The following is a 72089-nucleotide window of genomic DNA, read 5'->3' as shown; positions in this document are numbered from 1 at the left end:
GGGGACTGAAAGAAGAGGAGAATTTCACTTAAACAGCAGAGATTCAAATACAAGACTAATAGACTAATAGATGAGAGTTTTGTGGAACTCCATATAACTTCTATCCACCACCAGACAGAGGAGCTTTGAGTGAATCTGACTGAATCTCTTTATGACTTTAGGACAGAATCTGATGAGTGATGAAAATTGTATGAATAGAAAATATTAAAAAAAACATTTTATTCAACAGCAAATTTCACAACCTCACAAGCAAAAAAAAAAACACACAAAAAAGCATTGTTGAAATAAAAAAAAATATATATGGCTTTCCCCACAGCATATTTGAAGTTTATCAAAATATCTATTTAATTCAACAATACAAATGCAGATTCAAATACTTAGGCCAGTTTTAAGCTCCATAACCTTTAACACACTTATGGGCTATCTTTGTTGTAATTTCAGCAGGTTTTAATAGCCAGGGTAGATTCACACTTCTCTAATAATACTCTCGATTGCTAGAGAAGAGCTCTAAATATAGGTTTGTTTGCTAAAGCTTGTAAACCGCTGCACTGGAACTCGGTTACTGACCAAAGTATTGTGGGTTTGATGACCAAGTTCACTAAGCTGCCACTGTTTTAGGTTATACATTAAGAGCTATAAGAAAAAAAACAGGTTATGAAAGTCTCATGCATGTTACAATATTGTGATAGGTTAAGGTAAAAGGAAATTAAGGTAAGACAGTTTTCCTGCACTAATACATTTCCGGTCAAACTTTATTTTAAGGAACACAAATTAGGCGCTTATTAATGTCTTATTATTTGCTTAATAAAGCCTTAATTAGACATTTGTAAATTATGTTTTCACTACTTATTAGGCTTTATTCTGTGCAAGTGCTATTGGTGCTTAATTAGGGGTCTGTGATTGATTAAATATTTATTCAGTTCTTTTTAGTGTGTAATTAGTGATGAACAGAAGCTCATTTTAGAATATGGTACTTTAGTCACATCTTGGTCTATTAGTGATTATTAACCCCTTATTAACTCTTATAATAAACTCCAGCACAGCCATAACCTTACCAAACTCACACTCAGATCAAACTGCTGCCAATTATAATAACACTAATAACATGTAGAATTAGCTAATAGTTAATGCTTAATAATCTGTTTACCAGGGTGCAGACATAACTGTTCACTGTGCACTATAAGAACTAATACAGCCATTATTAATCATTTCCACATAACAGACCACAAATTAAGCACCAATAACACTTAGAGTAAACACACAGAGTAAAGCCTAATAAGTAGAGAATAAATCATTTACAAATGTCTAATTAAGGCTTTATTAAGCAAATAATAAGACATTAATAAGCGCCTAATTTGTGTTCCTTAAAATAAAGTGTTACCACATTTCCTTGTAGGCAAAGGAGCAAGAATAACACACTAAAATTCATTTTGGTGAAAAACAAAACAATAATAAAGCAAAGTAAAATTACAAATACAATATTTACAACAAAAATGAAACAATGCTGTATATGATTTAAACGGATAAAGCCATTAAAACACCATAATCTGTAAAATATATATATAAAAAAAACTTCATGGTCACACCCTCCGAGATGCCTCATTATACTATTCATATTTTTTACCCTATTCTGCACTACTAGCTAATCTAATCTCACTAGCATCTCTAATCTCAATTGTGGGTTACCACTCAGAAGGTAAATTATCAAACTAAATCTGTAATATAATACCAGTACTAGTGTAAAATAAAAAGCACAGGATGTAAACAATGGCTATTTTCCTCTGAATTTTTTATATAGTTTTAAAGTGAAGTGCTGTTTTAATATGGATCTGTGTATTTGCTCTTCACTCTAATAAACTGCATCTGTTTGGAGAGGCTGTATGTTGATGGTGGAAAATGTTAATCTTAGGCAGAGTTCTGGACCATGCTGTAGACTGGGGATTCTTCATACCTGCAACATTTAAAACATTGAGATTATATATTATTTTCGTGCGGTGGCAAACTCAAAACCAACTATCAGAGAATCCGTGACTAAGGGGTTTTAAGAACGCATACGTCAACATCAACAAAATCAATTCTACTTTCAAATACAGCTCTGGAATAAATGAATAGACCACTTCAGTTTCTCTGATTTTGCTATTTATAGGTTTATGTTTGAGTAAAATAAACATTGTTGTTTTATTCAGTAAACTACAGTAAACATTTCACCAAAATTTAAAATAAATATATTGTCATTTAGAGCATTTATTTGCAGAAAATGAGAAATAGGTGAAATAACAAAAAAAAAGACGCAGGGCTTTCAGACCTCAAATAATGCAAAGAAAACAAGTTCATATTCATAAAGTTTTAAGAGTTCAGAAATTAGTATTTTGTGGAATAACCCTGGTTTTATTTATAGGTTTCACAGTTGGCATTTTGGCATGTTCTCCTCCACCAGTCTTTCACACTGCTTTTGGATAACTTTATGCCTTTACTCCTGGTGCAAAAATTCAAGCAGTTCAGTTTGGTTTGATGGCTTGTGATCATCTATCTTTCTCTTGTTTATATATTTCAGAGGTTTTTAATTTGGTAAAATCAAAGAAACTCATCATTTTTAAGTAATCTCTTTTTTTTTCCAGGGCTGTACATACACCTCTTAAACCGAGTACTACTTTACACATCTTCACTTAAATAGCTTTAAACTCTAACTCTATAAATGATCAGACTGTTCTTCACACCCTTTTTTCACAGATTTGTGCTTCTAGGAAAACTAGTAAACAGTTTTATTTGTCTTTACAGTTCTGGAAACTGCAGTTTATTTTAATAAAAAAATGAAAAGTATGAAGTCAGCATGAAGCTGAAGGTTCTGCTTTCGAGTTGGTCTATCTGACAGTGTATGTGACATTAATAATCAGATTTCACAGAAAGCAGAAGTGGGTTGTGGGTGTGTAAAAGAGAGAGAGAGAGGGTTTGAAAGAGAAAGAGAGATAGAGATATATGAGTGATCTGTATTGCTTACCGAGCAGTTCCTGCTCTAGCTTTGTTCACTGTGGCGTACTCAACTTCCTCTTCTTTATTAAAAGCGAGAGTCTGATGAACAGTGGGGCAGAGAGGCTCTTCCTGTGGGCGAGACTGTTTGAACTGAATGGTTGAGTACTGAACTTCATCTGAGGATGCAGCTCCTGTGCAGGGCCTGGAGGTCATAGCCAGATCTGAGACGGTTTCATACACTGGAGCAGAAGCTGGCTGAGAGAGAGAAGAGAAAGAGAGAGAGAGAGTATTAACCCTCTATGGCATAATGTTGCCCTCAGGCTGCAAACCCTCTTATTGTTATTACAACATTCAATACAAACATTTTTTAAACTATAAGGCGCACCCAAAACCCTTTAATCTTGCCAAAATCGTCAGTGTGCCTTGTAATCTAGTGCACCTTATGTATGAATTCTACCAGTCAGGTATTAAGGTGAAATCACTCCAATAAAGTACAGCGTTATACAGGAGTTTTTAGTTTACTTCTCCAGCATCAAGACTGGAGCAGTATTAGCATTAGCCGCTAACGGCTCTTTCACCAATAAGAGGTGAATATATTGGACTGTAGTCTGCATGTTCACTGTGTTAAAACCTCTAGCTAATATTGTCCTGGCTTACTGGAACACACAGGGTTCCTTAGTGTATTGCTGTCGAGCAGCATTTACGTTTAGCCACTAATGCTAATGTTGCTGCACCCAGCCCAGGAAATCTGGAAATCTGAGTTTACTGTAAATAAACAGAAGTCCTTTACTCTCCCAAATAAACAGTTTTCAGGAGAGAAATCTGTGTAGATTATCATTCAGCGCTTTTTATTTTAGTTCAATACAGTAAAGCATACAAGAAGGTCATAATTGCATATAGGTGAATATGTGCAAGAATGTGTAAAGAAATATATTTGTTTTTTTTATATTTTTACAATAATCTTTCATTCTTGTTGTTAGCTTACTAACACTATTTTTTTTGCCTGTGGGCAATAGCTTGTAGATCACTTTATTTAACACCATCATGATAAAATAGCGGTGATTGAAATAATCAGCTTGTTATTAAAACAATTTAAATTAAATTTTAATTATTTGCCATTTTATATCACATTATTTAAAAATCAAATCTCAATTTCAGAAACAAAAATAATACCAGACTCTTACAGTGCTCATATACAACAATATAAAACTGAACTAATTAATCAGAACATCAGAATCTCTGCTGTGTGTTCACTCCAGCATTAAAACTCACCCCTTCAGTGTTGTCTTCACTCCGGCTGCGGGACAGAGCTGCTTTTCTCCTGTAAATGACATTGATATAAACCCACACTTTTACCACAAAAATGCTCTTGTTCATATTTTGTGACCATGTGTAGTGCCTTATGAAATATTTTACATTGTTTAAACTCTCTATCTATCTATCTATCTATCTATCTATCTATCTATCTATCTATCTATCTATCTATCTATCTATCTATCTATCTATCTATCTATCAAAAGACTGCAGGAAACAAAGGGCTAATGTGTATTAGACTGTTCAGGATGTAGCATTAGAATATCTTTAATCTCAAATGTTCAGAAATTCTTACCTCATCCACAAAAGGACTGTGAGGAATATCAGAAACAAAACCACAAGGACTCCAGAAACGATATATAGTGAAGATGTTTTATCTGTATTAAAGTGGAGAACCCAACATGTTAAACATGATCAAAATGGACCAAAATTAAATGTCTAGTAAAGCCATAAAACAGACTGAAAACTAGAGCTTTAATAATCAATAACCACCCAGCAGAGAAAAAAACAATAAAATCAAACATATTACACACCTGAAGTAAACGGCCACTCTGATGAGTTGGATGATCCATATCGATTCTCTGCCAGACAGTAGAAAACTCCACCAGTTCCAGCAGGTAAAGTTAAATTAGAGCCGTTTCTAAAAGGTTCAGAGCTGCTTCCTGTCTTCCTGAACCAGGTGTAAGAGCTGGCAGGGTTGGAGTCGCTGACGCACACCAGCGTGATCGAGCCGTTAAACCCGTTAAACTCAGATAGAGATGGAGGTCTGGGAGGATCTGAACAGCACAGAGACTGAGCTAATCACTGAACTTCTTACACTCAGAAGAAACAGGATCATACAGAACAAACTGCACTTACAGAACACGTCCAGATGGGCGGGTGCAGAGCTGTGCTGTCCGAGCTGGTTGAGAGCGGTGCAGTAGTACAGTCCGCTGTGCTGGGAGCTGATGTTGGTGATGCTGTAATTCTGGCCTGTTCCCAGTGCTTCCACTGACCTGTTCTGCTCAGATACAGGCTGTATATTCCTGTACCAGGTGTAGGTGGAATAGGACTGAGAGCACATCGAGCTACAGGTCAGTGTTACTGTCTGTCCTTCTACTAGAGCGGCTGTAGCACCTTCCACTTTCACCTGCAAACCTTCTAACCCACCTGAAACAAAGAGACTCAGTATTAGTGACCCATACTGAAACTCTCAGACTGAACAGGAAAGATGTCATGAACAGCATAACGATTAATAACTAGGATTTATTTACATCATAAAAATAAATAAATAAATGTGACAAGAATATTTGCAATACCAAGTACAAATACTATCAAGGACAACAGTAATGGTTGCTGGCTGGCTAATTACTAATTAGATTACATTGGTCATTTTACACTTCAAACTAATGAACAGTATGAAACAACAACATAACTCTATTACAATAAAAGAACATTACATTTACAAAGACCTTCTTACAGAGAGTCTGTTAATGGGACCAACAACAAATGATCAATAATAGTATAATTAATTAACTAGTAGCCTGACAGCACAACTACAACGCAGCTACTCCATGAAATGCAGAAAAGTTGCAATCAAGCCAAAGCTGTTCAGCATTTCCTTCAAGTGGAACCCCACCTTCTTATGATACAACAGAATAAGGTTTAAAAACTGATTTCTGGGGGGAAAATGCATTGTCACTAAAATGAATGGGATGGGTGGAGCTACACATCATACTACAGCCAGCCTGCAGAGGACTGGACTATGCACTGTCTACTCTTATATACAGTCACTGGTTTCGACAGTGTTTTACTGTCCAAATGGTGTGTTGCAACTTCTTTTTTTTTTTTTCATTTTCTCCCCAATTTACACGGCCAATTACCCCACCCATTCATTATGACTCCCCCTATCACTAGTGATACCTCAACACACCAGGAGGGTGAAGACTAACACATGCTTCCTCCGATACATGTGAAGCCAGCCACCGCTTCTTTTCGAGCTGCTGCTGATGCAGCATTACCGAGCAGCCAGCGCGCTCGGAGGAAAGCACAGCGGCTCGGCTCCGGTACATCAGCTCACAGACGCCCTGTGCTGCAGACATCACCATAGGAGTGATGTGGGGAGAGAGCGCCATCTACCCACCCAGAGGGAGCAGGGCCAATTTTGCTCCCTCTAACGCCGGCAGCTTGATGGCAAAGCTGCATGAGCTGGGGTTCGAACTGGCGACCTCCCGCTCATAGTGGCAGCGCTTTAGACCACTGGACCACGTGTGTTGCAACTTCTAATACAAAATATGAGAGTAACTGAATAAACTGAGTGTAATCCAGTAGAAGCTGACAGTGAGATGATAACAGAGTGAGTGCAGTGTAAAGTGATGTCTTACAGACAGCAGCAGAGCGGATCTCCTCGTGTTCTTTCACAGCACAGGAGTAGCTGCCTGCATCCACAGTGCGGTTCCTCAGATACAGTACAGCTCTGTTCTGCTCAGATACAGGCTGTCCGTTCCTGTACCAGATGTAGGTGGGGTTAGACAGAGTGCAGGTGGAGCTACAGATCAGCATCTTTCCTCCTCCCTATGTGTTCAACACACCAATCTTCAGACCTGCAGGAGATTTTAAACATGATTTAGTCTAATTTTACCTGTAGAAATCTCTCATAGTTAAATAAACTTGTTTTATATGATCCAGAACTACCTGTGACAGACAGACTGACTCCAGATCTGCCAAAGTATTTACCATCAGGAACATTAGTGATGAATCCAAACCAGTATGTCTGAGCATCGCTCGCTCTCAGACCAGTGATTCTCACTGTGTGGTAGAGCTGGTTCTGGTTCTGGTGATACTGCACTCTCCTCTTATACTGATCATCCTCTCGCAGATCTACAGGCCCAACATCAGGCTGCTCATTAAAAAACCAGAATGATTCAGTCACTGTGAGTCCTCCAGGGTGTTTATAGGAGCAGGAGAGATCAACTGATGAACCTTCCAGAGCACACACACTATCAGGAGTGTAAGTCACTCCCCAATGCTTCTCACCCAGTTCACCTGGAACACAGAATCACAGTCAGTACAGTGCTGATCAGTCAGTACTGAAACAGTTCTGAACATTAAAATCAGAAACTGTAAGAATAATATTTACTAAACACATCAGTGGGAACAGCAGAACTGAAATACTGAGTGTGAGTAAAACACTGTAATATCTACACTGAAATCACTGCCTTGTTACATTTGTTGGAAATCAAGTACTGGTATCAAGTACTGAAAAGTCTGACAACCATCAAGACATGCCTGAAAATAATTTTTAAACTGTTTTTTACACCAAAAATCTGAATCCTCTCCAGCTCACACTGTCTGTCAGAAACTAAATATTAATAGTTTAAATATCAACTAAAGCACTGCTACTGGACTGAGTTCTCTGCTGGTTCATTTTTAATAATTAGTCCTGCTATTTATTACATATTTGCATTCTTTTTCCATATTTCAGGCAGCTGATCCCTTTAAAAAAGTCTGGAAAATTCTGAATTTGGAAATATAAAAATGTTCAAATATTATACATACATATAAATAAAATAAAATCACTTAAAAACTCAGAAATTCAGAAATTGAATCAGGATTGGGCTGTTTCTCAGTGTGGATCAGGTTTGGGGCGCTGAGTCCACAGAAAGCTGCTGGTGTTTCCCGGGGTTTACATGAAAAAACAATTTTGCATTCAAAAAGAATTTACAGATGTCTACAGCATTGCTTTGCTTAAATACACCTAAAAAGTATATCATTGATATGACATGGACATTTATAATAATACGATAAAATACAGTCATATGAAAAAGTTTGGGCACCCCTATTAATCTTAATCATTTTTAGTTCTAAATATTTGGGTGTTTGGAGCAGCCATTTCAGTTTGATATATCTAATAACTGATGGACACAGTAATATTTCAGGATTGAAATGAGGTTTTTTGTACAACAGAAAATGTGCAATATGCATTAAACCAAAATTTGGCCGGTGCAAAAGTATGGGCACCCTTATCATTTTATTGATTTGAATACTCCTAACTACTTTTTACTGACTTACTGAAGCACAGAATTGGTTTGGTAACCTCACTGAGCTTTAAACTTCATAGCCAGGTGTATCCAATCATGAGAAAAGGTATTTAAGGTGGCCAATTGCAAGTTGTTCTCCTATTTGAATCTCCTCTGGAGAGTGGCATCATGGGCTCATCAAAACAACTCTCAAATGATCTAAAAACAAAGATTGTTCAACATAGTTGTTCAGGGGAAGGATACAAAAGTTGTCTCAGAGATGTAACCTGTCAGTTTCCACTGTGAGGAACATAGTAAGGAAATGGAAGACCACAGGGACGGTTCTTGTTAAGCCCAGAAGTGGCAGGCCAAGAAAAATATCAGAAAGGCAGAGAAGAAGAATGGTGAGAACAGTCAAGGACAATCCACAGACCACCTCCAAAGAGCTGCAGCATCGTCTTGCTGCAGATGGTGTCACTGTGCATCGGTCAACAATACAACGCACTTTACACAAGGAGAAGCTGTATGAGAGAGTGATGCGAAAGAAGCCATTTCTGAATCTTTTGTGCTTTTGTGCTTTTGCACACCTCAGGCGACTCTGTTTGTGGCGTGCTTGCAGAAATGGCTTCTTTCGCATCACTCTCCCATACAGCTTCTCCTTGTGCAAAGTGCGCTGCACACCGATGCACAGTGACACCATTAGCATGGCTTCATTGATGTTGTGTCAGCTTCTGCTTACAGCTAGAAAACTAGACCTCCTCTGATAAATACAGACTGAGACACACTACTGAGTCAGAGGGAGGAGAGGGGGGTGAGGTTACACCAAAAATACATGATTTATAAAGTGTTAGATTAAAAAGTAGAGTAGCTTCAGGGATTCCGTTATTTCATAACTTGACTTACAATAACGAACAAGAGGATTATCTGAATTAAAATGTTTATCTTTGTTTGGCCCATCCTGAATATAGTTTTGAATACAAATTTTACAAAAATGTATTTACTTTACAGGAATTGAAAGTATTAAGATAAAGAAACTAATTATTCTACTGAAATCAAATGTTTGGTACTCAGTATCTCAGAACTGCACAGAATACAGAATGAACCTCATCGTTCTAAAGTAGAATCTGATTTCCTGGTTTTATCAACATGAATGATTCTCTTTAGTGACACTGAGAGACAGACTGACTCTGTACTTACAGTATGAAGGAGAGTAGATGTAGTTATAGACATTACAGGAGTATCTATCCTGATCAGAGGAACTGGTGGATTCGATCCAAACTGTGGCAGTAGTTGAACATCCCATGTAAGTTGGAGTGCTCTGCCAGTAACCTCCATCTGTGTACCGGGAGTTTGTGATCCAGAGTTGTCTGAACCAGCTGTAGAAACAGTTTCCACTGCAGGTGGGACTACAGGTCAATTTACTCACTCTGTGTCCTACAACCTGCTGATCCACTGTCCCCTGCTGAACTACACACACACACCCACACACACACACACACAATTAAAATGTTTTTCAGAAATCCTTGTTTGTGCCACATGGTGTATATGTGTGTGTGTGTGTTTATTTACCTGTTTGTCCAGATGAAGCTGGTATCTGGTGGCCTGATGGAGAGAGTGTTAAATCCACAGTGTTAAATACTGCTGTTAATATTTAATATATAACATTAACAGAATCATGAGCTGCACAAAGACATGTGAAGGTTGATGGAGATTTTTGATAAACACAGAAGAACTGAGCTCAGTTTATAGTGTTTCAGAGCTTTACAGTATTAACATCTCCCTCTTAAAACTATAGGACATAATTTATATAATTAATCTTTTAATCCTGAAAGTAATCAGTAGATTTAATGCTCTGATTACATAATGACTTGGACTGGACAGCATACAGTACCTGCCTGTCTACCTCACTACCCCATAATTTCTGCAGTGCATTTCCAGAGCATGTTCATGAGGCAGATTTTCAAATGTCACAGCCCATTTCACACAAACACACACTATTTACTGTGTTAGGAGCTAGCCTTACAAGCTAACACAGCAGAGACCGTCTAAAAAAAACAAGATAATCTTATTTTTAACACCCTTGATTGTTGAACAAAACAATAAATTAGCAGATTTCCCAATACTTTAGTTAATATAGTTCTGAATTAATTGTCTTTTAAAATCTATACACAGAAACACATACAGAAACACACACTGTGTGTGATGTGGTAAAGGCTTAGGGCCCTGTTTTAGAGATCTGTAGGCGAGCCATCAACCGCTCAACATGTGTATTGATTTAGGGTGTGTCAGTGTGTCTTTACTTTCGTATCGACAGGAAAAGTACACCTTGTGCATCTCAAAGCTTTTAAAGGGCATGTACTAATTCTCTTAATTAATCATGGGTGTGTTTTGGGGGTAACGTGAAATAAACCAATCAGTGTGTTACTTGACATTTGCTTTAAGAGCCAGGTGAACTCTGACTTTAACATTTTGGTATTTTAATGTCGCAGATACCTGGACGTGTCCAGCTCTTCTCAGCAGAGGAAACCAATCAGATAATTTACGAGAACACCAATATTAATTTATTTTGTATTCTGTTTATTTTTTATTTAAAAGATGGGTTTGGGCACTGCTGCGTGTCCTTGTGTGTGTGATGAGTGGAAGTATACACACGGATAGCAATGAACGTCAGACATTTGTCTAGGTTCATTTTTCAGTGGCAGACCTTGTTTTTCCGCTGCCAAGAAAACAATACGCCAGACATTTACCTGAACACATCTCACTTTCAGACCACCACACCATTTGACATAGATATATTCGTAATCCCGTTGCTATTTAAATGACGCAGATGCAAGGCATTAAAACAAATGTGATGGTGGGGTGTAAGATAGCAATTAACATCACAATGTGCCTTGCGCAGGGTGTGAGATAGTGCCCTTAATGTTCTGTTGATAGACCAGTCTGAACTATCACACAGGTCCTGCGATATATTTGACTTATTGCTAATTCTGTAGTTTCCAGTAGAAACTCATATAAACATTAAACATGGTGGTGGTAGTGTTAATAATAATAATAATAATAATAATAATAATAATAATAATAATAATAATAATAGTTTTCCCATCTCAAAACCTGAACAACATTCTATTATTAAAGAAATCCTGAATTCAGTTCTGTATTAAATAATTATTAATTAGTCTGTCTGTCGATGAGCTGAACATCAAAGACTCAAAACAGAAAAGCAAACCCACATCTGAGCAGCTGAACAGAAACTATATGAATATTTAGGAGTGGCCTGGTCAAAGTCTTCTACAGAGAAAAGCAGAGTTTAAATTTCTCCACAATGATGTGAATGACTGAAATATGTTTTACACACAGGTGATTCACATATTGGTTAAGATTTACCCATAAATAAAATGTGTTTATTGTTTATCATGGATTAATATAGCATTGTGCTTAAAGATCTACACACACTCACTGTAACAAATCTGCAACAATAAAGAAAATCAGTGAGATAAAAAAAACCTGATTCAGACTTAGTCTAAACACTTTCAGTTCACACACATGCATATTAAACACTTGAAACTAATTAATATGAAAAAGATCAGAAATGGTAATAAATATAAAAGTTTACCTGCCAGTAAAATGAGGATCACTGCTGCTGTGATATTTGCTGATCTTTGGGGAGACATGGCAGCATCACTCTTTAAACACAGCTGATATCAGAAGATCCAGAAGATCCTCAGTCCTACTGTCCTTCACTTCTGATCTGCTCTGGTCTAAATAGAGAGAAGAGTCAGAAGAAAAGATGACGGTGTGTTCTGCAGTTTCCATTCTGTCCTCACATCTCCCCATTTAGCTCAGAGCCACTTCCTGTCCTCTGCTGATCTTTTATACTTCCCACTGAAGGGACTTTCAAACATTATATTAAAATAGTCAGTAGATCAGTAAAGGGTTAATGATGTTCTGCTATTAGATTTGGGTTTTTATTTATCTGTGTGGAGAATTTGTATGAATAATAAAGCTGTAATCTCACCGTGCAGTGAATTCTACACTTAATACTCTAATATAGAAGAGATGCAGAGCTGTACATGTGAATGAGGCGTAATGAAACAGGAAACAGAAGATGAGAAATGAGATATGGGCTGATTTCACACCATCAACAAGTGCAGTGTTTGACCACAGTGTTAGACACTCTTTAGACAACTCTCATACTGGGGAGCTCTTTATACAAGTTTATTACCAGTAGTTTTAATAATTTATTTGACTGCTGCTGAAATATTAACATAATGATTAGTAGGTGTGTAAGAAAATATTAATATATTGAAGTATTTTATTCATTCTTAAAAACACTGTATAGATTTGAATTAATGATTTATTTAGTATTATTTAGTGTCAGACAGTGGATGATTTAATTTTGTGTTTAAACCGGTATGAAATAATGTTGGACTGATCTGACTGGATAAAAACTGTGATTTCTATAAAAGTCCATTTTTATAATATTGTGTTTTTCATACCATAATAGTTTTCCTATTTCTTTTAAATAGCAATATATTGCCTTTTTTACAGTATCACAATATATTGAATCAGAATGTATTATTGTATCACTAGGTTCTTTCTAGTACACAGCTCTAGGTACAGATACAGATAATAATAACTATAATATTAATGTTACACTTACTGCTGGACAGGAGGCATGAAATAAACTATGTTTACTGATGTTTTATCCAAAGTCTGATCTGTAGCTTTAAAAAAATAAAATAAAACATTGTTACTTCCTTGTTTAATCTACCAATTAATCAGAAAATCATTTTTCAGTCTTTTATTTCTTTGTGTAAAGAGAGTCACTATGTGTTTATACTGTGTTGAATCTACACAGATTAGATACGGTAGTTTCTGTGACTGTCAGACTCTGAATATTTAATAATGATAAGTATAACATTTGCTGAATAAAAATACAGTTAGTGTGAACAGAATACAGGTGTTTCTGTTATTGTGTCCAGCTGTAGCTCTGAAACAGGGCAGGAGACAGCAGGTTCCAGTGGACTGAAGCAGAAATGAAAGGGAATCCTGACTGTTAGAACTTGCAGACCTTAAACTAGAGTAAATGTCCAACACTATTAAAATATGATGTATAAAACAATCTAATTAAACAGCTGGATGGAAATCTGGACCCTGCTGACTTTAACATGGACTGACCTCATATTACTGACAGGTTGATCTACACAGGTGGAGTTTGGGAGGTAAACAGGTGGAGAACTGACTCCCTCTACTGGATTTATGGTGTTAAAACTAATCTCTGTTCACTTCCTGCTCTCACTGCAGTCCTGTAACATAGCAAACAGTCTTAACTATCAATACGTAACTAAAAAACACACAAATATTATATATTAATAAAAACAATAACAACAATAATAATGATACATACAACAGTACTGCTTTATTACTTTATTTTTAGTCCATGTTAGAAATAACAAAAATGCATGAAAATTATGAAAAAAGTAAATATATTTATATACAACTTTGAAAAAATTAAGAGACCACTTCAGTTTGATAAAATAAAAATATTGTCATTTAGAGCATTTATTTGCAGAAAATGAAAAATGGCTGAAATAACAAAAAAAACTTTCAGTCCTCAAAAATTCAATTCAAGCAGTTCAGCTTGGTTTGCTGGCTTTTGATAATCCATCTTCCTCTTGGTCATAATTTAAATTAGTTAAAATCAAAGAAACTCATCATTTTAAGTGGTTTCTTTTTTTTCTCAGAGCTGTATATGTATGACAAATTAAACATTAAGAAAATATATATAAAAACAGCCCAATATAAAAGTAAGTACAATATTGACTAAATTAGTTAAGACAAACAAAATAAAAGCATCTTAAGATATTCCTTATTTCTTACTGCTTTAGATAAAATATAAAAGTTCTCATTTTCTGAGAGACTCAAGAAACTAATTTATATTTCTATATTTATTATATATAAAGACACTATTATACAGCAACAACTTTGATTACAAAGTTGATAAAACATTATTTACAGATAATACAATTTTATCCAATAGTGAGTTTATCCACTTTGTTTTCTATGATTGGTGAGGGGGACTGAAAGAAGAGGAGAATTTCACTTAAACAGCAGAGATTCAAATACAAGACTAATAGACTAATAGATGAGAGTTTTGTGGAACTCCATATAACTTCTATCCACCACCAGACAGAGGAGCTTTGAGTGAATCTGACTGAATCTCTTTATGACTTTAGGACAGAATCTGATGAGTGATGATCTCTAAAAGCTGTCTAATCCCAGAAATGCTCCTCTGTTCCTCTATAAAGATCTGAATCTTCAGCAGTGAATAAAGAGGAACTGAACACGGCTGTTAGTTATTCTCCTCGTCTGGAGCTCCGCTCTGCACCGGGAGAGGACCAACAACCTGAACACAACACACACAGAAACACACAGAAACTGTTATATACTGAACACACACACACACAGAAACACACAGAAACAGTTATATACTGAACACACACACACACACACACAGAAACACACACACACACACACACACACACACTGCAGACTTACCATCAGAGTGTCGTACTCAGAGGACGTCCTGGTTGCAGGGTTGAGAGTTGAGTATGTGTCGTTGGCAGAGTGTGTAGCGTGCTGAAGATAAAACAATATTAACATTATTTATAACTAAATATACTTTATTTGGTTGATGTTATATCAGTTATTTAGGATATCTGCAGGATAGAAACAGCTAATAGTAATAGTATAATGTTTCTCTTTAACATTAAGAAAACACGTACAGTAATTTAACTAATTTAATATTTAATTATTACATGTTTTAAGATATTACAGATGTATTTCAGTGTATTTTCAGTTCAGGAATCAGTGTTTTATAGTTTTACAGTATTTTTGTGTTTATCAGGTTGGTGCTTCATCTCCTTTGACTGGGAAAATACAAGTGATACCTGAGTGTTCCTGTTCTGCACTGTGTGAACGTAGTCTGATCCCAAAAGAAGGTTTCAGAGCTGGATTATTTTTGTTAACATCTTTTTATTCATTTTAAATTTTCTTACAATTAGTAAGAGACCACTCCAGTTTCTGAATCAGTTTCTCTGATTTTCTATTTATAGGTTTATGTTTGAGTAAAATGAACCTTGTTGTTTTATTCTATAAACTACAGACAACATTTCTCCCAAATTCCAGATTATAATATTGTAATTTAGAGCATTTATTTGTAGAAAATGAGAAATGGCTGAAATAACAAAAAAGATGCAGAGCTTACAGACCTCAAATTATGCAAAGGAAAAAGTTCATATTCATAAAGTTTTAAGAGATTAGAAATCAATATTTGGTGGAATAACCCTGGTTTTTAATCACAGTTTTCATGCATCTTGGCATGTTCTCCTCCAACAGTCTTACACACTGCTTTTGGATGAACTTTATGCTGCTTCACTCTTGGTGCAAACATTCAGGCAGTTCAGTTTGGTTTGATGGTTTGTGATCATCCATCTTCCTCTTGATTGTATTCCAGAAGTTTTCAAATTGGTAAAATCAAAGAAACTCATCCTTTTTAGGTGGTCTTTAATTTTTGTCCAGAGCTGTATATGACTATGTTTTGTATTTAAAGTAATCCTAGAGGAATGCTGGTGGCAGGCTGAGATGTTTTGCGAAGGGTCCACTGTGGATCGAATTCAATGTCAACTAAATGTACTATCAATAAGAACACACAAACACACACATACACTGCACTTACTTACTGTCAGAGTGTCGTACTCAGATGATGTCCTGGTTGCAGGGTTCAGGGTTGAGTAGGTATCACTGGGGGAGTGTGTAGCATGCTGATGAAGCAAGATAAATCGACATTAAACATTGTTAATGTTCATAATGTACTATGTCTAACAAGAAATACACACAAACACACTGCATTGACTTACTGTCAGAGTGTCGTACTCAGAGGACGAGGTGGTGGCGAGGTTTAGAGCTGTGTACATGTCGTCTCCAGGCTTTGGAGGCTTTTAGCGAGAGATGAGGAAACACAGATTAAAGTCTATATTCAGTAAAACTCTATAGGAACATTTTCATAAACAGCTTCAGTAGAATCTTCTCTCAGTACCTGAACATCAGCACCTCTCTCTGCTCTCCTCTTCCTCCTGATCTCACATTAAACACAAAACACATTTTTAACAGTTTCAATTTGAGGCTGAAGTTTTATGTTGAGGTTAAAACTATATTTAGACAGACAGTTCAGATATTCAGTGTAATAATAAAAGAATAATGTTACTCACTGAATGCACAGAACAGCAGTAAGAAGAGAGAGAGCCACAGCAGAAACCAATCCAACAGCTGCCCAGACTGCATTCTGCTTCCACCAATCAGCTAAAAGAGATAAAATTCAGCACTCAACATTTAACTTGCTGCAGTTAAGCCCCACCTATTCAGCCTACAGCAGTTTAGCTCCACCTATGCAGAATTGTTAAGGTTTCAGATTTGGTATTTATATATGCAGTCCACTCCAAAAGTATTGAAACAGTGAGGCCAATCCCTTAATTTGTGTTGTAGATTGAAAATGTTTTATGAATTTTAGAAATTAATATTTCCTGTTATTTCCTGGATCTGAAACACACTTCAGAAGATAGCACCTTCTGTCTGAACCCACCTATATTAATGTGAGCAAAAGTCTTGGAACATGTGACTGTCACGTGTGTTTTGTTGCCCAGGTGTTTCCTAAAACATTGATTATTCAATCAACAAATAGAGCTAAATGTCAGATTCAGATTTGGGTTTTGCCTGTGCAGATTGTGTACTTATAGAAAAACAGAGCGGTATGTGAATGAAAATAAGCAATTGTGATGTAATTAGAAGGTGCAAAAATCAAAGCCATTGCAAAAATGTTGGCAATAGCCAGTTGGACATTCCATTTGTAATGTTCTGAAGAAGAAAGTCGTCACTGGTGTACTGCATTAAAGATGTTAAACAGGTAGACCAAGGAAAACTACTGCAATGACCGCTCTGGTGCCTTTAGGAGAGTTTTTGTAGAGAACAGATATTAAAACTCTCCTGATTATCTACAAATTACTATATAGACTAAAACATACAATACAGCTCTACTAGATTATCTCAGTTTACATGATCAGATAAACATGATGAAGCTGTTCTCAGTCATTAGCTATGGTTCTGTCCAGAAAATGAATATCTGAACTCACACACTGCATCATAGCGGAGACCGCGACCTTCAACAGCACAGCTGTAGCTGATCTCTCCACTGAACACAGCTACAGAGCAGGAGGCAGATCTACACTCAGATACAGGCTGTCCGTTCCTGTACCAGATGTAGTTGGAGTAGGACTGAGAGCTACACATCGAGCTACAGGTCAGTGTTACTGTCTGTTCTTCTGCAGGAGCAGCTGCAGCACCTTCCACTTTCACCTGCAGACTTTCAAACACACCTGAAAGAGACTCATAGAGTTTATCTGTGTGTAACAATAAACACACTAAACCAGGCCTTCCTGATATCAGTCCTGAATTATTGTATTTTTGTTCTTTTTTCACACACAGCTTCATTTGTTAGGACCTCCCTCCTTTCAGATGAAATATCTTAGACCACCTTTTCTGGGTTTACAGTTCAGTCTAAAGGACCAGAAGCAGAGCGAATTTTTCCCAGAATGCCCAGTTTATCCAGCTAGTATAATGTTTCAACAGAAACAATGATATTATTACCAAACCATTTACATTTCCATAAAATTACACCAAAAAGAGATCTGGAGATTAACTTTGTTTACTTTGAGAAGAACTGAATAGCTATGTTTTATCCACAAATTTAACCTCTGAGCTGCTGCAATACAGTCAGTGCACACCAGTTAACATTAAAATAAGATAAAATACTGTTTTAAACAGTATATGTTCACAAAAAAACACTAATGTTAGATGGCTGGGTAATAACTGATTCGATCACATTGGCCATTTTACACTCAGGCTTCAAACTAAGACACTCAGTATGAAACAACAACAATAAAAAACAACAATTTTACACTAAATCCAGACTTACTGAAAAAAAAAACAAGAAATAACTTCATACAGAGAGACGGTTAATGAGACCAACAGCATAATAACACCACATGATCAATTATAGTAATTAATAATGATTATTCCTTTTTTTTTTTTTTTTTTGGCCCAACCACCACCCCCCCTCTTCGGAGGACAATTAATACTTTATTTTTATTTATTTATTTATTTATTTTATTTTTTATTATTATTATTATTATTATTGTTATTATTTTTTTTATTTATTTATTTTTTATATATATATATATATTTTGTGTGGATATAGTTGTGGGAGTTCAGGGTTGGAAGGATCGGAGTGTGAGGTACAGGAGGGGGGTACAAGAAGAAGAAAAAGAAAAGAGAGAAAAAAAAAAACTAAACAAAAAACAAACAAACAAACAAACAAAAAAATAATAATAATAAAATAAAATAAACATAAAATAAACAAACATACATATATACACATACTCACATATCTAACTATACATATGCTTATACATATACACACATACATAAATATACACACATATTAATACATACACATAAATACATACACACACACGCACAGTTACTTCTATTCTATTGTTTTTTGCAAAAATATGTCATGTGTTACGGATTATGTCATGAAATGCCTACCACAATGGAGGCAAGAAACCGCCACCATGCCCCTGCGATCCAGAGGCAGATAGGGAAGAACCCAGTGGACCCAGACCATCCACAGCCCATTAGGAGCCCAGAAGACCCGCGGCCACACATCCCGATGGTAACCATGTGCACACCCCAGATGAGGACGGGGGAGACTCCAGACGAAGCCCCCATGGCAAAGAGTAAGAGTACAGATAGCCAAAGGAAGCGAGCAGCCCACCCCCCCGGCAGGCCAGCACCCCCTGCACGAGCCGAGCATGCGGCCCCCGAGATCCCAAGCACCCGGGAACAGCCCGACACCCGGCAGGCCCCCCCTCCCACGCCAAGGGGGCCCAAGCCACCCCCAGGCCACGGCCACCAAGGGGGCGGGCCAGAGACCACATTAGGGCATCCGGCCACGCACCCATGGACCCACGGACGCCCACCCCCCCAGGAACGGCAGTGACGATCGGCGGAGAGCAGCGTGGAGCGGTAGGGAGGGCAAAAACCCGCCCTACGCAACCATGTCCCACAGGTGTCCATGCTCAGTCAGCCCCAAACCCAGGACCAACTGTTCACGCACACATGCACATTCACACACCCGTCACACACACATCCGTCACACATACACCCGTCGCACACGTGCACATTCACTCACAGACCAGTCACACACACCAGTCACGCACACCAGTCACACACACCAGTCACACACACAGAACATACATAGACACCTAATGCGGGCATGCGGGCACCAGTACCGAGCCAGCGGCAACCTAGGGAAGCAGCCAGCCCGGCCCCGAACAACCACCCGACCCACACCCCAGGCAGGGTGCACGAAACCAGGGTGTGAGAAGACCTGAACCCCCTCCTTCCCCCACCCAGCATGTTGCAGTGATATGAATGTGTATAATGAGAAGAATGAATGAAAGCTACAGTGCTATTAAAATTGGAGGGACAGCTGTAATATGAGAACTGAATAACAGCACCCAACCACACTGCCCCCCCAAAGGCCCTCAATGTCTAAAATGCGAAAATAAAATTGAGGAGCAGGGAGCACCTGCCCCCCAAAACCCTATGTGTAATATGATGTGTGTAAGCTGTATGATGAGTTTGTATGTGTAATGCGATGTTAGACTGAGTAGGAGTCGGGGAAGGGCCAGGAAAGGACCGAGGGGCAGAGGACTACCCCCCGGAGGAAGAGAGCCAACTACTGCTGGCTCACTAGGCACCCAGTTCCATACACCCAACCGCAGTACAGGGAAGGCAAGTCCAGGGTGTAGAGCGGCTACGGCCCCAGGACACCGCCGCTCTGCAAGACAGCTCCCCCATCCCCACATTATAATAATGATTATTCCTGACAGGTCGACTACAACTCAGCTACTCCATGTGATGCAGAAAAGATGTTCCACCCAAAACTGTTAATCCCTTTATTAATTAATTCAAGGGTGAGGCTGTTCTGTCATTAAAATATATGGGGATGGGTGGATCTACACATCATACAACAGCCAGCTAGACCTGTAGTGATGTCACATGTGAGTGTACTGTGCAAATACTACAGTATCACATGTGGTCACTGGGGTGTTGAAACTTCTAATACAAAATATGAGAGTAACTGAATAAACTGTGTATAATCCAGTAGAATCTGACAGTGAGATGATAACAGAGTGAATGTATGTAAAGTGAAGTCTTACAGACAGCAGCAGAGCGGATCTCCTCGTGTCCTTTCACAGCACAGGAGTAGCTGCCTGCATCCACAGTGCGGTCCCTCAGATCCAGTACAGCTCTGTTCTGCTCAGATACAGGTTGTCCGTTCCTGTACCAGATGTAGGTGGGGTTAGTCAGAGTGCAGGTGGAGCTACAGTTCAGCATCTTTCCTCCTTCCTGTGTGTTCAACACTTCAATCTTCAGATCTGAAGGTGATTTTAAACATGATTTAGTCTAATTTTATCTGTAGAAATCTCTCATAGTTAAATAAACTTGTTTTATATAATCCAGAACTACCTGTGACAGACAGACTGACTCCAGAGCTGCCAATGTATTTACCACCAGGATCATCAGTGATGAATCTGAACTTATATATCTGAGAATCGCTCGCTCTCAGATCAGTGATTCTCACTGTGTGGTAGAGCTGAGTCTGGTAATACTGCACTCTCCCCTTATACTGATCATCATCTCGCAGATCTACATGCTGCTCATTAATGAACCAGAATGATTCAGTCACTCTGAGTCCTCCAGGGTATTTATAGGAGCAGGAGAGACGAACTGATGAACCTTCCAGAGCACACACACTATCAGGAGTGTAAGTCACTCCCCACTGTTTCTCACCCAGTTCACCTGGAATACACAGAATTACAGTCAGTACAGTGCTGATCAGTCAGTACTGAAACAGTTCTGAATAGTAAAATTAGAAACAGATAAATGAAGAATAATATTAACTAAACACATCAGTGGGAACAGCAGAACTGAAATACTGAGTGTGAGTAAAACACTGTAATATCTACCCTACCTGTGGGCAGGTCTGCACTGATTGTGGGCAGAGCTTCTATTTTAAAGCAGATAAAGCAGTGATTGTGTTCTGCTTTTGGTTCCATAGTATGGTTTTGTTGAGTATAAATGTTCTCTTCAATTTAATCAGCTCTCAATTAAAACCTTCAGCAGACAAACTTAAAATGTTTATCTTTGTTTGGCCCATCCTGAATAAAGTTTTGAATAAAGTTTTCCAAAAGTGTATTTACTGTACAGGAATCGAAAGTATTAAGATAAAGAAACTAATTATTCTACTGAAATCAAATCTTTGGTACTCAATATCTCAGAACTGCACAGAATACAGAATGAACCTCATCGTTCTAAAGTAGAACCTGATTTCCTGGTTTTATCCACATAAATGATTCTCTTTAGTGAGACTGAGAGACAGACTGACTCTGTACTTACAATCTGAAGGAGGCTGGATGTAGTTACTGATATTACAGGAGTATCTGTCCTGAATAGATGGACTGGTGGATTTGATCCAAACTGTGGCAGTAGTTGAACATCCTAGGTTAGTTGGAGTGCTCTGCCAGTAACCTCCCCCTGTGTACCGGTGGTCTGGGATCCAGCGATGATCATCTCTGAACCAGCTGTAGAAACAATTTCCACTGCAGGTGGGACTACAGGTCAATTTACTCACTTTGTGCCCTACAACCTGCTGATCCACCGTCCCCTTCTGACCTACACACACACACACACACACACACAATTACAATGTTTTTTCAGAAATCCTTGTTTGTGGCATGTGTGTGTGTGTTTGTGTGTGCGTGTGTTTATTTACCTTCTTGTCCAGATGAAGCTGGTATCTGGTGGCCTGATGGAGAGAGTGTTAAATCCACAGTGTTAAATACTGCTACTTTTATTTAATATATAACATTAACAAAATCATGAGCTGCAAAAAGACATGTGAAGGTTGATGGAGATTTTTGATGAACACAGAAGAACTGAGCTCAGTTTAAAGTGTTTCAGTGCTTTACAGTATTAATTTCACAGCTCTGACCAGCAACATCTCCCCCTTAAAACTATAGGATATAATTAGTGTGGGATTTTTTTTTTACACTTTTAACCCTGAAAGTAATCAGTAGATTTAATGCTCTGATTACATAATGACTTGGACTGGACAGCATACAGTACCTGCCTGTCTACCTCTCTACCCCAGGACTTCTGCAGAAGGACAGAGCATGTTCATGAGGCACATTTTCAAATGTCACAGCCCATTTCACACAGACTACAAGCTAACACAGCAAAGGCTATTTGAAAAAACAAGATAGTCTCGTTTTTAACACTCTTGATTGGTGGACCAAACAATAAATTAGCAGATTTTCCAATACTTAAGTTAATATAGCCAGTTCAAGGAGAAAGTCACGCTTTCAGAAAAGCAAACCCACATCTGAGCAGCTGAACAGAAACAATATGAATATTTAGGAATGACCTAGGTAAGACTGAAGTCTCCTACAGAGAAAAGTGGAGTTTAATTTTCTCCACAATGATGTGAATGACTGAAATAGGTTTTACACACAGGTGATTCACATACTGGTTAAGATTATTCCATAAATAACATATGTTTATTGTTTATCATGGTTTAATATAGTATTGTGCTTAAAGATCTACAAACATTCACTTCAACAAATCTGCAACAATAAAGAAAATCAGTGAGATAAAAAAAACCTGACTCTTTCAGTTCACACACATGGATATTAAACATTTGAAACTAATTAAGATGAAAACCATCAGAAATGGTAAATAAATGTAAAAGTTTACCTGCCAGTAAAATGAGGATCACTGTGATATTTGCTGTGATATTTGCTGATCTTTTGGGAGACATGGCAGCATCACTCTTTAAACACAGATGATATCAGAAGATCCTCAGCTCTACTGTCCTTCACTTCTGATCTGCTCTGGTCTAAATAGAGAGAAGAGTCAGAAGAAAAGATGACGGTGTGTTCTGCAGTTTCCATTCTGTCCTCACATCTCCCCATAGCTCAGAGCTACTTCCTGTCCTCTGCTGCTCTTTTATACCTCGCTTAAGACTGTCAGAACGTCAGTCATCAATTAATTTATTTATTTATTTATTGTGAGGACTATCTGATCATTCTCAAATCATTATCAGTAAATGGTTATTGATGTTGAATTTGTATGAATAATAAGGCTTTAATAACTTGTGTAATACACTTATATAGAAGAGATGCAGAGGTGTAAATGTGGTTAAAGGGTAATGAAACAGGAAACAGAAGATGAGAAATGGGCTCATTTCACACCATCACCAAGTGCGATGTTTGACCACATGACCTTTAGACAACCCTTTAGACAACCCTTATACGGGGGAGATCTTTATACAAGTTTAAGTTTAAGTCATATAATATTGTTTTCATACCATAATAGTAATTTTCTTTTAAATCGTAATACATTGCATTTTTTGCAGTATTACAATATATTGAAACATATATAGATAATAATAAATATAATATTAATGTTACTCTTAACTGCTGGACAGGAGGCATTAAACCAATTAATCAGAAAATAAATTTTCAGTCTTTAATTTCTTTGTGAAAAAGGAAGAAAACTGAGTCACTATGTGTTTATACTGTGTTGAATCTACACAGATTAGATACAGTAGTTTCTGTGACTACCAGACTCTGAATATTTAACAATGATAAGTATAACATTTGCTGAATAAAAATACAGTTAGTGTGAATACAGTCTCGTGACTGATCAGGTGTTTCCGTTATTGTGTCCAGCTGTAGCTCTGAAACAAGGCAGGAGACAGCAAGTTCCAGTGGACTGAAGCAGAAATGAAAGGGAATCCTGACTGTTAGAACTTGCAGACCTTAAACTAGAGTAAATGTCCAACACTATTAAAATATGATGTATAAAACAATCTAATTAAACAGCTGGATGGAAATCTGGACACTGCTGACTTTAACATGGACTGACCTCATATTACTGACAGGTTGATCTACACAGGTGGAGTTTGGGTGGTAAACAGGTGGAGAACTGACTCCCTCTACTGGATTTATGGTGTTAAAACTGCATCTCTGTTCACTTCCTGCTCTCACTGCAGTCCTGTAACATAGCAAAGAGTCTTAACTATCAATACGTAACTAAAAAATATATATATTATTATTAATAACAACAATAATAATACATACAACAGTATTGCTTTATTACTTTATTTTTAAATCAAATAAAAAAATACATGAAAATAAAGAAAAGTAAGTAAATATATTTATATACAGCTTTGGAAAAATTAAGAGACCACTTCAGTTTCTGATTTAGTTTCTCTGATTTTGCTATTTATAAGTATATGTTTGAGTAAAATGAACATTGTTGTTTTATTCTCTAAACTACGGACAACATTTCTCAAAAATTCCAAATAAAAATATTGTCATTTATAGCATTTATTTGCAGAAAATGAGAAATGGCTGAAATAACAAAGCAAAAAAAAAAAAGAGCTTTCAGACCTCAAATAAAATAATAATAATAATAATAATAATAATAATAATAATAATAATAATAATAATAAACATTTATTATAACGTTTTAAGGGTTCAGAAATCAATATTTAGTGGATTAGTGCATGTTCTCCTCCACCAGTCTTGCAGACTGCTTTTTGATAACTTTATGCAACTCCTGGTGCAAAAATGTAATTCTAGCAGTTCAGCTTTTCCTGACAAACTTTAAATTAAGAAAAAAAATTAAAAAACAGTCCAAGTAATATAATACAGGAAATTGACAAATCCTGCACCTAACAGCTGGTGTTATGCATAGGGCTCAGCCAGGATTCTACTCACTCAACTAACAACAATAACCAAAACCACCACAATCTGATACTGGCTCGACAAGGATCCAGAAGCACAGCCTAACACTATGTTCATGGTCCATTGATTTAACAAATTTTAAATTCTATATACAGTAACACACTAAAAGAACATTTTATAAACAAGTAAAGTAGAATCTTCTCTCAGTACCTGAACATCAGAACCTCTATCTGCTCTCCTCTTCCTCCTGATCTCACATTAAACACAAAACACATCTTTAACAGTTTCCATTTGAGGCAGAAGTTGAAGTTGAGGTTAAAACTGCATTTAGACAGATTGTTTAGATAATCAGTTTAATAATGAAAGTACTGTTAGTACTGTTACTCAAGTACTGAAATCACTGTACAATTATCCTAATATTCCTGCTTAATTTCTACAGTTTAATTAACGTAATCAGTGCCTGTATCTACAAGCTGAACTAACTCTACTGTTACCACTAACTCATTAAACACATTAAATTAACTCATATTATAACAGGTAAAAACATTTTTGGGGGTTTCCAGTATTCTGTCATCTTACTGATACTTACCTGAACATGAACAGATTTCACACCTCTGGAAAATTCTAGTTAGTTCGCTACCTGTCGCTATGCTAACATTTCCCCTAATTAGAGGATAAAAAAACAGACAAATTGCATTTTAATCCCAAATAACCCAGTAAAACCTAACTGTTCAGGTAAAATAGAGGGTAAAGTTTGGTTTTAGTAGCTTATATTAACCTTAAGTTCAGTTAAATCCACTTTACACTGATTTATGCAGCAATTTAATCTTTAAATGAGTTTAGCTGAAGGTTAGCGTGCTGAGGTAACTTAACTAAATGCTAAAACAGGGACATTTTCTCCTCATTTTCAGGAGAAAAACAGTGGATTAAACTATCCAGGCGAGCTCCAGTGCAGGTGAGTTGAGGTTTGTGGAGATTATCATCTTCTGATGCTACTTCTGGAGGGTTTTTGAGTCCTGCAGATATTTTCTGTGGAGCTTCTTCTTTTAGCTGGTAAGCTAACGCCTCACTTTCCCGCCTCAGCAGAGAGCGCGCGACCCACAGCGCAGCCTCGCGCTCTTCTAAGCGGGAAGCCTCGAGACGAGGGGCGGGGTTATAAAAGCTCCAGTTGGTGGCGTGGCTGAATGGAATAAACGGTAGAACAGAGCGCTCGACCGACAGCGCAACCCCTCGCTCTACTGAGCGGGAAACCCCGCGCTGCTGAATAAGGAGGCGGGGCTAAACTCGAAACGGGGGCGGGACTAGTGCTAATAAACTCTATCTAGGGGGCGGTACCAATAGAGAAAATTCCTACTGGGGGCGGGACTTAAATGAATAAATTGTAGTTACATCAGTAAATTACTGCAAAAATTAGTCCAGGATATTCTCTTAATTTTATAAAGTACAACAAAATATTTAGCTAAAAAAGCATAGAAAACATACCTGTTTATTGCCTTTCTAAAGACAATGAACAACAGATGATGAGCTGATGGTGAGCTGATGCTGGAGATGCCAGAGCATTTTAAAAAGGTTTATAACTGGAGCTGAAAAGCTTTAAACATTATGTTTATAATTCTAAAACATTTGATAGGGTTTTCTGTTGAGGAAATTATATTTTGCCAGTCTTTGCTTTTGTTTTTGTGTTTTTTGTGAATTTTATGTGGATTTTTCTCCTAAAGACTTTTTGCTTCTGAAATCTCTCATTTGCTTCTGCTTCAGTTTTTGCTTCTGAGTTTTGGCACAGTTTTCACGGGTGGGCGGGGCTTAGAAGAAGGCGTTCCTCTTGAATCTCCATTTTTCCTTTTTATTTTTTACATTTTGATTTGATTTTATTTTTTTACGTAAAAAATTTGGCACTAAATCCACTCCATAAAAATTCACAGACCATTTCCATTCCCAAACATAAATAACTACATAATCAGTCACTTTAACTTGCCTTCCTAATTAGGCTTTTAACATGAAAACGTATTTACTGTGAAATACATTGTTTGTGTGCTGCTAGATTGTTATACATTGTTTTATTACACAGGTAAACAACATTTTTACTGTCTCAATTATTATACACATTGTCACTTTACTATTTATTTTATACTAACAACTTTTACTAATAATAATAAAAACAAAGTACCATAAAATAAAATACAAATGTAATGACAAACATCTAAAGAACAAAGAAACAACTGAAAATACAAAAAGAATATGTAAAATAATCTTAATAATCTTAGTTTTTCTTATAAAGAGAAAAAGAATTTTCAGAATTTCTAAGACATCAATATATTAACTGTGCATATCAAACACTTAAAGCAAATTCATCCAGAGAGCAGGACTGTATGGGTTACCAGATCACTAAAGGAACTGAACACCAATGTTAGTTATTCTCCTTGTCTGAAGCCCTACTCATTACTGGAGGATGACCAACATCCTAAAAAAACACACACATCACAGAAATAGTTATATACTAAACACACACACTGCGTAATTACTGTCAAAGTGTCATTATTATGTAAAAACATACTGGTAGCAATTTAAATAAAAAAACAAAACAAAATTGAGTGTGCAACATGCTGAAAATAAAACAATATTAAACAGTGTTCATACCTAAAGATTCTAACAAAGGCTCTCAACGTTAAAGCATTAACTCATGCTATTAATTTGGAATTAGTACCTTGTTATTATTTATTTTAACACAATTAATTACGTCACCAAGTTTGCCCCAAACTTTTGCAATAATCTTCCCCGCCCCCACCCAATGTGCAGATTTTTTTTTCTGGAGCGGTTCGCTTGTGGTGAGAACTGATCTGGGGTGGGTTTCCTGAAAACGATCAATCTTAGCGAATAACGAACGATCTAACGAATGACGTGTGTAAAGAACGAGCCAGTTCTGCGAGTGTTTCCCAAAGAGCTTCGCAACGTGAAAATTAACGAACGAGGTTAAAGAACGTCTTTGTTGACTCCTCCCCCGAAACAGCACGCTCAATCGATCCACAAATATCGATTCAACACTGCAATATGCAGTATTTATTCACTATTACACCCTAAAAACGTAGAAATGTGTTGTAATTAACAACATTATACTCCTAAAGATACATATGACTAAATAAATACTCGAAAATCTAATCTATTTTAAAACATTAAACTTATTTTTTACATTTTTAAAACTATTATTGTTAATATATATTATATTAATAGATATTATACTAATATTATTAACAGTAATATTGATAGTAATATTAATTTATTACATAAACATATACATTATTGTATATATATTACATTTTAAACCAACAGAAATATGTTTTGTACTTTATACTGTGAAGCTCCAGCTCAACCTAAATCACCATCTCAGTTGGGTTTATGTCAGGGGATTGTCAAATCCATGCACCTTTTTGTCTACTAATTCCATTTGCGTCAATTAGTTTTGCATGTTTTTAATATTAATCGACAATGTAAAAAAAAAAAAACATGGAATGAGACGTGTCCAACTTTTGACTGATATTTGCGAGCTGACACACCCCAGAGTTTGCCCAGATGAACTTGGTGACTTTGCAGCTTTGCTTAGACCGTGAGCATCATCTGCAGGAATTGACTGATTGCATTTCTTGCAGCATTAATGTCAAGACTTCTATCATCGCTAATCTGGATTTAAATAATTTACTCGTGGGTTTGATTGCCCAGTTAGACTACAAGCCACAGTTGGCATTATAATATAATATAATGTAATATAATATAATATAATATAATATAATATAACTTATTCACTCATTTACTCACTCGTCAACCGCTTTATCCGTTAAGGGGCGCGGGGGTCGATGCTTGGTGGCTGGAGTCTATACCAGCTGGCATCGGGCTGAAGGCAGTATACACCCTGGACAGGATGCCAATCCATCACAGGGCAGACAGACACAGACAGACACACAGACACATTCACTCACACCTAAGGGGCAATTTTTATCCGACATCTAATTAGCCTGAACTAATTTCTTTGGACTGTGGGAGGAAACCGGAGCACCCGCAGACACGGGAAATAATATAATATAATATAATATAATATAATATAATATAATAATTATATAATATAATAATAATTATATAGTAATATAATTGATTATAATTAATAGTAATATAATATAATATAATAATATTAATAATTATATAGTAATATAATTGATTATAATTAATAGTAATGTAATATAATTGCTTCAAACACGGAAATTATCATTTTTCTTCCTCAAAATTGGCGGTCCCTGGTGTTTAAGGTGCTGAACTGCAAGTCGAGATCCCCTAAAGAAGCTCTCTAAAAATAACGACTGGGTGAGGGCACTCGTTAATCTGCGAGCGAGTTTACGTAGTACTTTAGTTACGCACGGGTTTGGGAAACACTCTTTAATTAACGATCAATCTTAAGTACGAGTTAACGAAGTTCTTAGCGTTACGAAGCTTTCGGGAAACCCACCCCTGGTCTCGATCAAATATACTATCAAATATACTTCTTTTTAATTGAGCTCAACTGCTGATAAGGCGCAGTTTAATCTGATATATTAGTCAAATAATATACTGCTATTAACAAACGGTGTCTCTGCTGCTCCATGCTTTTTACACACTGCGCTTGGTATGTGCAGCATTCACTGTTCGTTTCTGTGCTGCACGTCCCGTTAAAAACACAGCAGCAAATTTTCAGTTCTCTGTGTTAAGCAGCTTCACACTGCACAGATATATGTGCTGGAACACAGAATCTTCTCACTATATTTAATTTCTTGCTCCCGCGCCAGACAGCTCTGACCAATCAGAGGGGACGATGTGCTCACGTGGTTTATTTGTGCGCATTTTGGTGCGTTTAGGTTTTATGCCTGTGTGAAAACAAACCAAACAGAGGGAGAAATGCTCCAAATTTTACAACTACATGTGTGAAAACGCTCTTTCCTTAGAAACAATCAGATATTTTACAATAAAGTAAAAAAAAAATTCCTGCATTGGTTTCATCTCCCATTCAAGTACATACAAGTATTTTGATTATCTCATTTTACATTTCTTACATTAATTTTTTATTTACATTTAAATATCCACTATAAAAGAACAAGTGTAATTATTTGCAGTTAATTAAATTATATTGTTGTCATTTATTAGAATACATTTTTTTAATTGATTGACACCACTAATTCTAACGTTAACAAAACACAAACACACATACTGCAGACTTACTTTCAGAGTGTCGTACTCAGAGGACGAGGTGGTGGTGAGGTTTAGAGCTGTGTACGTGTCGTCTCCAGGCTTTGAGAAATGAGGAAACACAGATTGAAGTCTATATTCAATAAAACTCTATAGGAATTCTTTTATAAACAACTACAGTAGAATCTTCTCTCAGTACCTGAACAGCAGCACCTCTCTCTGCTCTCCTCTTCCTCCTGATCTCACATTAAACACAAAACACATCTTTAACCGTTTCCATTTGAGACAGAAGTTGAAGTTGAGGCTAAAACTGCATTTAGACAGACTGTTCAGATATTTAGAGTAATAATACAAGAATAATGTTACTCACTGAACGCACAGAATAGCAGTAAGAAGAGAGAGAGCCAGAGCAGAAACCAATCCAACAGCTGCCCAGACTGCATACTGCTTCCACTTCCATGCAGCTAAAAACATGAAAAGAAAGAAGTTGATGTCGCTAATGCACACCAGCGTAATCGTGCCGGTAAACACTTTCAACTCAGATAAAGATGGAGGTCAGGGAGGATCTGAACATCTTATACTCAACACTCAACAGGATCATAATGCACTTACAGAACACGTCCAGACGGGCGGGTGCAGAGCTGTGCTGTCCGAGCTGGTTGAGAGCGGTGCAGTAGTACAGTCCGCTGTGCTGGGAGCTGATGTTGGTGATGCTGTAATTCTGGCCTGTTCCCAGTGCTTCATCTGCAGCTGGTCTTTGTTTAAACCAGTGATAACTAAGAACAGGAGGATCTGCTTCACTGCTGCAGGTCAGAGTCACTGAATCTCCCTCTTCTCTTTTTCCAGAGGGAAGAACGACCGCTCTGGTGTCTTTAGGAGAATCTGGATGGAGAAAATATTTTAAAAATACACAAAAACATCATTGAAATGCTGTGAAATTGCAGCCTCACTAAACATGTTTGGTCAAATGTTTAGATGAACGTGGTAAAGTGAAAAGTCATGGTTGTTACAACAAAGTGGTAGGTAGCTAGGCTATGTGACTGAATTGCATGTGCTCAGGTCTGTTGCAACAAGGCAAGTACACCAATCAATTGCCTGAGGCCCCCCAAGAACAACTGAATGCAGTAACAAACTGTGTGAGCATACCTTTTATTTCTGTGACGGTCAATAAAGTAAGGCACAACAACACTGGCTATATTTACACGTTTACATACAAAGCTTTCCTCCAATCAGAATAAATTCATTCTGATTCTAGAATGAACACTATGAACACTTTCCCCAACAGTCTAAATAAAAACTCTTCGTTCATATGCATGCCTTAAGTAATCTGACCAAACATGACGCGCGGGTTGGGGCAGAGAATCTAAGCTCGAGCTGTATATAAGTAGTATATAAGAGCTGGAGCACCCTCTACAGGCTAGAGCTGTATACATCACAGTTTTGATTAGTGAAATTGACCTAAGATTTAAAAAAAAGGTGATTAATCACAATTAATTTAGGAGGCAATTACTTTTTTCTTTTCTTTTTCTTTTTTTTTTTTTTTTTTTTACATAGGCCCAGGTTGGTTTGGATAGCATTTTCCATTAATAGATAAAATAATTAAAATGCTTCTGGTATTTACTCATACACTTATATTTGTCTGACATTAAAGTTAAAAATTAAGGTTAAAGTTGCAAATACGGCACTGTAAATATAATTAGGCACATTTTGTTCTTCTGAAACTTTACAGTCTTTTTCGAAAGCAATATTTAAAGAGGTATATATATATCAGTTTTTCTTTTCTGTCAGGAAAGTTGGCCTCCACACATCTACATACTTAAAGTTCATTTACAGACCTGCTTACACAAGCTATAACCTGGCTGTGGTTTAATTATCCAATACCATGACAAATTGTGTATGCCAAATGTGTGTAAAAGCCCTGGGAACAATGCTTTTAGGGAATCAGCAATGGTATCACCTTACCACCCTTATATTCAAATGAGCAGGAAGATACATTTCTGGTCTTTTGCTATCTTGGCAATTAAAAACACAGGTGCAGCAGTGACTGAAAACTCGCCTGTAGATCACAAAAATACGGTCCACAATGACTAAAAAGTAAATTAGTGAATGTGTAAATCTGAACTCACACACTGGAGGGGAGTGAACATCAGAGCCTTCAGCCGCACAGCTGTAGCTGACCTCTCCACTGACCACATCTACAGAGCAGGAGGCAGATCTGCAGCCATATACAGGCTGTCCATTCCTGTACCAGATGGGGTAGGTGGGGTTAGTCAGAGTGCAGGTGGAGCTACAGATCAGCCGCTTTCCTCCTCCCTGTGTGTCTGATACTTCAGTCTTCAGACCTGCAGGTGATTTTAAACATGATTTATCTACTTTCATCTTTAGAAATCTCTCATAGTTAAATAAACTTGTTTTATATAATCCAGAGCTACCTGTGACAGACAGACTCACTCCAGAGCTGCTAGTATATTTACCACCAGGATCATCAGTGATGAATCCAAACCAGTATGTTCGAGCATCGCTCGCTCTCAGACCAGTGATTCTCATTCTACACTGGGTCTGGGTCTGGTGATACTGCACTCTCCCCTTATACTGATCATACACTCGCAGATCTACAGGCCCAACTTCAGTCTCATCAATGAACCAGAATGATTTAGTCACTGTGAGTCCTCCAGGGTGTTTATAAGAGCAGGAGAGATCAACTAATGAACCTTCCAGAGCACACACACTATCAGTAGTGTAAGTCACTTCCCACTGCTTCTCACCCAGATAACCTGAAACACACACAGTGATCCAGAATGTCATGATACTAATAATGCACTCCAAATATCTCCATATATCCAGGATTAAAGTTAAATAAATGTTACTGGACAGATATAATAGGTCTCTAGCAGATACTGTATATAATGGGACATTAATTCTTTTTTGCTAAAAACAGTAAAAAAAAAAAAAAAAAGTAGTACACTGATGTGATAATTAGGGGTGGGTGGTATATAGCACGATATTTCAGGGTATAATATCATTAACGATATTCAAAAATGTTGCCGATATTATTGGCTTACCCCTACCACATATGAAGTTGTAACTCAGGGTAAAATATTAATCAGTCAAATGAATTAACTAGAAATCATAAAGTAAAACTGGATAACATGTATAACAAATATAGATTAATATAAAATACTGATTATTTATCTAATTGAAAGTAACTGCAATGATCTGGCCTGAATTAAACATAACACAAGATTACGCACGTAAACAGGAAGTATGCCAGCAGCTCTGTGTCCGGTTGTATAAAACGCTCTACAGTGGTGTTTCAAAAAAGTTTCTGAACCCTTTAAAAAAAAAATATATATATATATATATTTCACCTAAAACATGATCAGATTTTCACACAAATGCTAAACGTAATAAAGAGAACCCATTTAAACAACTGAGACCAACATATTATACTTGGTCGTTTATTTATTGAGGAAAAAACGATCCACTAAAGATCATGAATGACTCTCTTTAGTAACACACAGGGACAGACTGACTCATGGTGCTCAGTACTTACAGTTTACTGGAAATAAGGGGTAATTATTGGCCCTACAGGTGTAAGCGTCCTCATCAAACGAACTGGTGAAGTTGAGCCAAACAGAGACACCATATGAACATCCCAGGTAATCTCCATCTCTGAACCAGCTGTAGAAACAGAATCCTCTGGATCTGCAGTCGGGTCTACAGGTCAGCTTCACCACTTTCTGTCCTACATCCTTACGATCCACATTTCCCCTGACCAGAGAACCTTTAACAAACAGAGACACATTAAATTATTTCATTTAATTAAGGAAGCATGTATATATTATATTTTCTTTTTTATTATATTATTTATTATATTTTTCCAGATTTAAAATGTTTATTTTTAGAATGTTAAATGCTCAAATAAATCAACACCTCAAAAGATACCATATTTATCTGACCATAAAGCATTATAAGACATTATAAGGCATTATAAGGCACACTATCAGTGAATTCTCTGTTTAGTCTTATACACAAGGTGCTTTAAAAAGTAAAACTAATTCAATTTCAATTTACAAATAAGAGTTTTTTTACTGAAATGTTTTACAGCAAGCTGGTATTCATTACAGAAAACACTACAGCTTGACCTGCTGTATCACTTAATCACTAATCATTAATATTTCTTTTTCTATCCATCTTCACTCTTACTGTAACTGTTTAATTTATTTTTATGACTTTACTTTAGTTTTTGTTTTATTCAGTATTAAATGTAATGTATGTTTTATTTGTTTACTGTTTATTATTTATATTACATTTTATCAGTACTATTATTATTTTATTTTAGAATTGTTCTATATTTTTTTAATATTTAATTAGTTTTAGCTTCATTTTAGTTTTCTGATCATACTTTTTCATTTAAAATTATTATTTTTTGTTTTCATGTTTTAAAATCCTTCTTAAACTAATTTTATTCTTATACTTTTATATAGATATAAAGTTTTATATTCGTTTATTATATTGTTTTAATTATTTATTTTATTAAATTAAATAATGTAAATAAAAAAAAAGAATTATTTAACCTAAAATTTCATCATATATTAAAGCATGTATACATGTTTTATTATTTTATATTAAACACATTTAATTTAATTTAAACACGTTATAAAATTCATCTTATCAATTACTGGTGTTGCATGCTTTTCTTGCTAAAAAGATTACTCCACTTCCAGCTAGAATGTTAAACCAAATTCTATCCTCTCATTTTACTTAATGGAGATTTCTTTTGTGAAATTATATTTAAAAAAAAACAACATTACAAATTACAGAGATTCTGTAGCTCATTACCAAAAAAGTGGTCTGTTGCCTGAAGGCAACACTATGTGAGAGAGGTTTAAATACATAAATAAATAAAAGTAAAAGTTTACCTGCCAGTAAAATGAGGATCACTGCTGCTGTGATATTTGCTGATCTTTGGGGAGACATGGCAGCATCACTCTTTAAACACAGCTGATATCAGAAGATCCAGAAGATCCTCAGTCCTACTGTCCTTCACTTCTGATCTGCTCTGGTCTAAATAGAGAGAAGAGTCAGAAGAAAAGATGACGGCGTGTTCTGCAGTTTTCATTCTGTCCTCACATCTCCCCATTTAGCTCAGATCACTTCCTGTCCTCTGCTGCTCTTTTTTTACTTCCCTTAAGACTGTAGGGACTTTCAAACATTATATTAAAATAGTCAGTAGATCAGTAAAGGGTTAATGATGTTCTGCTATCAGATTTGGGTTTTTATTATCTGTGGGGAGAATTTGTATGAATAATAAAGCTGTAATCTCACAGTGCAGTGAATTCTACACTTAATACTCTAATATAGAAGAGATGCAGAGCTGTACATGTGAATGAGGCGTAATGAAACAGGAAACAGAAGATGAGAAATGGGCTGATTTCACACCATCAACAAGTGCAGTGTTTGACCACATGACTTTAGACACACTTTAGACAACTCTTATACTGGGGAGCTCTTTATACAAGTTTATTACCAGTAGTTTTAATAATTTATTTGACTGCTGCTGAAATATTAACATAATGATTAGTAGGGGTATAAGAAAATATTAATATATTGAAGTATTGCAACTTTATGATTAAAGTATTGTATTAATTCTTAAAAACACTGTATAGATTTTGAATTAATGATTTATTTAGTATTATTTAGTGTCAGACAGTGGATCATTTAATTTTGTGTTTGAATCGGTATGAAATAATGTTGGACTGATTTGACTGGATAAAAAGTGTAATTTTGATAAAAGTCCATTTTTATTCATATAATATTGTGTTTCTCATAACATAATTGTTTTCTTATTTCTTTTAAATAGCAATATATTGCCCTTTTTTCAGTATAACAATATATTGAATCAGAATGTATTATTGTATCACTAGGTTCTTTCTAGTACACAGCTCTTGGTACAGATACAGATAATAATAACTATAATATTAATGTTACACTTACTGCTGGACAGGAGGCATGAAATAAACTATGTTTACTGATGTTTTATCCAAAATCTGATCTGTAGCTTTAAAAAAATAAAATAAAACATTGTCACTTCCTTGTTTAATCTACCAATTAATCTGAAAATCATTTTTCAGTTTTTTATTTCTTTGTGAAAAGAGAAGAAAACTGAGTCACTATGTGTTTATACTGTGTTGAATCTACACAGATTAGATACAGTAGTTTATGTGACTGTCAGACTCTGAATATTTAATAATGATAAGTATAACATTTGCTGAATAAAAATACAGTTAGTGGGAACAGAATACAGGTGTTTCCATTATTGTGTCCAGCAGTAGCTCTGAAACAGGGCAGGAGACAGCAGGTTCCAGTGGACTGAAGCAGAAATGAAAGGGAATCCTGACTGTTAGAAATTGCAGACCTTAAACTAGAGTAAATGTCCAACACTATTAAAATATGATGTATAAAACAATCTAATTAAACAGCTGGATGGAAATCTGGACCCTGCTGACTTTAACATGGACTGACCTCTTATTACTGACAGGTTGATCTACACAGGTGGAGTTTGGGAGGTAAACAGGTGGAGAACTGACTCCCTCTACTGGATTTATGGTGTTAAAACTGCATCTCTGTTCACTTCCTGCTCTCACTGCAGTCCTGTAACATAGCAAACAGTCTTAACTATCAATACGTAACTAAAAAACACAAAAAACTGATTAATAAAAACAATAACAACAATAATAATAATACATACAACAGTACTGCTTTATTACTTTATTTTTAGTCCATGTTAGAAATAACAATAATGCATGAAAATTATGAAAAAATAAATGTATTTATGTACAACTTTGAAAAAATGAAAAAAGAGTCCACTTCAGTTTGATAAAATAAAAATATTGTCATTTAGAGCATTTATTTGCAGAAAATGAAAAATGGTTGAAATAACAAAAAAAAAAACTTTCAGTCCTCAAAAATTCAATTCAAGCAGTTCAGCTTGGTTTGCTGGCTTTTGATAATCCATCTTCCTCTTGGTTATAAATTTAATTTGTTAAAATCAAAGAAACTTATAATTTTTAAGTGGTCTCTTTTTTTCTCACAGCTGTATATGGATGACAAATAAAAAAATAAGAATATATATAAAAAACAGCCCAATATAAAAGTAAGTACAATATCGACTAAATTAGTTAAGACAAATGAAATAAAAGCATCTTAAGATATTCCTTATTTCTTACTGCTTTAGATAAAATATAAAAGTTCTAATTTTCTGAGAGACTCATGAAACTAATTTATATTTCTATATTTATTATATATAAAGAAACACTATTATACAGCAACAACTTTGATTACAAAGTTGATAAAACATTATTTACAGATAATACAATTTTATCCAATAGTGAGTTTATCCACTTTGTTTTCTATGATTGGTGAGGGGGACTGAAAGAAGAGGAGAATTTCACTTAAACAGCAGAGATTCAAATACAAGACTAATAGACTAATAGATGAGAGTTTTGTGGAACTCCATATAACTTCTATCCACCACCAGACAGAGGTGCTTTGAGTGAATCTGACTGAATCTCTTTATGAGTTTAGGACAGAATCTGATGAGTGATGATCTCTAAAAGCTGTCTAATCCCAGAAATGCTCCTCTGTTCCTCTATAAAGATCTGAATCTTCAGCAGTGAATAAAGAGGAACTGAACACGGCTGTTAGTTATTCTCCTCGTCTGGAGCTCCGCTCTGCACCGGGGGAGGACCAACAACCTGAACACAACACACACAGATCACAGAAACTGTTATATACTGAACACACACACACACACACACACACACACAGAGAAACACACACACACACACAGAGATCACAGAAACTGTTAAATACTAAACACACACACACACACACACACACATTGCAGACTTACCATCAGAGTGTCGTACTCAGAGGACGTCCTGGTTGCAGGGTTGAGAGTTGAGTGTGTGTCGTTGGCAGAGTGTGTAGCGTGCTGAAGATAAAACAATATTAACATTATTCATAACTAAATATACTTTATTTGGTTGATGTTATATCAGTTATTTAGGATATCTGCAGGATAGAAACAGCTAATAGTAATAGTATAATGTTTCTCTTTAACATTAAGAAAACACGTACCAGTAATTTAACTAATTTAATATTTAATTATTACATGTTTTAAGATATTACAGATGTATTTCAGTGTATTTTCAGTTCAGGAATCAGTGTTTTATAGTTTTACAGTATTTTTGTGTGTATCAGGTTGGTGCTTCATCTCTTTGACTGGGAAAATACAAGTGATACCTGGGTGTTCCTGTTCTGCACTGTGTGAATGTAGTCTGATCCCAAAAGAAGGTTTCAGAGCTAGATTCTTTTTGTTAAAATCTTTTTATTCATTTTAAATTTTCTTACAATTAGTAAGAGACCACTCCAGTTTCTGAATCAGTTTCTCTGATTTTCTATTTATAGGTTTATGTTTGAGTAAAATGAACCTTGTTGTTTTATTCTATAAACTACAGACAACATTTCTCCCAAATTCCAGATAATAATATTGTCATTTAGAGCATTTATTTGCAGAAAATGAGAAATGGCTGAAATAACAAAAAAGATGCAGAGCTTACAGACCTCAAATTATGCAAAGGAAAAAGTTCATGTTCATAAAGTTTTAAGAGATTAGAAATCAATATTTGGTGGAATAACCCTGGTTTTTAATCACAGTTTTCATGCATCTTGGCATGTTCTTCTCCACTGGTTTTACACACTGCTTTTGGATAACTTTATCCTGCTTCACTCCTGGTGTAAAAATTCAAGCAGTTCAGTTTGGTTTGATGGTTTGTGATCATCCATCTTCCTCTTGATTGTATTCCAGAAGTTTTCAAATTGGTAAAATCAAAGAAACTCATCCTTTTTAGGTGGTCTTTATTTTTTTTCCAGAGCTGTATATGACTATGTTTTGTATTTAAAGTAATCCTAGAGGAATGCTGGTGGCAGGCTGAGATGTTTTGTGAAGGGTCCACTGTGGATCAAATTCAATGTCATCTAAATGTACTATCAATAAGAACACACACACACACATACACTGCACTTACTGTCAGAGTGTCGTACTCAGATGATGTCCTGGTTGCAGGGTTCAGGGTTGAGTAGGTATCACTGGGGGAGTGTGTAGCATGCTGATGAAGCAAGATAAAACAACATTAAACATTAACAATGTTCAGAACATAATATTTCTAACAAGAAATACACACAAACACACTGCGCTGACTTACTGTCAGAGTGTCGTACTCAGATGATGTCCTGGTTGCAGGGTTCAGGGTTGAGTAGGTATCACTGGGGGAGTGTGTAGCATGCTGATACAGCAAGATAAATCGACATTAAACATTGTTAATGTTCATAATGTACTATGTCTAACAAGAAATACACACAAACACACTGCACTGACTTACTGTCAGAGTGTCGTACTCAGAGGACGAGGTGGTGGCGAGGTTTAGAGCTGTGTACGTGTCGTCTCCAGGCTTTGGAGTCTTTTAGAGAGAGATGAGGAAACACAGATTAAAGTCTATATTCAGTAAAACTCTATAGGAACATTTTCATAAACAGCTTCAGTAGAATCTTCTCTCAGTACCTGAACATCAGCACCTCTCTCTGCTCTCCTCTTCCTCCTGATCTCACATTAAACACAAAACACATCTTTAACTGTTTCCATTTGAGGCTGAAGTTTTATGTTGAGGTTAAAACTGTATTTAGACAGATAGTTCAGATATTCAGTGTAATAATAAAAGAATAATGTTACTCACTGAACGCACAGAACAGCAGTAAGAAGAGAGAGAGCCAGAGCAGGAACCAATCCAACAGCTGCCCAGACTGCATACTGCTTCCACCAATCAGCTAAAAGAGATAAATTAAATATTCAGCACTCAACATTTAACTTGCTGCAGTTAAGCCCCACCTATTCAGCTTACAGCAGTTTAGCTCCACCTATGCAGAATTGTTAAGGTTTCAGAGTTGGTATTTATATATGCAGTCCACTCCAAAAGTATTGAAACAGTGAGGTCAATCCCTTAATTTGTGTTGTAGATTGAAAATGTTTTATGAATTTTAATATTTCCTGTTATTTCCTGGATCTGAAACACACTTCAGAAGATAGCACCTTCTGTCTGAACCCACCTATATTCATGTGAGCAAAAGTCTTGGAACATGTGACTGTCACGTGTGTTTTGTTGCCCAGGTGTTTCCTAAAACATTGATTATTCAATCAACAAATAGAGCTAAATGTCAGATTCAGATTTGGGTTTTGCCTGTGCAGATTGTGTACTTATAGAAAAACAGAGCGGTATGTGATTGAAAATAAGCAATTGTGATGTAAAGAGAAGGTGCAAAAATCAAAGCCATTGCAAAAATGTTGGCAATAGCCAGTTGGACATTCCATTTGTAATGTTCTGAAGAAGAAAGTCGTCACTGGTGTACTGCATTAAAGATGTTAAACAGGTAGACCAAGGAAAACTACTGCAATGACCGCTCTGGTGCCTTTAGGAGAGTTTTTGTAGAGAACAGATATTAAAACTCTCCTGATTATCTACAAATTACTATATAGACTAAAACATACAATACAGCTCTACTAGATTATCTCAGTTTACATGATCAGATAAACATGATGAAGCTGTTCTCAGTCATTAGCTATGGTTCTGTCCAGAAAATGAATATCTGAACTCACACACTGCATCATAGCGGAGACCGCGACCTTCAACAGCACAGCTGTAGCTGATCTCTCCACTGAACACAGCTACAGAGCAGGAGGCAGATCTACACTCAGATACAGGCTGTCCGTTCCTGTACCAGGTGTAGGTGGAGTAGGACTGAGAGCACATCGAGCTACAGGTCAGTGTTACTGTCTGTCCTTCTGCAGGAGCAGCTGCAGCACCTTCCACTTTCACCTGCAGACTTTCAAACACACCTGAAACAAAGAGACTCATAAAGTTTATCTGTGTGTAACAATAAACACACTAAACCAGGCCTTCCTGATATCAGTCCTGAATTACTGTATTTTTGTTCTTTTTTCACACACAGCTTCATTTGTTAGGACCTCCCTCCTTTCAGATGAAATATCTTAGACCACCTTTTCTGGGTTTACAGTTCAGTCTAAAGGGCCAGAAGCAGAGCGAATTTTTCCCAGAATGCCCAGTTTATCCAGCTAGTATAATGTTTCAACAGAAACAATGATATTATTACCAAACCATTTACATTTCCATCAAATTACACCAAAAAGAGATCTGGAGATTAACTTTGTTTACTTTGAGAAGAACTGAATAGCTATGTTTTATCCACAAATTTAACCTCTGAGCTGCTGCAATACAGTCAGTGCACACCAGTTAACATTAAAATAAGATAAAATACTGTATTAAACAGTATATGGTCACAAAAAAACACTAATGTTAGATGGCTGGGTAACAACTGATTAGATCACATTGGCCATTTTACACTCAGGCTTCAAACTAAGACACTCAGTATGAAACAACAACAATAAAAAACAACAATTTTACACTAAATCCAGACTTACTGAAAAAAAACAAGAAATAACTTCATACAGAGAGACGGTTAATGAGACCAACAGCATAATAACACCACATGATCAATTATAGTAATTAATAATGATGATTAATTAACCAGTTTCCTGACAGATGGACTACAACTCAGCTACTCCATGTGATGCAGAAAAGATGTTCCACCCAAAATTGTTAATCGCTTTATTAATTAATTCAAGGGTGGGGCTGTTCTGTCATTAAAATATATGGGGATGGGTGGATCTACACATCATACAACAGCCAGCCTGCAGAGGCTCTAGACCTGTGGTGATGAACATCTAATACAAAATATGAGAGTAACTGAATAAACTGAGTATAATCCAGTAGAAGCTGACAGTGAGATGATAACAGAGTGAGTGCAGTGTAAAGTGATGTCTTACAGACAGCAGCAGAGCGGATCTCCTCGTGTTCTTTCACAGCACAGGAGTAGCTGCCTGCATCCACAGTGCGGTCCCTCAGATACAGTACAGCTCTGTTCTGCTCAGATACAGGCTGTCCGTTCCTGTACCAGATGTAGGTGGGGTTAGTCAGAGTGCAGGTGGAGCTACAGTTCAGCTGCTTTCCTCCTTCCTTTGTGTCTGATACTTCAATCTTCAGACCTGCAGGTGATTTTAAACATGATTTAGTCTATTTTTTTTATCTGTAGAAATCTCTCATAGTTAAATAAACTTGTTTTATTTGATCCAGAACTACCTGTGACAGACAGACGGACTCCAGAGCTGACAATTAATTTAACATCCGGATCATCAGTGATGAATCTGAACTTATATATCTGAGAATCGCTCGCTCTCAGACCAGTGATTCTCACTGTGTGGTAGAGCTGGTTCTGGGTCTGGGTCTGGTAATACTGCACTCTCCTCTTATACTGATCATCATCTCGCAGATCTACAGGCTCAACTCCAGGCCAAATAAACCAGAATGATTTAGTCACTCTGAGTCCTCCAGGGTGTTTATAAGAGCAGGAGAGATCAACTGATGAACCTTCCAGAGCACACACACTATCAGGAGTGTAAGTTACTCCCCACTGCTTCTCACCCAGTTTACCTGGAATACACAGAATTACAGTCAGTACAGTGCTGATCAGTCAGTACTGAAACAGTTCTGAACAGTTAAATTAGAAACAGATAAATGAAGAATAATATTTACTAAACACATCAGTGGGAACAGCAGAACTGAAATACTGAGTGTGAGTAAAACACTGTAATATCTACCCTACCTGTGGGCAGATCTGCACTGATTGTGGGCGGAGCTTCTATTCTAAATCAGATAAATCAGTGACTGTGTTCTGCTTTTGGTTCTATAGTGTAGTTTTAGTGTTTAGCTTCATTCACTTCATTACATTTTATTATATTTAGTTAAACTCATGAATCACTGAGGAAAGCAGGGCGTCTTCAGTCTTGTTTTTCCTGTTGATTATCTTGACAGACAATTTAATCCATTTTAAATCTGAGGTTGTTTTGTTGTTTTGGTAAATGCTCAATCCTAAAGCAATATAACATGTTCATACTGACATAATGTTTTTTTTTTATTATTACATTTATACTGTGTCATAATATAAACAGTGTCTCTTATTTGATCTGGAAGAAGATGAAAGCACTAAATTTATTTCATAGATTGATCATAATAATGATGATAATAATAATATTAATAATAATAATAATAATAATAAGAAGAAGAAGAAGAAGAAGAAGAAGAAGAAGAAGAAGAAGAAGAGCTTAATTTGTAGAGAATGTTTAATATATTGAAATGCATGAAAGGTGAAAGATGGAAAATTGCTTCACAATGCTGCACATTAAAACATTAAGCCGTGTATTTAAAACAATAAAAAAGAATAGAAAAGGGGTAATAATGTATGTGAATATGTGTAATATGTGTAATATATATCTAAAAAAGGTAATAATAAAACGTTAAAAACAAGATTCCCTGCCCTGTTAGTTCTGGAGAAATCACTGCCTTGTTACATTTGTTGGAAATCAAGTACTGGTATCAAGTACTGAAAAGTCTGACAACCATCAAGACATGCCTGAAAATAATTTTTAAACAGTTTTTACACCAAAAATCTGAATCCTCTCCAGCGCACACTGTCTGTCAGAAACTAAATATTAATAGAATAATAATAATAGATGAACATCAATTAAAGCACTGATACTGGACTGAGTGTTCTGACTTAGTCCTGCTATTTATTACATATTTTCCTTCTTTTTTCCATATTTCAGGCAGCTGAACATTTTAAAAAGAAAATAAATAAATAAAAAAAAATAACTTAAAAACTCAGTGTTCAGAAAATGAATCAGGATAGGGGTCAGTGTGAAGCTGCTGGTGTTTCCCGGGCTTTACACGGAAAAGCAATTTCTCATATCAGGCTTACTCTCTGAAATGAAATATGCAGTCACTGTTCTTACAGCACTGTTGTTAGCATGGCTTCACTGATGCTGTTGTGTTTGTGGCTGTGTTCCTCTTCTGCTGGTATTTAAAGGGTTCTGTAGGTTTCTCTATTAGAGAAAATCTTTATGCAACCTTTGTTTATTCATATTTATTTTAGTACTAATTAGGTTTAATAATTAATTCTGAATAACCAACAAAAGCTGCATAAAATCACAGACTTACTACTGCTAAGAAGGGTTAAGATTTTAGAATGGATAACATTTTGAGTAAGTGAGATCTGAAATAACTTGAGTATAAATGTTCTCCTTAATTGAATCAGCTCTCAATTAAAACCTTCAGCAGATAAAAACGTGGGAGGAGACTAAGAGGCAGTATCACAGTCAGCTTCTGCTTACAGCTAGAAAACTAGACCTCCTCTGATAAATACAGACTGAGACACACTACTGAGTCAGAGGGAGGAGAGGGGGGTGAGGTTACACCAAAAACACATGATTTATAAGGTGTTAGATTAAGAAGTGGAGTAGCTTCAGGGATTCAAGTTATTTCATAACTTCACTTGCAATAATAAACAAGAAAATTATCTGAATTATTATTATTATTTATTGTACAGGAATCGAAAGTATTAAGATAAGGAAAATAATTATTCTACTGAACTCAAATCTTTGGTACTCAGTTTCTCAGAACTGCACAGAATACAGAATGAACCTCATCGTTCTAAAGTAGAACCTGATTTCCTGGTTTTAAACAGTCTGAATGATTCTCTTTAGTGACACTGAGAGACAGACTGACTCTGTACTTACAATCTGATGGAGGCTGGATGTTGTTATTGACCCTACATAAGTATCTATCCTGATCAGAGGAACTGGTGGATTCGATCCAAACTGTGGCAGTAGCTGAACATCCCATGTAAGTTGGAGTGCTCTGCCAGTAACCTCCATCTGTGTACCAGTAGTCTGAGATCCAGAGTTGTCTGAACCAGCTGTAGTAACAATTTCCACTGCAGGTGGGACTATAGGTCAATTTTCTCACTCTGTGTCCTACAACCTGCTGATCCACCGTCCCCTTCTGAGCTACACACACACACACACACACACAAGAACCCTTATTGTGGCACAAGGAGTGTGTGTGTGTGTGTGTGTGTGTGTGTTTGTGTATGTGTGTGTGTGTGTGTGTGTGTGTGTGTGTGTGTGTATGTGTGTGTGTGTGTGTGTGTGTGTGTTTATTTACCTTCTTGTCCAGATGAAGCTGGTATCTGGTGGCCTGGTGGAGAGAGTGTTAAATCCACAGTGTTAAATACTGCTGCTTATATTTAATATATAACATTAACAGAATCATGAGCTGCACAAAGACATGTGAAGGTTGATGGAGATTTTTGATGAACACAGAAGAACTGAGCTCAGTTTATAGTGTTTCAGAGCTTTACAGTATTAACATCTCCCCCTTAAAACTATAGGACATAATTTATATAATTAATCTTTTAATCCTGAAAGTAATCAGTAGATTTAATGCTCTGATTACATAATGACTTGGACTGGACAGCATACAGTACCTGCCTGTCTACCTCACTACCCCATAATTTCTGCAGTGCATTTCCAGAGCATGTTCATGAGGCAGATTTTCAAATGTCACAGCCCATTTCACACAAACACACACTATTTATTGTGTTAGGAGCTAGCCTTACAAGCTAACACAGCAGAGATCGTCTAAAAAAAAACAAGATAATCTTGTTTTAACACCCTTGATTGGTGGACAAAACAAAAAATTAACAGCTCTCCCAATACTTTAGTTAATATAGTTCTGGATTCATTGAGTCTTTTAAAATCTATACTCAGAAACACTTATATATATATAGTCTATAATCAATATAAAGTCCTCAAATAATGGTAATACCCTCCTAACATTCTTATTGCACCTTCTATCTTTAGCTAGAGAACAGTATGTGGGTGAAGAGTTAGTTATCTGATATTAAATGTGAGAGATTATTAATGTTTTTCATTCACTGTGAGGCTAAGCTTCACTCTCTACTGTCTGTGTGTGATGTGGTAAAGGCTTAGGGCCCAATTTTAGAGATATGTAGGTGAGCCATAAACCAATCAACATGTGTATTGATTTAGACTGTGTCAGTGTGTCTTTGCTTTCGTAACGACAGGAAAAGTACACCTTGTGCGGCTCGAAGCTCGGAAAGGGCATGTACTTACTCTCTTAATTAATCATGGGTGTGTTTTGGGCGTAAAGTGAAATAAACCAATTAGTGTGTTACTTGACATTCGCTTTAAGAGCCAGTTGAGGTCTGACTTTGGCATTTTGGTATTTTAATGTCGCAGATACCTGGACGTGTCCAGCTCTTCTCAGCAGAGGAAACCAATCAGATCATTTACGAGAACACCAATATTAATTTATTTTGTATAATGTTTATTTTTTATTTAAAAGACGGGTTTGTGCACTTCAGCATGTGTTTGTGTGTGTGATAAATGGAAGTATACACACGTTGAGCAGATAGTAACTAACATCATAATGTGTCTTGCGCACGGTGTAAGAATAAGTGCCCTTAATTTTCTATTGATTGATCAGTCTGAACCATGGTTCTTCTAGTAGAAACTCATATAAACATTAAACATGGTGGTGGTAGTGTTATTATTGTGGGGATGTTTTCCCATCTCAAAACCTGTACAACCTTCTTTTATTAAATAAATCCTGAATTCAAATCCTGAATCCTGTATTAAAGAATTATTAATTAGTCTGTCTGTTTATGAGCTGAACATAATCAGGTTCTGCAGAAAATCAAAGACTCAAAACAGAAAAGCAAACCCACATCTGAGCAGCTGAACAGAAACTATATGAATATTTAGGAGTGGCCTGGCCAAAGTTTCTGCAGAGAAAAGTGGAGTTTAATTTTCTCCACAATGATGTGAATGACTGAAATATGTTTTACACACAGGTGATTCACATATTGGTTAAGATTTACCCATAAATAAAATGTGTTTATTATTTATCATGGATTAATATAGCACTGTGCTTAAAGATCTACACACACTCACTGCAACAAATCTGCAACAATGAAGAAAATCAGTGACATAAAAAAAACTGATTCAGACTCTAAACACTTTTCAGTTCACACTCATGGATATTAAACATTTGAAACTAATTAAAATAAAAAAGATCAGAAATGGTAATAAATGTAAAAGTTTACCTGCCAGTAAAATGAGGATCACTGCTGCTGTGATATTTGCTGATCTTTGGGGAGACATGGCAGCATCACTCTTTAAACACAGCTGATATCAGAAGATCCAGAAGATCCTCAGTCCTACTGTCCTTCACTTCTGATCTGCTCTGGTCTAAATAGAGAGAAGAGTCAGAAGAAAAGATGACGGTGTGTTCTGCAGTTTTCATTCTGTCCTCACATCTCCACATTTAGCTCAGAGCTACTTCCTGTCCTCTGCTGCTCTTTTATACTTTGCTTAAGACTGTCAGAATTTAATGGTCAATCATTAATTAATTTATTTATTTATTGTGAGGACTACATGATTGTTCTCAGTAAAGGGTTAACAATGTTGAATTTGTATGAACAATAAGGCTGTAATAACTTGTGTAATACACTAATATAGAAGAGGTGCAGAGGTGTAAATGTGGTTAAAGGGTAATGAAACAGGAAACAGAAGATGAGAAATGAGAAATGGGGTCATTTCACACCATCAACAAGTGCGGTGTTTGACCACATGATTTTAGACACTCTTTAGACAACTCTTATACTGGGGAGATCTTTATAAAAGTTTAAGTTTAAGTCATATAATATTGTTTTCATACCATAATAGTAATTTTCTTTTAAATCGTAATACATTGCATTTTTGCAGTATTACGATATATTGAAACATATATAGATAATAATAAATATAATATTAATGTTACTCTTAACTGCTGGACAGGAGGCATTAAACCAATTAATCAGAAAATAATTTTTCAGTCTTTAATTTCTTTGTGAAAAGAGAAGAAAACTGAGTCACTATGTGTTTATACTGTGTTGAATCTACACAGATTAGATACAGTAGTTTATGTGACTGTCAGACTCTGAATATTTAATAATGATAAGTATAACATTTGCTGAATAAAAATACAGTTAGTGTGAACAGAATACAGGTGTTTCCGTTATTGTGCCCAGCCGTAGCTCTGAAACAGGGCAGGAGACAGCAGGTTCCAGTGGACTGAAGCAGAAATGAAAGAGAATCCTGACTGTTAGAACTTGCAGACCTTAAACTAGAGTAAATGTCCAACACTATTAAAATATGATGTATAAAACAATCTAATTAAACAGCTGGATGGAAATCTGGACCCTGCTGACTTTAACATGGACTGACCTCATATTACTGACAGGTTGATCTACACAGGTGGAGTTTAGGAGGTAAACAGGTGGAGAACTGACTCCCTCTACTGGATTTATGGTGTTAAAACTGCATCTCTGTTCACTTCCTGCTCTCACTGCAGTCCTGTAACATAGCAAAGAGTCTTAACTATCAATACGTAACTAAAAAACACACACAAAAAAACATATTAATAAAATTAATAACAATAATAATAATACATACAACAGTACTGCTTCATTACTTTATTTTCAGTCCATGTTAGAAATAACAAATATTGTCATTTAGAGCATTTATTTGCAGAAAATGAAAAATGGCTGAAATAACAAAAAAAGTTCAGCTTGGTTTGCTGGCTTTTGATAATCCATCTTCCTCTAGATTATAATTTCAATTTGTTAAAATCAAAGAAACTCATCATTTTTAAGTGGTCTCTCTTTTTTTTCTCTCAGAGCTGTATATGTATGACAAATATTAAAATAAAAAAATGTATATAAAAGTAAGTACAAAATTGAGTAAATTTGTTAAAACAAACAAAATAAAAGCATCTTAAGATATTACTTATTTCTTACCTCTTTAGATAAAATATAAAAGTTCTCATTTTCTGAGAGACTCATGAAACTAATTTATATTTCTATATTTATTATATATAAAGAAACACTATTATATAGCAACAACTTTGATTACAAAGTTGATAAAATATTATTTACAGATAATACAATTTTATCCAATAGTGAGTTTATCCACTTTGTTTTCTATGATTGGTGAGGGGGACTGAAAGAAGAGGAGAATTTCACTTAAACAGCAGAGATTCAAATACAAGACTAATAGACTAATAGATGAGAGTTTTGTGGAACTCCATATAACTTCTATCCACCACCAGACAGAGGAGCTTTGAGTGAATCTGACTGAATCTCTTTATGAGTTTAGGACAGAATCTGATGAGTGATGATCTCTAAAAGCTGTCTAATCCCAGAAATGCTCCTCTGTTCCTCTATAAAGATCTGAATCTTCAGCAGTGAATAAAGAGGAACTGAACACGGCTGTTAGTTATTCTCCTCTTCTGGAGCTCCACTCTGCACCGGGGGAGGAGCAACAACCTGAACACAACACACACAGAAACACACAGAAACTGTTATATACTGAACACACACACACACACACACACACAGAAACACACACACACACACACACAGAGATCACAGAAACTGTTAAATACTAAACACACACAAACACACACACTGCAGACTTACCATCAGAGTGTCGTACTCAGAGGACGTCCTGGTTGCAGGGTTGAGAGTTGAGTATGTGTCGTTGGCAGAGTGTGTAGTGTGCTGAAGATAAAACAATATTAACATTATTCATAACTAAATATACTTCATTTGGTTGATGTTATATCAGTTATTTAGGATATCTGCAGGGTAGAAACAGCTAATAGTAATAGTATAATGGTTTCTCTTTAACATTAAGAAAACACGTACCAGTAATTTAACTAATTTAATATTTAATTATTACATGTTTTAAGATATTACAGATGTATTTCAGTGTATTTTCAGTTCAGGAATCAGTGTTTTATAGTTTTACAGTATTTCTGTGTTTATCAGGTTGGTGCTTCATCTCTTTGACTGGGAAAATACAAGTGATACCTGAGTGTTCCTGTTCTGCACTGTGTGAACGTAGTCTGATCCCAAAAGAAAGTTTCAGAGCTGGATTCTTTTTGTTAACATCTTTTTATTCATTTTAAATTTTCTTACAATTAGTAAGAGACCACTCCAGTTTCTGAATCAGTTTCTCTGATTTTGCTATTTATAGGTTTATGTTTGAGTAAAATGAACCTTGTTGTTTTATTCTATAAACTACAGACAACATTTCTCCCAAATTCCAGATAATAATATTGTAATTTAGAGCATTTATTTGTAGAAAATGAGAAATGGCTGAAATAACAAAAAAGATGCAGAGCTTACAGACGTCAAATTATGCAAAGGAAAAAGTTCATATTCATAAAGTTTTAAGAGATTAGAAATCAATATTTGGTGGAATAACCCTGGTTTTTAATCACAGTTTTCATGCATCTTGGCATGTTCTTCTCCACCAGTTTTACACACTGCTTTTGGATAACTTTATCCTGCTTCACTCCTGGTGTAAAAATTCAAGCAGTTCAGTTTGGTTTGATGGCTTGTGATCATCCATCTTCCTCTTGATTATATTCCAGAAGTTTTCAAATTGGTAAAATCAAAGAAACTCATCATTTTTAAGCGGTCTCTTACTCAAATTCAATGTCAACTAAATATACTATCAATAAGAATACACAAACACACACATACACTGCACTGACTTACTGTCAGAGTGTCGTACTCAGATGATGTCCTGGTTGCAGGGTTCAGGGTTGAGTAGGTATCACTGGGGGAGTGTGTAGCATGCTGATGAAGCAAGATAAATCGACATTAAACATTGTTAATGTTCATAATGTACTATGTCTAACAAGAAATACACACAAACACACTGCACTGACTTACTGTCAGAGTGTCGTACTCAGAGGACGAGGTGGTGGCGAGGTTTAGAGCTGTGTACGTGTCGTCTCCAGGCTTTAGAGTCTTTTAGAGAGAGATGAGGAAACACAGATTAAAGTCTATATTCAGTAAAACTCTATAGGAACATTTTCATAAACAGCTTCAGTAGAATCTTCTCTCAGTACCTGAACATCAGCACCTCTCTCTGCTCTCCTCTTCCTCCTGATCTCACATTAAACACAAAACACATCTTTAACTGTTTCCATTTGAGGCTGAAGTTTTATGTTGAGGTTAAAACTGTATTTAGACAGACAGTTCAGATATTCAGTTTAATAATAAAAGAATAATGTTACTCACTGAACGCACAGAACAGCAGTAAGAAGAGAGAGAGCCACAGCAGAAACCAATCCAACAGCTGCCCAGACTGCATTCTGCTTCCACCAATCAGCTAAAAGAGATAAATTAAATATTCAGCACTAAACATTTAACTTGCTGCAGTTAAGCCCCACCTATTCAGCCTACAGCAGTTTAGCTCCACCTATGCAGAATTGTTAAGGTTTCAGATTTGGTATTTATATATGCAGTCCACTCCAAAAGTATTGAAACAGTGAGGTCAATCCCTTAATTTGTGTTGTAGATTGAAAATGTTTTATGAATTTTAGAAATTAATATTTCCTGTTATTTCCTGGATCTGAAACACACTTCCGAAGATAGCACCTTCTGTCTGAACCCACCTATATTAATGTGAGCAAAAGTCTTGGAACATGTGACTGTCACGTGTGTTTTGTTGCCCAGGTGTTTCCTAAAACATTGATTATTCAATCAACAAATAGAGCTAAATGTCAGATTCAGATTTGGGTTTTGCCTGTGCAGATTGTGTACTTATAGAAAAACAGAGCGGTATGTGAATGAAAATAAGCAATTGTGATGTAATTAGAAGGTGCAAAAATCAAAGCCATTGCAAAAATGTTGGCAATAGCCAGTTGGACATTCCATTTGTAATGTTCTGAAGAAGAAAGTCGTCACTGGTGTACTGCATTAAAGATGTTAAACAGGTAGACCAAGGAAAACTACTGCAATGACCGCTCTGGTGCCTTTAGGAGAGTTTTTGTAGAGAACAGATATTAAAACTCTCCTGATTATCTACAAATTACTATATAGACTAAAACATACAATACAGCTCTACTAGATTATCTCAGTTTACATGATCAGATAAACATGATGAAGCTGTTCTCAGTCATTAGGTATGGTTCTGTCCAGAAAATGAATATCTGAACTCACACACTGCATCATAGCGGAGACCGCGACCTTCAACAGCACAGCTGTAGCTGATCTCTCCACTGAACACAGCTACAGAGCAGGAGGCAGATCTACACTCAGATACAGGCTGTCCGTTCCTGTACCAGGTGTAGTTGGAGTAGGACTGAGAGCTACACATCGAGCTACAGGTCAGTGTTACTGTCTGTCCTTCTGCAGGAGCAGCTGCAGCACCTTCCACTTTCACCTGCAGACTTTCAAACACACCTGAAACAAAGAGACTCATAAAGTTTATCTGTGTGTAACAATAAACACACTAAACCAGGCCTTCCTGATATCAGTCCTGAATTACTGTATTTTTGTTCTTTTCTCACACACAGCTTCATTTGTTAGGACCTCCCTCCTTTCACATGAAATTTCTTAGACCACTTTTTCTGGGTTTACAGTTCAGTCTAAAGGACCAGAAGCAGAGCGAATTTTTCCCAGAATGCCCAGTTTATCCAGCTAGTATAATGTTTCAACAGAAACAATGATATTATTACCAAACCATTTACATTTCCATCAAATTACACCAAAAAGAGATCTGGAGATTAACTTTGTTTACTTTGAGAAGAACTGAATAGCTATGTTTTATCCACAAATTTAACCTCTGAGCTGCTGCAATACAGTCAGTGCACACCAGTTAACATTAAAATAAGATAAAATACTGTATTAAACAGTATATGGTCACAAAAAAACACTAATGTTAGATGGCTGGGTAACAACTGATTAGATCACATTGGCCATTTTACACTCAGGCTTCAAACTAAGACACTCAGTATGAAACAACAACAATAAAAAACAACAATTTTACACTAACTCCAGACTTACTGAAAAAAAACAAGAAATAACTTCATACAGAGAGACGGTTAATGAGACCAACAGCATAATAACACCACATGATCAATTATAGTAATTAATAATGATGATTAATTAACCAGTTTCCTGACAGATGGACTACAACTTAGCTACTCCATGTGATGCAGAAAAGATGTTCCACCCAAAACTGTTAATCGCTTTATTAATTAATTCAAGGGTGGGGCTGTTCTGTCATTAAAATATATGGGGATGGGTGGATCTACACATCATACAACAGCCAGCCTGCAGAGGCTCTAGACCTGTGGTGATGAACATCTAATACAAAATATGAGAGTAACTGAATAAACTGAGTAGAATCCAGTAGAATCTGACAGTGAGATGATAACAGAGTGAGGGCAGTGTAAAGTGATGTCTTACAGACAGCAGCAGAGCGGATCTCCTCGTGTTCTTTCACAGCACAGGAGTAGCTGCCTGCATCCACAGTGCGGTTCCTCAGATACAGTACAGCTCTGTTCTGCTCAGATACAGGCTGTCCGTTCCTGTACCAGATGTAGGTGGGGTTAGTCAGAGTGCAGGTGGAGCTACAGGTCAGCTGCTTTCCTCCTTCCTGTGTGTCTGATACTTCAATCTTCAGACCTGCAGGTGATTTTAAACATGATTTAGTCTATTTTTTTTATCTGTAGAAATCTCTCATAGTTAAATAAACTTGTTTTATTTGATCCAGAACTACCTGTGACAGACAGACGGACTCCAGAGCTGACAATTAATTTAACATCCGGATAATCAGTGATGAATCTGAACTTATATATCTGAGAATCGCTCGCTCTCAGACCAGTGATTCTCACTGTGTGGTAGAGCTGGTTCTGGGTCTGGGTCTGGTAATACTGCACTCTCCTCTTATACTGATCATCATCTCGCAGATCTACAGGCTCAACTCCAGGCCAAATAAACCAGAATGATTTAGTCACTGTGAGTCCTCCAGGCTGTTTATAAGAGCAGGAGAGATCAACTGATGAACCTTCCAGAGCACACACACTATCAGGAGTGCACGTCACGCCCCACTGCTTCTCACCCAGTTTACCTGGAACACACAGAATTACAGTCAGTACAGTGCTGATCAGTCAGTACTGAAACAGTTCTGAACAGTTAAATCAGAAACAGATAAATGAAGAATAATATTTATTAAACACATCAGTGGGAACAGCAGAACTGAAATACTGAGTGTGAGTAAAACACTGTAATATCTACCCTACCTGTGGGCAGGTCTGCACTGATTGAGGGCGGAGCTTCTATTCTAAAGCAGATAAATCAGTAATTGTGTTCTACTTTTGGTTCTATAGTGTAGTTTTAGTGTTCAGCTTCATTCACTTCATTACATTTTATTATATTTAGTTAAACTCATGAATCACTGAGGAAAGCAGGGCGTCTTCTGTCTTGTTTTTCCTGTTGATTATCTAGACAGACAATTTAATCCGTTTTAAATCTGAGGTTGTTTTGTTGTTTTGGTAAATGCTCAATCCTGAAGCAATATAACATGTTCATCCTGACATAATGTTTTTTTTTATTATTACATTTATACTGTGTCATAATATAAACAGTGTCTCTTATTTGATCTGGAAGAAGATGAAAGCACTAAATTTATTTCATAGATTGATCATAATAATGATGATAATAATAATATTAATAATAATAATAATAATAAGAAGAAGAAGAAGAAGAAGAAGAAGAAGAGCTTAATTTGAATGTTTAATATATTGAAATGCATGAAAGGTGAAAGATGGAAAATTGCTTCACAATGCAGCACATTAAAACATTAAGCCGTGTATTTAAAACAATAAAAAAGAATAGAAAAGGGGTAATAATGTATGTGAATATGTGTAATATGTGTAATATATATCTAAAAAAGTTAATAATAAAACGTTAAAAAACAAGATTTCCTGCCCTGTTAGTTCTGGAGAAATCACTGCCTTGTTACATTTGTTGGAAATCAAGTACTGGTATCAAGTACTGAAAAGTCTGACAACCATCAAGACATGCCTGAAAATAATTTTTAAATTGTTTTTACACCAAAAATCTAAATCCTCTCCAGCTCACACTGTCTGTCAGAAACTAAATATTAATAGAATAATAATAATAGATGAACATCAATTAAAGCACTGATACTGGACTGAGTTTTCTGACTTAGTCCTGCTATTTATTACATATTTTCCTTCTTTTTTCCATATTTCAGGCAGCTGAACATTTTACATAAATAAATAAAAACAAATAACTTAAACACAGTGTTCAGAAAATGAATCAGGATAGGGGTCAGTGTGAAGCTGCTGGTGTTTCCCGGGCTTTACACGGAAAAGCAATTTCTCATATCAGGCTTACTCTCTGAAATGAAATATGCAGTCACTGTTCTTACAGCACTGTTGTTAGCATGGCTTCACTGATGCTGTTGTGTTTGTGGCTGTGTTCCTCTTCTGCTGGTATTTAAAGGGTTCTGTAGGTTTCTCTATTAGAGAAAATCTTTATGCAACCTTTGTTTATTCATATTTATTTTAGTACTAATTATGTTTAATAATTAATTCTGGATAACCAAAAAAAGCTGCATAAAATCACAGACTTACTACTGCTAAGAAGGATTAAGATTTTAGAATGGATAACATTTTGAGTTAAGTGAGATCTGAAATAACTTTAGTATAAATGTTCTCCTCAATTTAATCAGCTCTCAATTAAAACCTTCAGCAGATAAAAACGTGGGAGGAGACTAAGAGGCAGTATCACAATCAGCTTCTGCTTACAGCTAGAAAACTAGACCTCCTCTGATAAATACAGACTGAGACACACTACTGAGTCAGAGGGAGGAGAGGGGGGTGAGGTTACACCAAAAACACATGATTTATAAGGTGTTAGATTAAGAAGGGGAGTAGCTTCAGGGATTCAAGTTATTTCATAACTTCACTTGCAATAATAAACAAGAAAATTATCTGAATTATTATTATTATTTATTGTACAGGAATCGAAAGTATTAAGATAAGGAAACTAATTATTCTACTGAACTCAAATCTTTGGTACTCAGTTTCTCAGAACTGCACAGAATACAGAATGAACCTCATCGTTCTAAAGTAGAACCTGATTTCCTGGTTTTAAACAGCCTGAATGATTCTCTTTAGTGACACTGAGAGACAGACTGACTCTGTACTTACAGTATGAAGGAGGCTGGATGTTGTAATTGACCCTACAGGAGTATCTATCCTGATCAGAGGAACTGGTGGATTCGATCCAAACTGTGGCAGTAGCTGAACATCCCATGTAAGTTGGAGTCTGCCAGTAACCTCCATCTGTGTACCGGTAGTCTAGTAACCAGTTGTAGTAACAGTTTCCACTGCAGGTAGGACTACAGGTCAATTTTCTCACTCCGTGTCCTACAACCTGCTGATCCACCATCCCCCACTGAGCTACACACACACACACACACACACACACAATTTTTTTTTTTCTTTTTCAGGAACCCTTGTTGTGGCACAAGAAGTGTGTGTGTGTGTGTGTGTGTGTGTGTTTGTGTGTGTGTGTGTGTGTGTGTGTGTGTGTGTGTGTGTGTTTATTTACCTCTTTGCCCAGATGATGCTGGTATCTGGTGGCCTGGTGGAGAGAGTGTTAAATCCACAGTGTTAAATACTGCTGCTTATATTTAATATATAACATTAACAGAATCATGAGCTGCACAAAGATTTGTGAAGGTTGATGGAGACTTTTGATAAACACAGAAGAACTGAGCTCAGTTTATAGTGTTTCAGAGCTTTACAGTATTAACATCTCCCCTTTAAAACTATAGGACATAATTTATATAATTAATCTTTTAATCCTGAAAGTAATCAGTAGATTTAATGCTCTGATTACATAATGACTTGGACTGGACAGCATACAGGACCTGCCTGTCTACCTCACTACCCCATAATTTCTGCAGTGCATTTCCAGAGCATGTTCATGAGGCAGATTTTTAAATGTCACAGCCCATTTCACACAAACACACACTATTTATTGTGTTAGGAGCTAGCCTTACAAGCTAACACAGCAGAGACCGTCTAAAAAAAACAAGATAATCTTGTTTTAACACCCTTGATTGGTGGACAAAACAAAAAATTAACAGCTCTCCCAATACTTTAGTTAATATAGTTCTGGATTCATTGAGTCTTTTAAAATCTATACTCAGAAACACTTATATATATAGTCTATAATCAATATAAAGTCCTCAAATAATGGTAATACCCTCCTAACATTCTTATTGCACCTCCTATATTTAGCTAGAGAACAGTATGTGGGTGAAGAGTTAGTTATCTGATATTAAATGTGAGAGATTATTAATGTTTTTCATTCACTGTGAGGCTAAGCTTCACTCTCTACTGTCTGTGTGTGATGTGGTAAAGGCTTAGGGCCCAATTTTAGAGATATGTAGGTGAGCCATAAACCAATCAACATGTGTATTGATTTAGGGTGTGTCAGTGTGTCTTTGCTTTCGTAACGACGGGAAAAGTACACCTTGTGCGGCTCGAAGCTCGGAAAGGGCATGTACTAATTCTCTTAATTAATCATGGGTGTGTTTTGGGCGTAAAGTGAAATAAACCAATTAGTGTGTTACTTGACATTCGCTTTAAGAACCAGTTGAGGTCTGACTTTGGCATTTTGGTATTTTAATGTCGCAGATACCTGGACGTGTCCAGCTCTTCTCAGCAGAGGAAACCAATCAGATCATTTACGAGAACACCAATATTAATTTATTTTGTATAATGTTTATTTTTTATTTAAAAGATGGGTTTGTGCACTTCAGCATGTACTTGTGTGTGTGATAAATGGAAGTATACACACGTTGAGCAGATAGTAACTAACATCATAATGTGCCTTGCGCAGGGTGTAAGAATAAGTGCCCTTAATTTTCTATTGATTGATCAGTCTGAACCATGGTTCTTCTAGTAGAAACTCATATAAACATTAAACATGGTGGTGGTAGTGTTATTAATGTGGGGATGTTTTCCCATCTCAAAACCTGTACAACCTTCTTTTATTAAATAAATTCTGAATTCAAATCCTGAATCCTGTATTAAAGAAATATTAATTAGTCTGTCTGTTCATGAGCTGAACATAATCAGGTTCTGCAGAAAATCAAAGACTCAAAACAGAAAAGCAAACCCACATCTGAGCAGCTGAACAGAAACTATATGAATATTTAGGAGAGGCCTGGTTAAAGTTTCTGCAGAGAAAAGTGGAGTTTAATTTTCTCCACAATGATGTGAATGACTGAAATATGTTTTACACACAGGTGATTCACATATTGGTTAATATTACTCCATAAATAAAATGTGTTTATTATTTATCATGGATTAATTTAGCATTGTGCTTAAAGATCTACACACACTCACTGTAACAAATCTGCAACAATAAAGAAAATCAGTGAGATAAAAAAAACCTGACTCAGACTTAGTCTAAACACTTTCAGTTCACACACATGCATATTAAACACTTGAAACTAATTAATATGAAAAAGATCAGAAATGGTAATAAATGTAAAAGTTTACCTGCCAGTAAAATGAGGATCACTGCTGCTGTGATAGTTGCTGATCTTTGGGGAGACATGGCAGCATCACTCTTTAAACACAGCTGATATCAGAAGATCCAGAAGATCCTCAGTCCTACTGTCCTTCACTTCTGATCTGCTCTGGTCTAAATAGAGAGAAGAGTCAGAAGAAAAGATGAAGGCGTGTTCTGCAGTTTTAATTCTGTCCTCACATCTCCCCATTTAGCTCAGAGATACTTCCTGTCCTCTGCTGCTCTTTTTTTACTCCCCTTAAGACTGAAGGGACTTTTAAACATTATATTAAAATAGTCAGTAGATCAGTAAAGGGCTAATGATGTTCTGCTATCAGATTTGGGTTTTTATTTATCTGTGTGGAGAATTTGTATGAATAATAAAGCTGTAATCTCACCGTGCAGTGAATTCTACACTTAATACTCTAATATAGAAGAGATGCAGAGCTGTACATGTGAATGAGGCGTAATGAAACAGGAAACAGAAGATGAGAAACGAGCTCATTTCACACAGTCAACAAGTGCAGTGTTTGACCACATGACTTTAGACACTCTTTAGACAACTCTTATACTGGGGAGCTCTTTATACAAGTTTATTACCAGTAGTTTTAATAATTTCTTTGACTGCTGCTGAAATATTAACATAATGATTAGTAGAGGTGTAAGAAAATATTAATAAATTGAAGTATTGTGACATTATAATTGAAGTATTGTATTCATTCCTAAAAAACACTGTATAGATTTTGAATTAATGATTTATTTAGTATTATTTAGTGTCAGACAGTGGATCATTTCATTTTGTGTTTAAACCGGTATGAAATAATGTTGGACTGATTTGACTGGATAAAAAGTGTGATTTTGATAAAAGTCCATTTTTATTCATATAATATTGTGTTTTTCATACCATAATAGTTTTGCTATTTTCTTTTAAATAGCAATATATTGCCTTTTTTTCAGTACAACAATATATTGAATCAGAATGTATTATTGTATCACTAGGTTCTTTCTAGTACACAGCTCTAGGTACAGATACAGATAATAATAACTATAATATTAATGTTACACTTACTGCTGGACAGGAGGCATGAAATAAACTATGTTTACTGATGTTTTTATCCAAAGTCTGATCTGTAGCTTTAAAAAAAATAATAAAACATTGTCACTTCCTTGTTTAATCTACCAATTAATCAGAAAATCATTTTTCAGTTTTTTATTTATTTGTGAAAAGAGAAGAAAACTGAGTCACTATGTGTTTATACTGTGTTGAATCTACACAGATTAGATACGGTAGTTTCTGTGACTGTCAGACTCTGAATATTTAATAATAATAAGTATAACATTTGCTGAATAAAAATACAGTTAGTGTGAACAGAATACAGGTGTTTCCGTTATTGTGTCCAGCCGAAACTCTGAAACAGGGCAGGAGACAGCAGGTTCCAGTGGACTGAAGCAGAAATGAAAGAGAATCCTGACTGTTAGAACTTGCAGACCTTAAACTAGAGTAAATGTCCAACACTATTAAAATATGATGTATAAAATAATCTAATTAAACAGCTGGATGGAAATCTGGACCCTGCTGACTTTAACATGTACTGACCTCATATTACTGACAGGTTGATCTACACAGGTGGAGTTTGGGAGGTAAACAGGTGGAGAACTGACTCCCTCTACTGGATTTATGGTGTTAAAACTGCATCTCTGTTCACTTCCTGCTCTCACTGCAGTCCTGTAACATAGCAAAGAGTCTTAACTATCAATACGTAACTAAAAAACAGACAAAAAAAAATTATAAAAAACAAAAATAACAATAAAAATACATACAACAGTACTGCTTTGTTACTTTATTTTTAAATGCAATAAAAGAATACATGAAAATAAAGAAAAGTAAGTAAATATATTTATATACAACTCTGGAAAAAAATAAGAGACCACTTAGTTTCTAATTTAGTTTCTCTGATTTTGCTATTTATAGGTAAATGTTTGAGTAAAATGAACATTGTTGTTTTATTCTATAAACTACAGACAACATTTCACCCAAATTACAAATAAAAATATTGTCATTTAGAGCATTTATTTGCAGAAAATGAGAAATGGCTGAAACAACAAAAAGATGCAGAGCTCTCAGACCTCAAATTATGCGATGTAAACAAGTTCATATTCATAAAGAGTTTTAAGAGTTCAGAAATCAATATTTGGTGGAATAACCCTGGTTTTTATCACAGTTTTCATGCATCTTGGCATCATGTTCTCCTCCACCAGTCTTACACACTGCTTTTGAATAACTTTATGCTGCTTTACTCCTGGTGCAAAAATTCAAGCAGTTCAGCTTTGTTTGATGGCTTGTGATCATCCATCTTTATATTATATTCCAGAGGTTTTCAATTTGGTAAAATCAAAGAAACTTATAATTTTTAAGTGGTCTCTAATTTTTTTCTCACAGCTGTATATGTATGACAAATTTTAAATTAAGAAAATATATAAAAAAAATCAGCACAATATAAAAGTAAGTACAATATTGACTAAATTAGTTAAGACAAACGAAATAAAAGCATCTTAAGATATTCCTTATTTCTTACTGCTTTAGATAAAATATAAAAGTTCTCATTTTCTGAAAGACTCATGAAACTAATTTATATTTCTATATTTATTATATATAAAGAAACACTATTATATAGCAACAACTTTGATTACAAAGTTGATAAAACATTATTTACAGATAATACAATTTTATCCAATAGTGAGTTTATCCACTTTATTTTCTATGATTGGTGAGGGGGACTGAAAGAAGAGGAGAATTTCACTTAAACAGCAGAGATTCAAATACAAGACTAATAGACTAATAGATGAGAGTTTTGTGGAACTCCATATAACTTCTATCCACCACCAGACAGAGGAGCTTTGAGTGAATCTGACTGAATCTCTTTATGACTTTAGGACAGAATCTGATGAGTGATGATCTCTAAAAGCTGTCTAATCCCAGAAATGCTCCTCTGTTCCTCTATAAAGATCTGAATCTTCAGCAGTGAATAAAGAGGAACTGAACACGGCTGTTAGTTATTCTCCTCTTCTGGAGCTCCACTCTGCACCGGGGGAGGAGCAACAACCTGAACACAACACACACAGATCACAGAAACTGTTATATACTGAACACAACACACACACACACACACACAGATCACAGAAACTGTTATATACTGAACACACACACACACACACACACAGAAACACACAGAAACTGTTATATACTGAACACACACACACAGAAACACACAGAAACTGTTATATACTGAACACACACACACACACACACACACACACACACATTGCAGACTTACCATCAGAGTGTCGTACTCAGAGGACGCCCTGGTTGCAGGGTTGAGAGTTGAGTATGTGTCGTTGGCAGAGTGTGTAGCGTGCTGAAGATAAAACAATATTAACATCATTCATAACTAAATATTCTTTATTTGGTTGATGTTATATCAGTTATTTAGGATATCTGCAGGATAGAAACAGCTAATAGTAATAGTATAATGGTTTCTCTTTAACATTAAGAAAACAGGTACCAGTAATTTAACTAATTTAATATTTAATTATTACATGTTTTAAGATATTACAGATGTATTTCAGTGTAAACAGTTCAGGAATCAGTGTTTTATAGTTTTACAGTATTTTTGTGTTTATCAGGTCGGTGCTTCATCTCTTTGACTGGGAAAATACAAGTGATACCTGAGTGTTCCTGTTCTGCACTGTGTGAACGTAGTCTGATCCCAAAAGAAAGTTTCAGAGCTGGATTCTTTTTGTTAACATCTTTTTATTCGTTTTAAATTTTCTTACAATTAGTAAGAGACCACTCCAGTTTCTGAATCAGTTTCTCTGATTTTGCTATTTATAGGTTTATGTTTGAGTAAAATGAACCTTGTTGTTTTATTCTATAAACTACAGACAACATTTCTCCCAAATTCCAGATAATAATATTGTAATTTAGAGCATTTATTTGCAGAAAATGAGAAATGGCTGAAATAACAAAAAAGATGCAGAGCTTACAGACCTCAAATTATGCAAAGGAAAAAGTTCATATTCATAAAGTTTTAAGAGATTAGAAATCAATATTTGGTGGAATAACCCTGGTTTTTAATCACAGTTTTCATGCATCTTGGCATGTTCTTCTCCACCGGTTTTACACACTGATTTTGGATAACTTTATGCTGCTTCACTCTTGGTGCAAACATTCAAGCAGTTCAGTTTGGTTTGATGGTTTGTGATCATCCATCTTCCTCTTGATTGTATTCCAGAAGTTTTCAAATTGGTAAAATCAAAGAAACTCATCCTTTTTAGGTGGTCTTTTTTTCCAGAGCTGTATATGACTATGTTTTGTATTTAAAGTAATCCTAGAGGAATGCTGGTGGCAGGCTGAGATGTTTTGCGAAGGGTCCACTGTGGATCGAATTCAATGTCAACTAAATGTACTATCAATAAGAACACACACACACACACACACTGCACTTACTGTCAGAGTGTCGTACTCAGAGGATGTCCTGGTTGCAGGGTTCAGGGTTGAGTAGGTATCACTGGGGGAGTGTGTAGCGTGCTGATGAAGCAAGATAAATCGACATTAAACATTGTTAATGTTCATAATGTACTATGTCTAACAAGAAATACACACAAACACACTGCACTGACTTACTGTCAGAGTGTCGTACTCAGAGGAAGAGGTGGTGGCGAGGTTTAGAGCTGTGTACGTGTCGTCTCCAGGCTTTGGAGTCTTAAAAAGAGAGATGAGGAGACACAGATTAAAGTCTATATTCAGTAAAACTCTATAGGAACATTTTCATAAACAGCTTCAGTAGAATCTTCTCTCAGTACCTGAACATCAGCACCTCTCTCTGCTCTCCTCTTCCTCCTGATCTCACATTAAACACAAAACACATCTTTAACTGTTTCCATTTGAGGCTGAAGTTTTATGTTGAGGTTAAAACTGTATTTAGACAGACAGTTCAGATATTCAGTGTAATAATAAAAGAATAATGTTACTCACTGAATGCACAGAACAGCAGTAAGAAGAGAGAGAGCCAGAGCAGAAACCAATCCAACAGCTGCCCAGACTGCATACTGCTTCCACCAATCAGCTAAAAGAGATAAATTAAATATTCAGCACTCAACATTTAACTTGCTGCAGTTTAGCTCCACCTATTCAGCCTACAGCAGTTTAGCTCCACCTATGCAGAATTGTTAAGGTTTCAGATTTGGTATTTATATATACAGTCCACTCCAATTGTATTGAAACAGTGAGGTCAATCCCTTAATTTGTGTTGTAGACTGAAAATGTTTTATGAATATGAGAATATGAAAATTTTATATTTCCAGTTATTTACATCTGGATCTGAAACACACTTCAGAAAACAGCACCTTCTGTCTGAACCCACCCATTTTTCATGTGAGCAAAAGTATTGGAACATGTGACTGTCAGGTGTGTTTTATTGCCCAGGTGTGTCCTGATACATTGATTATTCAAACAACACTTAGCACTGAATATCAGATTTAGATTTGGGTTTTGCCTGTGCAGACTGAGCACTTACAGAAAAGCAGAGTGGTATGTGAATGAAAATAAGCAATTGTGATGCAGAGAGAATGTGCTAAAATCAGAGCCATTGCAAAATTTTTGGCCATAGCCGGTTGGACATTCCATTTGTAATGTTCTGAAGAAGAAAGTCGTCACTGGTGTACAACATTAAAGATGTTAAACAGGTAGACCATGGAAAACAACCACAATTGATGACATAAACATTGTGTCTGCTGTAAAGAAAGACGCTAAATCAACTATAATGGCATCAGCAACAACCTACAGGTCAGAAGTCAGTCTAATTTTAATAGAAAATTCATGCTTCCCCAGAAGATGAAAACCACAATTAGCAAGAAGAATAGGAAGGCCAGGCTGAAATTTGCCAAGAAGTACAGAAACAAGCTTATTTACTGATTATGGACTGATGAGACAAAGATTAACCTTTACCAGTGTAATGGAAAGGCTTAAGTGTGAGAAAAAAAGGATCTGCTCAAGATCCCAAACATACCAGCTCATTTGTGAATCTCAGAGAACTCATTAATCTACATTAATCTTTGCAGCAGGAAAATTAACTCACAAATCTAGAGAAACTTTTTTTTTCTGTCAGTTTAAAAGAATCAGCAACCAAACGGACTGGGAGATATTTTATCATGCAGCAAGATAATAAAAAAGAATACAAAAGTTTAGTGATTTCAGTGATTCAAAGGATTGATGCAGTTATTGCAAGCAAAGTATTTTTAACTAAATATTAATTATTATTTATTATTATTTATTATTATTCACTTTAATCTATTTTACATTTATGTGTTACAAAAAAGGATGTGTTCAGGCAAAAGGTGCTATCTTCTGAACTGTTTATCAGATCCAGAAGTAAATACCTGGAAATTAAAGCCGAAATATTGATCATATTTAATGTCAAATCCAAATATTTTCAGTCTACAGCAGAAATTGGCCTCACTGTTCCAGTAGTTTTGGAGGGGAGTGTATATGTAAATGACACAAGTAGCAGAAGTAGAAAATATTTGTAATGAATAGTTGATAATAGTGCAAAAAGTGATTAATGAATCCATAACACTTCGGATGTAAACGATCAGTAGAAAACTCCAGCTGTTCCAGCAGCTAAAGTTAAATTAGAGCCGTTTCTAAAAGGTTCAGATCTGCTTCCTGTCTTCCTGAACCAGGTGTAAGAGCTGGCAGGGTTGGAGTCGCTGACGCACACCAGCGTGATCGAGCCGTTAAACCCGTTAAACTCAGATAGAGATGGAGGTCTGGGAGGATATGAACAGCACAGAGACTGAGCTAATCACTGAACTTCTTACACTCAGAAGAAACAGGATCATACAGAACAAACTGCACTTACAGAACACGTCCAGACGGGCGGGTGCAGAGCTGTGCTGTCCGAGCTGGTTGAGAGCGGTGCAGTAGTACAGTCCGCTGTGCTGGGAGCTGATGTTGGTGATGCTGTAATTCTGGCCTGTTCCCAGTGATTCATTTACACTTTGTTTAAACCAGTTGAAGGTGAGAACAGGAGGATCTGCATCACTGCTGCAGGTCAGAGTCACTGAATCTCCCTCCTTTCTCTCTCCAGAGGGAAGAACGACTGCTCTGGTGTCTTTAGGAGAGTCTAAGTGGAAAACAGATATTAAAATACTCCTGATTATCTACAAACTACTAAATGGACTGAAAACTAAACACATCACTAATACGCTGGAAGAATACAGCTCTACCAGAATCTCAGTTTACATGATCAGATAAACATGATAAAGCTGCCTTCAGTCACATTAGCTATTTGTTTCAGTCCAGACGACTGACTGAGAGGTAAATTAATGAATGTTAAAATCTGAACTCACACACTGTAGCAGAGCTGAGATCACTGCCTTTAACAGCACAGCTGTAGCTGATCTCTCCTCTGAACACAGCTACAGAGCAGGAGGCAGATCTACACTCAGATACAGGCTGTCTGTTCCTGTACCAGGTGTAGATGGAGTAGGACTGAGAGCACATCGAGCTACAGGTCAGTGTTACTGTCTGTCCTTCTGCAGGAGCAGCTGTAGCACCTTCCACTTTCACCTGCAGACCTTCAAACACACCTGAAACAAAGAGACTCATAGAGTTTATCTGTGTGTAACAATAAACACACTAAACCAGGCCTTCCTGATATCAGTCCTGAATTATTGTATTTTTGTTCGTTTTCACACACAGCTTCATTTGTTAGGACCTCCCTCCTTCCAGATAAAATATCTTAGACCACCTTTTCTGGGTTTACAGTTTAGTCTAAAGGACCAGAAGCAGAGCAATTTTTTCCCAGAATGCCCAGTTTATCCAGTTAGTATAATGTTTCACCAGGAAAAATTATATTATTACCAAACCATTTACATTTCCATCAAATTACATCAAAAACAGAACCGGAGCTCAACTTTGTTTACTTTGAGAAGAACTAAATTGCTATGTTTTATCCACAAATTAACCCCGGAGCTGCTGCAATACAGCAGTTCACACCAGTTACCATTAAAATAAGAAGAGAAAAAATGTTTTAACAGAATATGGTCACTAAACATATAATAATAATGTTAGCTAGCTGGCTAACATTATTTGAGATGAAAAAGGTGGGGCTGTTCTGTCATTAAAATGTATGGGGATGGGTGGAGCTACACATTAAACAACAGCCAGCCTGCAGAGGCTCTAGACCTACAGTATCACATGTGCTCACTGGGATGTTCAATATCTAATACAAAATATAGAGTAACTAAGATGATAACAGAGTGAGTGCAGTGTAAAGTGATGTCTTACAGACAGCAGCAGAGCGGATCTCCTCGTGTCCTTTCACAGCACAGGAGTAGCTGACTGCATCCACAGTGCGGTTCCTCAGATACAGTACAGCTCTGTTCTGCTCAGATACAGGCTGTCCGTTCCTGTACCAGATGTAGGTGGGGTTAGTCAGAGTGCAGGTGGAGCTACAGTTCAGCTGCTTTCCTCCTCCCTGTGTGTCTGATACTTCAATCTTCAGACCTGCAGGTGATTTTAAACAGGATTTAGTCAAACTTTTATCTGTAGAAATCTCTCATAGTTAAATAAACTTGTTTTATATAATCCAGAACTACCTGTGACAGACAGACGGACTCCAGATCTGCCAATGTATTTACCATCAGGATCATCAGTGATGAATCTGAACTTATATGTCTGAGCATCACTCGCTCTCAGACCAGTGATTCTCATTCTACACTGGGTCTGGTTCTGGTAATACTGCACTCTCCCCTTATACTGATCATCCTCTCGCAGATCTACATGCTGCTTATTAATGAACCAGAATGATTCAGTCACTGTGAGTCCTCCAGGGTGTTTATAAGAGCAGGAGAGATCAACTGATGAACCTTCCAGAGCACACACACTATCAGGAGTGTAAGTCACTCCCCACTGCTTCTCACCCAGTTCACCTGGAACACAGAATTACAGTCAGTACAGTGCTGATCAGTCAGTACTGAAACAGTTCTGAACAGTTAAATTAGAAACAGATAAATGAAGAATAATATTAACTAAACACATCAGTGGGAACAGCAGAACTGAAATACTGAGTGTGAGTAAAACACTGTAATATCTACCCTACCTGTGGGCAGATCTGCACTGATTGTGGGCGGAGCTTCTATTCTAAAGCAGATAAATCAGTGACTGTGTTCTGCTTTTGGTTCTATAGTGTAGTTTTAGTGTTTAGCTTCATTAACTTAATTACATTTTATTATATTTAGTTAAACTCATGAATCACTGAGGAAAGCAGGGCGTCTTCTGTCTTGTTTTTCCTGTTGATTATCTAGACAGACAATTTAATCTGTTTTAAATCTGAGGTTGTTTTGTTTTTGTTGTTTTGGTAAATGCTCAATCCTGAAGCAATATAACATGTTCATACTAAAATAATGTTGTTTTTTATTATTATTAGCCGTGTCTCTCATTTGATCTGGAAGAAGATGAAAGCACTCTTAATTTATTTTAATAGCGTGATAATAATAATAATAATAATAATAATAATAATAATAATAATAATAAGAAGAAGAAGAAGAAGAAGAAGAAGAAGAAGAAGAAAAGCTTTATTTTCAGAGAATGTTTAATATATTGAAATGCTTGAAAGGCGAAAGATAGAAAACTGCTTCACAGTGCAGCACATTAAAACATTAAACTGTGTAATTAAACAATACAAATAGAATAGAAAATTTACTAAAAAAGGGGTAATAATATATGTAAAATAAAACGTTAAAAAACAAGATTTCCTGCCCTGTTAGTTCTGGAGAAATCACTGCCTTGTTACATTTGTTGGAAATCAAGTACTGGTATCAAGTACTGAAAAGTCTGACAACCATCAAGACATGCCTGAAAATAATTTTTAAACTGTTTTTACACCAAAAATCTGAATCCTCTCCAGCTCACACTGTCTGTCAGAAACTAAATATTAATAGAATAATAATAATAGATGAACATCAATTAAAGCACTGCTACTGGACTGAGTGTTCTGACTTAGTCCTGCTATTTATTACATATTTTCCTTCTTTTTTCCATATTTCAGGCAGCTGAACATTTTAAAAAGTAGTCACGAAAATGTTCAAATTAGAAATATAAAAATATTCAACATAAATAAATAAAAAGAAATAACTTAAAAACTCAGTGTTCAGAAAATGAATCAGGATAGGGGTCAGTGTGAAGCTGCTGGTGTTTCCCGGGCTTTACACGGAAAAGCAATTTCTCATATCAGGCTTACTCTCTGAAATGAAATAAGCAGTCACTGTTCTTACAGCACTGTTGTTAGCATGGCTTCACTGATGCTGTTGTGTTTGTGGCTGTGTTCCTCTTCTGCTGGTATTTAAAGGGTTCTGTAGGTTTCTCTATTAGAGAAAATCTTTATGCAACATTTGTTTTTTTCATATTTATTTTAGTACTAATTATGTTTAATAATTAATTCTGAATAACCAACAAAAGCTGCATAAAATCACAGACTTACTACTGCTAAGAAGGATTAAGATTTTAGAATGGATAACATTTTGAGTTAAGTGAGATCTGAAATAACTTTAGTATAAATGTTCTCCTCAATTTAATCAGCTCTCAATTAAAACCTTCAGCAGATAAAAACGTGGGAGGAGACTAAGAGGCAGTATCACAGTCAGCTTCTGCTTACAGCTAGAAAACTAGACCTCCTCTGATAAATACAGACTGAGACACACTACTGAGTCAGAGGGAGGAGAGGGGGGTGAGGTTACACCAAAAACACATGATTTATAAAGTGTTAGATTAAGAAGTGGAGTAGCTTCAGGGATTCAAGTTATTTCATAACTTCACTTGCAATAATAAACAAGAAAATTATCTGAATTATTATTATTATTTATTGTACAGGAATCAAAGTATTAAGATAAGGAAACTAATTATTCTACTGAAATCAAATCTTTGGTACTCAGTTTCTCAGAACTGCACAGAATACAGAATGAACCTCATCGTTCTAAAGTAGAACCTGATTTCCTGGTTTTAAACAGCCTGAATGATTCTCTTTAGTGACACTGAGAGACAGACTGACTCTGTACTTACAGTATGAAGGAGGCCGGATGTAGTTATTGATATTACAGGAGTATCTATCCTGATCAGAGGAACTGGTGGATTCGATCCAAACTGTGGCAGTAGCTGAACATCCCATGTAAGTTGAAATCTGCCAGTAACCTCCATCTGTGTACCGGTAGTCTGAGATCCAGCGTAGTCTGAACCAGCTGTAGTAACAGTTTCCACTGCAGGTGGGACTATAGGTCAATTTTCTCACTCCGTGTCCTACAACCTGCTGATCCACCGTCCCCTGCTGAGCTACACACACACACACACACACACACAATTATTTTTATTTTTTTCAGGAACCCTTGTTGTGGCACAAAAAGTGTGTGTGTGTGTGTGTGTGTGTGTGTGTGTGTGTGTGTTTGTGTATGTGTGTGTATGTGTGTGTGTGTGTGTTTATTTACCTCTTTGCCCAGATGAAGCTGGTATCTGGTGGCCTGGTGGAGAGAGTGTTAAATCCACAGTGTTAAATACTGCTGCTTATATTTAATATATAACATTAACAGAATCATGAGCTGCACAAAGACATGTGAAGGTTGATGGAGATTTTTGATAAACACAGAAGAACTGAGCTCAGTTTATAGTGTTTCAGAGCTTTACAGTACTAACATCTCCCCCTTAAAACTATAGGACATAATTTATATAATTAATCTTTTAATCCTGAAAGTAATCAGTAGATTTAATGCTCTGATTACATAATGACTTGGACTGGACAGCATACAGGACCTGCCTGTCTACCTCACTACCCCATAATTTCTGCAGTGCATTTCCAGAGCATGTTCATGAGGCAGATTTTTAAATGTCACAGCCCATTTCACACAAACACACACTATTTATTGTGTTAGGAGCTAGCCTTACAAGCTAACACAGCAGAGACCGTCTAAAAAAAACAAGATAATCTTGTTTTAACACCCTTGATTGGTGGACAAAACAAAAAATTAACAGCTCTCCCAATACTTTAGTTAATATAGTTCTAGATTCATTGAGTCTTTTAAAATCTATACTCAGAAACACTTATATATATATAGTATATAATCAATATAAAGTCCTCAAGTAATAGTAATACCCTCCTAACATTCTTATTGCACCTTCTATCTTTAGCTAGAGAACAGTATGTGGGTGAAGAGTTAGTTATCTGATATTAGATGTGAGAGATTATTAATGTTTTTCATTCACTGTGAGGCTAAGCTTCACTCTCTACTGTCTGTGTGTGATGTGGTATAGGCTTAGGGCCCAATTTTAGAGATATGTAGGTGAGCCATAAACCAATCAACATGTGTATTGATTTAGGGAGTGTCAGTGTGTCTTTGCTTTCGTATCGACAGGAAAAGTACACCTTGTGCGGCTCGAAGCTCGGAAAGGGCATGTACTTACTCTCTTAATTAATCATGGGTGTTTTGGGCGTAAAGTGAAATAAACCAATTAGTGTGTTACTTGACATTCACTTTAAGAGCCAGGTGAGCTCTGACTTTGGCATATGGATATTTTAATGTCGCAGATACCTGGACGTGTCCAGCTCTTCTCAGCAGAGGAAACCAATCAGATCATTTACGAGAACACCAATATTAATTTATTTTGTATAATGTTTATTTTTTATTTAAAAGATGGGTTTGTGCACTTCAGCATGTCCTTGTGTGTGTGATAAGTGGAAGTATACACACGTTGAGCAGATAGTAACTAACATCATAACGTGCCTTGCGCAGGGTGTAAGAATAAGTGCCCTTAATTTTCTATTGATTGATCAGTCTGAACCATGGTTCTTCTAGTAGAAACTCATATAAACATTAAACATGGTGGTGGTAGTGTTATTAATGTGGGGATGTTTTCCCATCTCAAAACCTGTACAACCTTCTTTTATTAAATAAATCCTGAATTCAAATCCTGAATCCTGTATTAAAGAATTATTAATTAGTCTGTCTGTTTATGAGCTGAACATAATCAGGTTCTGCAGAAAATCAAAGACTCAAAACAGAAAAGCAAACCCACATCTGAGCAGCTGAACAGAAACTATATGAATAT

At 36.2% G+C, this 72089-nt stretch overlaps 2 protein-coding genes and 1 pseudogene across 2 annotated transcripts; all 3 read right to left on the bottom strand.

Annotated features, from left to right (window-relative positions):
- The window catches only part of LOC125804985 (uncharacterized), a 19792-nt pseudogene extending 10804 nt beyond the window's left edge, over positions 1–8988 (bottom strand).
- An 11866-nt stretch (positions 8989–20854) lies between these two features.
- Positions 20855–23283, bottom strand: LOC125804984 (uncharacterized). The gene is made up of 4 exons (XM_049485121.1): positions 23220–23283; positions 22240–22308; positions 21864–22139; positions 20855–21266 (listed from the first exon to the last, which is right to left on the bottom strand). Exons 1-4 carry the CDS (start codon positions 23281–23283, stop codon positions 20866–20868), a joined length of 810 nt encoding a protein of 269 aa, XP_049341078.1. The 3' UTR covers positions 20855–20865.
- Positions 23284–30959: 7676 nt separating this feature from the next.
- On the bottom strand, positions 30960–46691 carry LOC111194952 (B-cell receptor CD22-like). The gene is made up of 6 exons (XM_049485120.1): positions 46649–46691; positions 42697–43047; positions 42384–42602; positions 32854–33195; positions 32548–32763; positions 30960–31303 (listed from the first exon to the last, which is right to left on the bottom strand). The coding sequence occupies exons 1-6, from the start codon at positions 46689–46691 to the stop codon at positions 30960–30962; spliced, it is 1515 nt and encodes a 504-aa protein (XP_049341077.1).
- Positions 46692–72089: the final 25398 nt, after the last annotated feature.

The sequence above is a fragment of the Astyanax mexicanus genome, chromosome 11 (genome assembly GCF_023375975.1).
Source record: "Astyanax mexicanus isolate ESR-SI-001 chromosome 11, AstMex3_surface, whole genome shotgun sequence".
Taxonomy (NCBI): domain Eukaryota; kingdom Metazoa; phylum Chordata; class Actinopteri; order Characiformes; family Acestrorhamphidae; genus Astyanax; species Astyanax mexicanus.
The sequence above is the reverse complement of the archived record's forward strand: the minus strand, read 5'-3'. Positions and strand labels throughout refer to the sequence as shown.

Coding starts and splice junctions, on each gene's coding strand:
- LOC125804984 (XM_049485121.1), bottom strand. CDS start 23,283: ATGTCTCCCAAAAGATCAGCAAATATCACAGCAAATATCACAGTGATC. Junction 22,140..22,239: donor AGCTTCATCTGGACAAGAAG/GTAAATAAACAC, acceptor GTGTGTGTGTAG/GTCAGAAGGGGACGGTGGAT. Junction 21,267..21,863: donor CATCCAGCCTCCTTCAGATT/GTAAGTACAGAG, acceptor TGTGTATTCCAG/GTGAACTGGGTGAGAAACAG.
- LOC111194952 (XM_049485120.1), bottom strand. CDS start 46,691: ATGCCAAAGTCAGACCTCAACTGGCTCTTAAAGCGAATGTCAA. Junction 33,196..42,383: donor GATCCGCTCTGCTGCTGTCT/GTAAGACATCAC, acceptor TGTGTGTTTCAG/GTTATCTGGGTGAGAAGCAG. Junction 32,764..32,853: donor AGTGAGTCTGTCTGTCACAG/GTAGCTCTGGAT, acceptor AATCACCTGCAG/GTCTGAAGACTGAAGTATCA.